This window comes from Ahaetulla prasina, chromosome 9 (assembly GCF_028640845.1).
Source record: "Ahaetulla prasina isolate Xishuangbanna chromosome 9, ASM2864084v1, whole genome shotgun sequence".
NCBI classification, from domain to species: Eukaryota; Metazoa; Chordata; class Lepidosauria; order Squamata; family Colubridae; genus Ahaetulla; species Ahaetulla prasina.
This window is the reverse complement of record NC_080547.1, coordinates 11,879,194-11,949,801: the sequence shown is the minus strand read 5'-3', so window position 1 is coordinate 11,949,801 and position 70,608 is coordinate 11,879,194. Positions and strand designations below refer to the sequence as shown.

Below are 70,608 nucleotides of genomic sequence, written 5' to 3'. Positions count from 1 at the left end.
TAATCATGGATGCAGAGACTCCAAAAAAGTCTTGGAGTCTCCTCAGTAGTGGGCTGCAACTGGTTTAACAACCAGTTCGGTGAGTGTGCGCTTTGTGCAGGCGTGTGCACACAGCATTCAAAAACCACCCATTTTAAGCTCTAAAACTTACCTTCTACTGCAGCGCTGGTGAGTAAAACAGCTGAGCCACGGCAATTTGCTGTGCTACACAAATCAGCTGAGCTGAAAAACATGGAAATATAGGACAGGATAGAGCAGGGGTGGGTGGGCGGAGCCAACTGCTCATCGGAACTACCGGTTTGCCTGAACCGGTCCGAACTGGCAGCATCCCACCACTGAGTCTCCTGCAAATCTAACCAAGACTAGCAGTGGTGGGTTTCAAAATATTTTACTACCGGTTCTGTGGATGTGGCTTGGTGGGCATGTTATGGCTTGGTGGCCATGGCATGGGAAGGATACTGTAAAATCTCCATTCCCACCCCAATCCAGGGGAAGGTTACTGCAAAATCCCCATTTCCTCCCGATCAGCTGGGACTCGAGAGGCAGAGAATAAATGGGGGTGGGGCCGGTCAGAATTTTTACTACCGGTTCTCCGAACTACTCAAAATTTCCGCCACCGGTTCTCTCCAGAACTGGTCAGAACCTGCTGAAACCCACCTCTGAAGACTAGGCAATGTTGTGGTCCCAGATGTGTTTCCTTGAGGCATTGAGAAGGGCTTGTGGGAGACACGATCTCAAACATCTGTAAAGCGACCCCTTGCCTTGAACCAGAACATGTCCAGTGTTCGTGGACCTCAAAATTCATCAGCAGGTGACACCTTGTGCTGATTTTCCATCCTCCCTCTGAGAAAAAAAATAAAGAGCATTCGTTCCACCTAAGGAATGTGCGTGAAATTTCAAGTAATTTCAAACACAGTGCCCTTCTCCATAGAGGGGAGCCATCCGACAGCATCTGCTACGCTTGTTGAAGCCATTACAAGTTTGGGGGGAAAAGGAACAACACGCGCACACAGGATCAACAGGGCACCTTCTTTCTTTGTGGGCCGTTTTCAAACCCTGCTATGAGCTCTCATTTTAGACATGAAGAGCTCTTCTTGTTTCCCGTGGATTCTCCTGACTTGAATGGCTCAGTGGGGTCTCCTGTGCTCCACAATGGGGCTTCCACTGTGCTTGATTGGACGGGATGGTAAATCTGATCCAGATCTGTATCTCTGGAAATGGGAACATTAACCCTGCAGCTGCCTTTCCCTGCACAAAGAATATCATCGTTGGCAAGGCTGCAGAAGCAGAAGAAAACGTTCCATCCAGTTGGGACAATCTATCCATTTGGATGTTTTTCATGAAACGGATGCAGGATGGGTCAAAGGCCCCAGCCAACAGTTGGGTTGCAGAAAGGATGTGCCACTCAGGAATTGCCAAAACGAGATCCATAAGTCTTGGAGGTTGTCGTGGTTGTGCAGGAGCTCGTAAAGGGCCAATTCAAAGTGGTGTTGTGGGGATGTTTTTTTTCCCTGGAGCAAAAGGCTGGCAACCAACGGAAAAGCCGAGCTTTGTATGGTGCGTAGAACCCTCCTTTCTAACCTCAACGGGTAGACTTGCAGGAGATTCAGGACAGAGCAAAGAAAACACCCTTTTCACACAATTTGTTAAGAGTCCCAAACAGTTCACTGAAGGTTAAATGTTTGCAGTAACCACAAAAAGTTATGTGAGCAGAAGATCATGAGGATGGCATGGAGGATTGACCCAGAAGTTGGAACAGAACTGGGAGTAAAATACTGTTGTGGTCCGCCAGCAGCCTGCGGAGCTGGCAACGGAGTCAGACAACAATGAGGCTGAGGAAGAACATGGGCTAGTCCTGGACGCTGGGGAAGGCCCGGATGAGGATTCTGTGTCGGAGGCAGAGGTGGGGCCAGGGCCATCGGAGAGTGAGGTGCGGACTCCAGAGCCTCCAGAGGCTGACAGTAATGAGGCAGAGGAACAGGAGGAGCCTGTTCCTAATGCATGCATGAGAAGAGCTGTCAGAAGGCATAGAGCAGCTCAAGCAAAGAGGACGACTCGGGAGTAGGGCCAAGAGATGATTGGTCCCTCCCATAAGTCTTAAAAGACCAGCAACGGCATTTGGGCTCTGTCGGAAAACAATGTTGGTAGCTTCGTCTTCTTGCATTTATTTTGTATCGGTGTCTTCTGAACTTGTGCCAAGAAAGGCCTTTGGCAGTTTGCCTAATTGGACCAAGATTGGTGATAGGACTGAGGAATTTGTGTTGGGAAGGATTTGCTTTAATTTAGTTGAACTACGCTGAGAATGAAGTAATTCTCAGCTGTGCTAATAAAGTTTGTTTGTTTTTACACTGACTGAGTTTCCTGCTATCTACTGGGGCAAACACATTATGCTATAGATCTAATGTCACTTTATCCCCTAAATAGCAACTAGTGGAAGAGTAACAGGTGTAAGTAACACCACTTGCATCATTGTAGACTTGCCAACATTCTGCTGTAGTTGTGTTGCGGAAGAACAATCCGCCAATTTTTGTGATTTAAGACACGTAGACTTGATTCCCGGGCTCCTATTGGAGAAGGAAGAGCTGTCCCCAGACCAAGGAGAGCCTGAAAGGAGTAAATACACATCTAAGTTTACGTGTTAAAAATTTGGCAGAGAGAAACAGACTTCTGGGGGAGGAAAAGTCACCAGAGTCCATCTCAGCTGATAGGGCTCCAGGGGAGCATCTTTCCTGCTCAAATTAATTGGAACAATTAGAATTACGGGAGTTGTCTCTCTGGTGTTTTTCCCAATAGTTTATTCCCCTCCTGAAATTACATCCTGATTTTGCAGCTGTGGTTGGCCCCAAGCTTTGAGAAGGCTTTTAGGCACAGTGGCTAAGATCAACATTAAGAAAACTAAGATCGTGGCATCCGGCCCTCTCAATTCCTGGCAGAAAGATGGGGAAGAAATGGAGGTAGTGACAGTTTTTATTTTCCTGGGCTCCAAGATCACTGCACATGGGGACTGCAGCCAAGACATTAAAAGATGCTTGCTCCTGTGGAGGAAAGGTACAGCAAATCTAGACAGCGTACTAAAAAGCAGAGACTTCACCCTGAAAACAAAAGTGTGTATAGGCTATGGTTTTCCCAGTTCCAATGGATGGCTGTGAAAGCTGGACCAAAGGCCTTTCTTGGCAAAGCCCCACTAAGTTCAGAAATAAGAGATGCCGACTCAAAACAGATTTAGCAACGTTGCTTTCCTACAAAGAGCCCAAGAGCCTTTGCTGCTCTTTTAAGCCTTATACGAGGGGTCAATCATCTCCTGGCCTTACTACCGAGTCGTCCTTTTTCCTTTAGCTGCTCTTGCCTTCTGGCACCTCTTTGCATGCATGCACTAGGAACAGGCTCCTCCTGTTCCTCTGCCTCTCTGCTGTCCTCCTTTGGAGGCTCCAGAGTCTGTGCATCGCTCCCAGATGGCCCTGGCCCCATCTCTGCCTCCGATGCAGAGCCCTCATCCTGGCCTTCCCCAGCCTCCAGGACTGACCTATGGTCATCCCCAGCCTCCTCACTGTCCGACTCCGCTGCCAGATCTGCAGGCTGCTGGCGGACTACAACAACTCCCTGCTCAAGCAGGAGATCCTATACCAGGGTCGTCAAACACAAGGCCGAGAGGTCAGATCCGGTCCAGGGGTGTTTAGATCTGGCCCACGGGGCCGCTCTGGAAACAGCGAAGGAGCAGCCTTCAGTGCCTCTGCCAGAGAAAACGGAGCTCCGGAGGGCTGCGAACTCCGTTTTTGCTGGTAGAGGGTTGCAAGAGGCCATCGCAGCCGAAAACAGAGCTTGGGAGCCCATTTTCACTGACGGAGCGCTCGGGCCACCACAGGCACCCCCGACATGAACGGTGTCAAGCTGGCCACACCCACCCTGGCCACACCCACCCCGGCCCCATAAGGTCAAATACAATCCTGATACGGCCCTCAATGAAATTGAGTTTGATGCCCCTGCCCTCTACCATTTCAGACAAATAGCTGTCCAGTCTCTTCTTAAAAGCCTCCAGTGATGGAGCAACCACACCTTCTGGCTAGTCCTTTGCTTTGGCACCTTCACCCCAATTTACAGCAGACGTCCCAGGAGTGAGCCGGTCAGGGTCGAACTCCAGGTTGTGGGAAGAGTCTGCCTGTAATAGCTGCATTCTAACTGCTGCGCCACCAGGGCTCCTAATCATGCAAAGTGCTTACTCTAGTTTGGCAAGATTCTGTCTGCAGGCGAGGACCAATAAGGGAAACTGCTTAAAAGAAACTCAATGCGTCTCTCTTGGGTTTTTGGACCCTGGCATACATTAAGTGTTCGAAGATGGGAAAATGGGCCATCTTGCATCTATTAGCCGTGCTAACTGGAAGGAGCCTTCGCCCAGAGTGGCGCTGCATCTTGAACCCCGGGCAAAGCTGCCAGGGAAGGCCATCTCAGTCCCTTCTTCAAAGCCGCGGTGCAGAGGGATCAGACAGGGGTGGTGCTTCTGGACCTAAGCATCCATCAAACCAAGCTGCTAAATCAGATTATCGGGAAAGCTGGACAAATCCCAGTGTTGTAGGCTTATATTATAAATAGAGTGATATTTACAGTCCAGGAAAAAGCTTTGAGACAGGGTTGCCAAAATCGCCCCTTCAGTTCAAGGCATTGGACCTTGAACGCTGATTAGCACGGCCGGCTACAGAGGACTAGGGGAGCTATCGCCCCAAATATCTGGAAGGCATTAGCTCTCCCTAATCTGGGGCCAGAACCATCAGGTGCCGTATATCTTCAAGCGTGAACATTTGAAGGTTGCACAAAGCAAAACTTGTTCTTTCAACCCAGCTGGAAATGTCACCTTGGCTCTTATTAAAAGGGAGCATTAAGATGTCGGGATTGGAACCAGAATCCAGCTTGAAGATCGGACTTAAGTACGATAAATAAAACGGCTGCAGAGAGGACCTTGGCCAATGTCTTGAAGTGGTGACAGGTAGCCCACAGCGTATGACACAATTGAGCCCAACTTCGATGTTGTTGAGTGAGAAATCGGTTAAGCCAGTTTTGCTCCATGTTACGACTGTTCCTGCTGCGTCTCTTAAGCGCATCGCTGAAGTTGTTAAATGAGACACAGGGTTGTTAAGCAAATCCGGCTTCCCCGTTGCGGCAAAGTGCGAAAAGCGGTCGTAAGTCACTTTTATCAGGGGCGTCGTATCTCCAAACGGTCACTAAGCGGACTGTTGTAACTCGAGAACTGCCTGTATTTGATTAAGATTGTTTGTCAGCAAACTGTAAGGATCTGGGTTTTTCTGCCGTTTTTTTTTCTTTCCTTTTAACATTATCCCAGCGTTGGATAAAGAGCAGATCCTTCCTTCCTCCTCCTCTCCAGACCATCCTGCATATCTTTGGGTAGCTTCCCCTCTTCCCCCCTTCTCCTCTTCTCCTTCCCACCAAAGCCCCTTCCCCGTCATTTGCAGGTGATCCGATCGTTTTCGCCCTCTTTCTCCCACTCCCTTCCTCCTTCTGCCTTTCCACTGCCCCCTCCCCCTCGCCCCCCCCAGCCCCCTCCCAATTATCTTTCTCTTTCATCACCACTGGAGCTAGAAGTACAAAGTACCAATTAGCTGGTTTTCAACTTTAATTAGCTTGGAAGGTAGCGCAAATTAAATCCTTTTATCATGTGTTTCGAAATCCGTTCCCAGCAAAAGTCCCGTCTTGCCCACCACCCCGCAGCATCGTCTGACTTTCCAGGGGAGGGCTGGGGGGGGAGCAGTTTGGCAACCTTGGGCCAATGCTACCCTTTTCCATTACCGAGCTGGGAAGCTGCCCATAATCAGCCCCATAGATAGCGGAGAGCAATGAGTTCTTAGATTCCCTCCCCCCACTCCTCTCCTTCCTTCCTTTTAGATATTTGTGCTGCTTCTATTAGCAAGAATGAAGCGATTAGCTTTTCCAAGTGCGGATACTGTATAAAACCTTAAGGTCCGAGAAGGTTAAGAGAGAGAGAGAGAGGCAGAAAGCTACTCTCTGCAAAGCTTTCTTTTCGGCTGCAACCCCCTTTTCTTAGTTAAATCTCAACAGCAGCCAAAAGCAGAATATGGGATTCTGCACCCCTAAATAAAGAGGTTCCCCGAATAAAGGTAAAGGTAAAGGTTCCCCTCGCACATACGTGCTAGTCGTTGCCGACTCTAGGGGGTGGTGCTCATCTCTGTTTCAAAGCCGAAGAGCCAGCGCTGTCCGAAGACGTCTCTGTGGTCATGTGGCCGGCATGACTAAACACCAAAGGCGCACGGAACGCTGTTACCTTCCCACCAAGGTGGCCCCTATTTTTTCTACTTGCATTTTTACGTGCTTTCGAAACTGCTAGGTTGGCAGAAGCTGGGACAAGTAATGGGAGCTCACCCCGTTACACGGCAGCACTAGGGATTCGAACCGCTGAGCTGCCGACCTTTCGATCGACAAGCTCAACGTCCTAGCCCCTGAGCCACCGTGAGTGCTAAATTTCAGCTCCAAAGCGTAAGGTTTCGATTCTGGAGCTATATTTATTTATCAGCTCCACTTAGAAAGAAATATAATAGCTTGTCTTCCTGCCCCGACCTCTCAAGGGGAGCTCCCTGGAATATGAAATGATTAAAACAATTGCATCCAATAATAATAATAATAAAAAATACAATAACACAGCCGCCCGAACGTTAGGAAAGCCAAGGCAGCAGAAAGCAAAGGAGCAGGGAAGGGAGCTACCATCTCTGCAAAAGGAAACTCTGGTTTGATGGCGATCATGTCGACGATGATGCTGCGATTATGCCGTCAAATTATTTGCTTTGGAACCTTGGTTCAAAATTTGATTGCACCATCGGACTCCTTGGGTGATCCAGATTTTCCCAGGCTTGCCTTCCTCAGGGAGTTTTGGGGGTAATCACATGAGAAATGGGAGAAACGTGTGTTCCAATATCTCAGGGGCTGTGTTCTGTCCCCCCTCGCCTCTGTCTGAGCGATGGCTTAATTAGCCGGCACTATCAGCTCTGGCAGCAAACTAGCGAGAGTCTGCAAAGTGTCTCTGTTATCTCCCTGGACGCCGATGAGTCACCCAGGAACAAACAGTACTTCAGCTCTTAGTTAAGCAGTTAATTTGCCTGCTACAAAGAGGCACAGCAGCTCTTGCTGCCTTTATATCCTGTGGGGTGTGGCTCCATGACTCAGCACTTCCTAGGCCTGCCCCACCCCTGCTTCTGTTGTTCCCTCCTCTCCTGCCTACGGAACCTAGGGCCCAGCCAGGCGTGATTGCCATCAGCTGGGTCTGGAGGCGTGGCCTGGGTGGGGAAAGAGTCAGGGGACAGAGGCCTCGTTATCTCCTCCACCTGGCTTGCCTCTGGCTCCTGGAGCTGAGCCAGGGAAGCCGGTGCTCCCGAGGTAAGTCCTGATGGCCCTTCCCCCTCACTTTCCAAGTCACTTTCTGGCAGGAGGCCCAGCTCGGGGGGCGCAGACACAACAGGCTGCAACAAAGAAGGGGGGGGTCAAGCTATTTTCCAAAGCACCCGAAGGCAGGACAAGAAGAAATGCACGGAAACTAATCGAGGAGAGAAGCAACCTAGAACTAAGGAGACATTTCCTGACATTGCAATCAGGAATCAGTGGAACAACTTTAATTTTATCTTAACTTTAAACTTTAACTTTAATTTTATGATCAATTTTATCATTGGTAAGAAGAAAGGTACAGATGAGCAATGGATAATTATGTAAGAAAATGATAATAATGTATTTGAGGAAAAATGGTAATAGTTTAAATTGAAGCCAGGAAGAAACCACCGAGACATCACACGGAAGGATTGCTGATGTTTTAAATGTATGTTTGTCTATAAAATAAAAAATAAAAAAACTTTTTTTTTTTTTAAAAAAGAAGAGACTGGACCACATTTGCCTGGAATGGTCTAAGGCAGTGATGGCTAATCTTTTCCGGACCGATTGCCCAAAGTGTGTGCACACGCCCAAACTCCCAAAATGCAATGCTCGTGTTTCCCCCTGCATTTGCCTCATCCTCTTGCACATACACGCTCCTCCCCACGCATGCGTGTGCATTCCCACGCATGCGCCCCGCACCCCATGCATGCACGGCAGAGACCCAGTGACCAGCTGGCTGGCGCAGTGTAGCTGAACTCGGGCAAGGGCTCTCCTGCCTACGAAACCTAGGGTCCAGCCAGGCCTGATCGCCATCAGCTGGGTCTGGAGGCGTGGCTTGGGGGGGGAAGAGTCAGGGGACGGAGGCCTCGTTATCTCCTCCACCTGGCCTGCCTCTGGCTCCTGGAGCTGAGATAGGGAAGCCGGTGCTCCCGACAGTGAGGGCACTGAGGGCCACCTGTAGCATGCGTGTCATAGGCTCGCCATCACGGGTCTAAGGTATCCTTCTGGAGTAAGGAAGTTGGACTAGAAGATCTCTAGGTTCCCTTCCAACTCAGTTAATCTGTTATGTGTGCCTCGTCGGCATCTTGAAAGGAAGGAACGCTCTACGTTTATTTTGGTAGCAAAACGGCCAGATTAATCCAAGGAGGAAAATGTTTATTTTATTTATTTATTTTATTTGTCACAACAGTATATATAAGCATAAGCATGAAAGTAACTATATAATATATAAGCATATATATATATAAGCATAAGCATGCAATAACTATATTAATTGGATATAATGAAAGAAAACAATAGGACAGGAACAGTAGGCACGTTGGTGCTCTTATGCACACCCCTTATAGACCTCTTAGGAAAGGGGTGAGGTCAACAGTAGACAGTTTTTGGTTAAAGCTTTGGGGATTTTGGGAAGAGACCACAGAGTCAGGTAGTGTGTTCCAAGCATTAACAACTCTGTTACAGAAGTCATATTTTTTGCAATCAAGACTGAAGCGGTTCACATTAAGTTTAAATCTATTGTTTGCTCTTGTATTGTTGTGATTGAAGCTGAAGTAGTCTTCAACAGGAAGGACTAACAGGAAGAATGTGAGCCAATTCCATCCCGTAAAAGCGAAATGGGCTGCCTATCACTCAAAGAGCTGACAGATCAGGTCCCTAGAATCCTTCAGTAAATCCCACTAAACTTTGATTATTACAAGTCTTCCTTGAACCTGGTTTTTCCGGTCCACCTGCACCAGTCCAGACCTCCTCCTGGCTGGTAGGAGAATGAATGATGCCTTCTCAGCCCCTTTTCTCCTCCAACCCTCCCTCCCCCCCCCGCCCCCCCGCCCCCCCACCACATCCGCAGCAGCCGAGAAATAGCTGTGTCATTCCATGATGGAGACCTGGATGGCCCCATCCATCACCAGGCAATGCAGCTCTATTTTGTTGGAAAGACAAAAGAGTCTTGCAGGGCCAAAAATATAAAACAAGTTTGCAAATACAGTAAGGATGACAGTTTGGCGAGATGAAGATGTACAGGTGGCAGGATGGGGGAGGAAAGGATTGAGGAGCAGTGTGTGAGTGGTGTCTAAAACTCTTTGAGATCCCAGGGGAAGAAGTCAACAGCTTAAACAGCCAACCAACCAACCAGAAAAGGATGTCCGTGGAGATTCTCAGTCGTCCAGGTCATGGTGGTTCCAAAGGAGCTTTTTCAAAAGCAACTGGACTCCCTTCTTCTTTTTCTTGAAGACGTTTCACTTCTCATCCAAGGAGCTTCTTCTGTTCCTTAGAAACGTCTTCAAGAACGAAAAAACAAAGAAACTCCAGTTGCCTTTTGAAAAAGGGACAATCAAAGAAGGAGGTTTTCTGACCCAACTGATGGTCCTTGGACAATCCTTGGACTGTTGTGACCTAGGCCCAAGTAGTTATTACCAGACACAAATAGTCCTAAACAATCCTTCCTTCCTTCCTTCCTTCCTTCCTTCCTTCCTTCCTTCCTTCCTTCCTTCCTCCCTCCCTCCCTCCTTCCCTTCCTCCCTCCCTTAGTAGATTGCAACACTTATATCGATGAAAAGTTAACGCTAGATTGTTCTACTCCTCTTAGTACCTGTAGAATATTTAAAAGGAGAAGATAAGCAATGAAATTACAAATGCATGATTAAAAGAAGCATAATGATTGCTAGTCACCATAATAATTCATTATTTCTTCTTCTTCTTCTTCTTCTTCTTCTTCTTCTTCTTCTTCTTCTTCTTCTTCTTCTTCTTCTCCTCCTCCTCCTCCTCCTCCTCCTCCTCCTCCTCCTCCTCCTCCTCCTCCTCCTCCTCCTCCTCCTCCTCCTCCTCCTCCTCCTCTTCTTCTTCTTCTGTGTTACAGATAAACCGTTGCCCCAGGGAGTTTTTGGAGGCATTTTGGGAATCCTGGGTATGATGATTGCTGCCCTTTTCATTATTGGTGGTGCTGTTACCGTCTTCACCATCTTCAGAAGAAGACAGAAGGCAAACCGATCAGACACTGAAAATGACCTGTGAGTACCACCATCTCCATGTAACATCTATTTCGGTGATCATTCTTTAAGATTATGATAGGGAACGGTAGTTAAGATGACTTCTGTATGGAAATTCATGGGTTTGAAGGACTTTGTTTGGCCTTCAAGATGTACTGAATAGGAACAATTCAGCTACTGCAACAATCCAGGAACAATTTGAACAAGATATATCGGAACATAAAGGAGTGCTAGAGTCACCCCTGAGTGCTCTTTAAAGCAGCCGCTTCATTTTTTTCAGATTGCATCCAGCTGTCCTCTAAAATTTCAATGTGTTCCTAGGGGAAAGATGCGGCTGTTTTAAAAAGTTGCAAATAGGGACCATAGTCAAAATTGTATATGCTCTGAAACACTTTGGGGACAATGAATCCAGAATATCATCGTTATGCTGATTGGAAGAGAGTTGTCCATGGTGCTGAAGCTCCAACTTGATGCACACGGTCCACACTGCTTCTGCATGCGGGAGGATGCGCGCATTATGTTATATCTTGCTAGGGAGATGCATTTGAGCTTCCATCTCTACCTGTTTTGTCTCTTCAGAGACTTGTTAGTAAATTGAAGAGCTGAACATCCTTGTTCCTGAAATGTGAATTTTCTCTCACACCCATTCTTGTTCTCTTTTACATTATCTCTCTCATTGTCTCTCTCTCTCTCTCTTTCCTCTCTCTCTCTCATTTTCTCTTGTTCTCTCTCTCTCTGTCTCTCCCTCTCTGTTTTTATTTTTTATTTATTTATTTTATTTTGTCACAACAATATATGTAGGTATCATACAAAAAGATTATATAGTAAATAAACACATATATGGGTAAATATAAGGAGGTATAAGCATATATATAGGAAGAAGAAAAGAAAAACAATAGGACAGGAACGGTAGGCACGTTTGTGCGCTTATGCACGCCCCTTATGGTCCTCTTAGGAATGGGGTGAGGTCAACAGTAGAAAGTTTTTGGATAAAACTTTTAGGATTATGGGAAGAGACCACAGAGTCAGGTAAAGTATTCCAAGCACTGATGACTCTGTTACAGAAGTCATATTTTCTGCAATCTAGATTAAAGTGGTTGACATTAAGTTTAAATCTATTAGTTGCTCTAGTATTATTGCAATTAAAGCTGAAGTAGTCTTTAACAGGAAGGACATTACAATAGATGATTCTGTGAGTTAAGCTTAGGTCTTGTCGAAGGCGACGGAGTTCCAAGTTTTCTAAGCCTAGGATTTCAAGTCTGGTGGGATAAGGTATTTTGTTGTAATCAGAGGAGTGGAGAACTCTTCTTGTAAAATATTTCTGGACACGTTCGATTGTATTGATGTCAGAGATGTGTCTCTGTCTCTCTCTCTGTCTCTCTTCATGCATTACTCTGCCAGTTTATGTCAATTTCTACCAGAATTGCGTGGCGCCTTCTGAACCATTTTCACTATAATGTCTTCAGAAATAACCATTCATAAAAAAAAAAAAATGGGGAGAATTTTTTCCCCCGTTTTGAAAAAAAATTACTAGGTTAGGAACAAAAAGTCAAGCAATCAAACTGAAATTCCATTTCCTGGCAGTGGTTCATTTCCTGTTGGCCATATATAACGGTTCAAACTGTGATTTGTGTGCTGGCTAAGTGCACACACGTTTTCGTTCAAAATTAACTTCGGCAAAACATACTTTGGCTTGAAGCCAGGATTCCACCTGCTGTCACAGTTCAGGGAATGGAGAGGGTGAGGTGGGACCTCAACCTTCTTATGCAAGAGCCTGTGAAATTTTGGCAATATATGGAGCGCTTGAACTAAGTTGCTGAAATCTCACCAGATTTTGCAGTCTTGTAAGACTGAAATTGTATTGAATGTGGAGTTAGCCACAGCCTCTCTTGGACATCAAAGTTAGTTGATCGGAATGGTTTGAGTCCTGTCAACCGGCAAATCAAGGTGTTGGTTATGTCAAGGTGATGATTTAAGAGCTGATCAGCTGATGCAATGAGGGGAATGAATTAGCAGGGTCTTTGGTTGTTATCCCTTTAAGAGCCTGTGTAATAAGAGGTGGCCCTGCTGGCATGTTGGTTCGTTCATTGATCTTCTTCTCTGCTGTAATTGCTGTTTGTTTAGATACTGCTTGTAGCATGTGTATGTATAGTATTCCTATATTCTTATTACAGATTTTAAAAACCACTATTTCATACAAACCACCGTTGGCTGTACTTGCTCTTTAAAGCAGCCGCTTCATTTTATTTTTTTTTCTCTATGGGGACATCCCATTTTGGAAGTAGGAAGTAGATTAGGAAAAGATCCTACCTCTAAGCCATATATCCATGGATCCCTTATCTAGTTTTTGCTTAACATTGTTATAATTCTTTTTTTAAAAAATATATATTTTATTAAACTTTTTTACATTAAAAACATAGGGAAAAAAAGGAAAAAGTTATATTACTTAACAGCTATTTGTAGTGTTTTTCTTATAACAATAATCCGTGCAATGATTACAAACATTAAATTGTATATATTTGTGTTCTTGTTTTATCTATTGTTTATACTTAGTAACTAAATATCCTTATCTATCTCCTTTCTATCCAATTATACCACTGTTCCCATATATTATAAAATACAGATGTCTCTTTATCTTTTAAACTCAGCGTTAGTTTGTCCATTTCTGCGCCGTTCATGATCTTTTGTATAGCAGGTTTCTCTGTAGGTATATATTGTTATGATTCTTAATGTTTTAATGTTCTTATCATTTTTTACAGTATTTTTATGTTATTATAAGCTGCCCAGAGTCTCTTCACAACAAGAGGGGCTGTAAATTTAATAAATAGGTGGATAAATAAAAAATAAAGTACTGTCTGTCCAACTGGCCGTTTTCCTTCCTACAGGATAGACCTCCCCTCTGCCCAGAAACCTGCTTCTCTGCCCCTCAACCAGAATGAGGAAGTGAAAAGCCAGCTGACTGCAGAGAATATCCAGGTATCTTCGGCCATTCGTAGGACTTCCCACCAATTTATAGATTCTATCTCACCCACCCTATATAGGGAATATTTGGATAGGGTATCCGAAAGTTTACTTCCCAGCATTGCCTCTTCAGCTCACTACAGTAGCCATTTCTAGAATGAGTCTCCACATCTGGATATCAACCACGTTGGTTGATCACATGGTTAGGACCAATGGTGGGTTTCAATTTTTTTTACTACCGGTTCTATATGTGTGGCTTGGTGGGTGTGGCTTGGTGGGCGTGGCAGGGGAAAGATACTGTAAAATCTCCATTCCGTCCCCAATTCAGGGGAAGGTTACTGCAAAATCCCCATTTCCTCCCAATCAGCTGGGACTCGGGAGGCAGAGAATAGATGGGGGTGGGGCCAGTCAGAATTTTTACTACCAGTTCTCCAAACTACTCAAAATTTCCGCTACCGGTTCTCCAGAACTGGTCAGAACCTGCTGAAACCCACCTCTGGTTAGGACGCTGGGTTGGAGGTTAGCAAGCCCACGTTTGAGACCCAAGTGCTGACCTGGGGAAGGGATGAGCTCCTGTCCTTGACTCAACTCCTACTGGGGGGACGTGAGAGGAGCCCCCAACTGGGTGTCCCTAGGGTGACAGTGATGTCACCGGCTAATCCTTTCAACCCAGAAGTGCCTCAGGGCTTCTGACACAAGCGCAAAAATCTGGATATCGGTCTAGTTTCAGAGGCCAACCCAATAAAGGAATTACAAGAATGAAATGCTTTTCTGATTATTTCATAGTGGCTTCATCTAAGAATAGAAGAAGAGATAGGAGGTAGTAAGATGGACATTTGAAATGAACAGTCAGCATTTTCCTCATTATTTACCCCTCAGCCTCACCATTATTTCTGCGACTTGATGGATTTATGGGAAGGTTTCCTGACACCAAGTTGGGTGATTTGTCTCTTTAAATCAATACTAACTTATCCGGTTAGCCGCAGTTCTCTTCTTTTTAATTGCAAAGAACTGAATCGGGGCCTCCCGCAGGCAGAGCATGGGTTCATGCATGGAGCTGTATTTGATCCTAATTCCCAGGACAATTTTCTCATCTTCCATAAAGATGAGTCCAGACTTAGCTTTCTTATCTCACACTGACCATCTGGGGTCCCTAAAGTTCTCAGACTTTCCTATTAAAAAGAGGTGGTATCTAAGGTGGTAGCAAACTTTCTATTGAGATTCCTAAAGGGAATGACTGATAATGTTACCTAGTTTGGTAATGAAATGTTGGCAAGGAAACAACCAAGCTCAGAAAGCACAGGGAACCCATAGTCATCACCCTCCTCCTCCTCCTCCTCCTCTCTGCAAACCCCACTCCCTTCTAGAACTGATGATGTTACCTAGTTTGGCAATGAAACATCTGCAAGGAAACAACCAAGCTCAGAAACACCAGGGACCCCATAGTCATCACCTTCTTCCTCCTCCTCCTCCTCCACCTCCACCTCCTCCTCTCTGCAAACCCCACTCCCTTCTACCACTGATGATGTTACCTAGTTTGGTAATGAAATGTCTGCACGAAAACATCCTAGCCCCGACAGCACCAAGGACTCCATAGTTCAACCCTAAGCTCCAAATATTCTCATCCATCACTTAATGCAATGACCTAATTCCCTTTGAGAAATGTAGCATGATGGTCTCTCCATCAAATCCATCTTGGGAAATAGTTTTTCACTTGGGCTAGGACTGCTCTTCTTGAACCTTCCCTACTGCCTCAACTGCAGGTTGTGCACCTGGATAACATGAAGGAACAAGAGGAAGAGGTCCAGAAGACATCGTCCCAGCCACCCTATTATGACATGGCAGCTACCGAACCTACGCCTAACACTGATAAGTTGGTAAGGACAAATTTAGTCTTGATGTCCATCCAGGTCAGTCTTCATTCTAGGCCGTTAGCTTGAAACTAGGCAGGAATCTATATCCAGGTAAGCAACAAAGCAAGGTGAATAAAAAGTAGGTAACTTCGGTGGCTAAGACACTGAGCTTGTCGATCGGAAGGTCAGCAGTTCAGCGGTTCGAATCCCTAGTGCTGCATAATAGGGTGAGCTCCCGTTCCTTGTCCCAGCTTCTGCCAACCATGCAGTTCGAAAGCCTGTAAAAACTGCAAGTAGAAAAAATAGGGACCACCTTTGGTGGGAAGGGAACAGCGTTCCGTGCACCTTTGGTGTTGACTCATGCCAGCCACATGATCATGGAGACGTCTTCGGACAGCGCTGGCTCTTCAGCTTTGAAACGGAGAGGAACACCGCCCCCTAGAGTCGGGAACGACTAGCAAGCATGTGCGAGAGGCAACCTTTACCTTTAAACTTCAAGTCTGAACCAATCAGAACAGGGACAGGTGTAGCTTGGGCCTCTAAAACAAGATCGGTCTGTTCCTCCAAAGACTTTATATTCCATCCAGAATCATCTTGGTGCATCTGAATTTCTGATCACCCTTTTGTGGATTTGGGGTGGGTGGGAATGCCACATGTACAAGGGTTTTGCAGATAATCTTCTATGAACTTCTGAAAGAGCTTCAGAGACTTCAGCTTCATTCTTTTGATGATCCCCCAAAGTGATTCTGTTGTGACTCCAGCCCCCGAACCTGGCCCCATTCCCAAAAATGACTCCGAGGGTAAGGGGGAAGGGCCGGTAAGGCTTACCTCGGGAGCACCGATTCCTTTGGCCCGGCTCCAGGAGCCAGAACCAGACAAGTCGGAGGAAGTAATGAGGACGTCATCCCCTGATTCCTCCCTTCCCCAGGCTACGCCTTCAGACCCAGCTGATAATAATAATAATCAAGCTTGGATCGACCCACGCTTCAGAAGATTAGAGAGGCAGCATCATCAAAGGGAAGGGTGGGGCAGGAGCCCCACCCCACAGGATATATAAGGAGCTTTGGGTCTGCTCTCACTCCACGGGAAGCAAAAATTAGCTGAACCATTTCAAAGAGAGCTGAAAGTCTTGCTACGTGAGTCATTTGTTTGAACTTTGGCAGGCAGCTGCGATTTCTCTGCCAGGACTGATAAGAGCCGTGAATCCACTGGCTGAAGGCCAGCTCATTGCTCCGAAGTGGGGAAGGAGACAGAACAGATTCTAGGCTCTCAATTGGGTGGAGACCAAAGGTTTCGATTGGTACGCATCTGGGCCCCAGGCAGGAAGGTGATGCTGAGATAGGAACAGCAGCAGGGAGCCTTGCATGTAAGTCAGCAAATGCTACGCTGAGTCTAGAAGCTGAGGTGTGAGGTCCTTCCTGAAGGCAACGATGAATATAGACGAGGCAGGTTGAGAAAAGAGACTCTCTTACCCCAAGACTAGCTTGGTGGGCTACACTACAACATCAACTTTGTCTGTTCCAAGCCAGAGATTGTTGTTGTTGTTGTTAGTTGTGAGGTCGTGCCTGACCCATCGCAACCCCATGGACAACGTTCCTCCAGGCCTTCCGGTCTTCTACCATCCTCTGGAGTCCATTTAAGCTCCCTCCGACTGCTTCAGTGACTCCATCTAGCCACCTCATTCTCTGTCGTCCCCTTCTTCTTTTGCCCTCAATCTTTCCCAGCATTAGGCTCTTCTCCAGGGAGTCCTTCCTTCTCATTAGGTGGCCAAAGTATTTCAGTTTCATCTTCAGGATCTGGCCTTCTAAAGAGCAATCAGGGTTGATCTCCTCTAGGACTGACCGGTTTGATTGCCTTGCAGTCCAAGGGATCCTTGGATTGATAGATCAATCTATCTGTCTATCTATCTATCTATCTATCTATCTATCTATCTATCTATCTATCTATCTATCTATCTATCATCTATCTATCTATCTATCCATCCATCCATCCATCCATCCATCCATCCATCCAAAGTTGTGTCTGACCCACCATGATCCCATGGACAACGTTCCTCCAGGCCTTCCTGTCCTCCACCATCCTCTGGAGTCCATTTAAGCTCACACCCACTGCTTCAGAGACTCCATCCAGTCACCTTGTTCTCTGCCTTCTTCTTCCTTTGCCCTCCATCATTCCCAGCATTAGGCTCTTCTCCAGGGAATTCTTCCTTCTCATTAGGTGGTGTTTTTTTTAATCACCCCCCTCTGCAGATCTCTGCCCCCCTCCACTGAGACTGTTCCCCCCTTCCAAGAAAACTGAAATTAACTCTTCGCTAACTTCCCTCCCCCCTCTCCTTCTTATGCTCTGCGCACGCCTGATCTCTTTGCATGAGAAAAATCTCAGGGAGAGCAGATCTCCCTCTGCGCATCCTTGGCGTAAACCTTCTTCCCCTCCCCAAGTAGGTGTACGCTGAACAATGGAGGCCTGAGCAAGGATAAAAGCCCACCCCCCCCTCCTTCCACTGCACGGCTGCCATGCGATTTCGAGAGCCAGATACGCCCTCCTGCTCTCCTCTTTGTCAGGAGAGTTTTACGGTTCACACCGCTTGTGTGTCTACAGGCTACTGGCCCAATGAAGAGTTTTGCAGCATTGGGTCCCCCGCGACCGACCATGTGGCATTTAGGCTCCTGTAATCCTCTCTTTTCCCACGCCCCCCTCCCCTCCCACTTCCATTGGAATTCAGAAACACCCACCCGCTCGCCATCCGGGTGCTGACATTTCCATAAGCTGGCAGCATTTTCAGTCTTGAAAATGCAACGATAACTTGGGAGGTGCTGGTTTAAATCAGCCGCACTGCAAGATAGGATAGCAATGTAGAGGTGGTTTTTTTTTAAATAATAATTAAAAAAATAAGCATTGCAGACAAGCTCCAGAAAGATATGCATTCTTGCAATGAAAGAGAAAAGGGAAAGGGAAATGTTTTTGGTTTTTTTTCCTATTTCCAAGTAACAGGAGCTCACCCCATTACACAGCTCTAGGGATTTGAACCGCTGAACTCCTGACCTTCTGATAGACAAGCTCAGCACCTTAACCACTGAGCCACCGCATCCCTAGAGAATCTCCATAAGTAAAGGTAAAGGTTCCCCTTGCATATACGTGCTAGTTGTTCCCGACTCTAGGGGGCGGTGCTCATCTCTGTTTCAAAGCCGAAGAGCCAGCGCTGTCCCAAGACATCTCCGTGGTCATGTGGCCGGCATGACTCAACACCAAAGGTGCACGGAACGCTATTACCTTCCCACCAAAGGTGGTCCCTATTTTTTCTACTTGCATTTTTTACCTGCTTTCGAACTGCTAGGTTGGCAGAAGCTGGGACAAGTAATGGGAGCTCACCCCATTATGCGGTGCTAGGGATTCGAACCGCTGAGCTGCCGGCCTTTCGATCGACAAGCTCAGCATCTGTACCTGATAATAATAATAATCATAATATTTTAATTTGTATACCGCCCTTCTCCCGAAGGACTCAGGGCGGTGAACAGGCCAATAAAATACAAACAACAACAAACAACCATGTAACCAAGGTAGATGAATTTCTACCTTGCCTTTGATCTAGAAAAGCATACGGTCAGGCTGGGCCCATCCGTGACATTTGGAGCCAGTGCTGGAACTCTAGGTAGGGAAAAAGATTGCTCATTACTTTTCCGCCAGTCGGGCATTAAGACAAAAAAATTTTTATATATATATGGTGACATAGTTTCAGCTGAATCTCATGCCATTCCTTTGCTTATCAAGCCATGGAAGAAAAAGCACTCAGCCTTGGCATGTAACAGGGAATCAGGTCTCGGAGACGGGAGTTGGAGGCAGGCAATTACTGGCCAAATCAGTCCACCTCACAACGGGCTTCAAAGGGCTTGTTCTGAAGCCACAAAATCTCTTTGAATGGCTTCCCTGCAGCTGGGCAGTTGCTGCAAACCATTTGAAAGAGAGAGGAAGCTTCTGTACCGGAGCTCCTTCAAAATAATCTCTGCCAGCCAAAAGATTTGGAAGGACCCAGGAGTTAAAAGAGATGCAGGCAGAAGGTTTAATCAAAATAAGAAATATATATATATATATCACTGACGTCACCCAGACCTATTTTTCATGGGAAAGTTGGAGAAAAGGAAGTTTTATGTGGGGGCAGGCAGACTTAAAGTTCCTTTTCCTGGTCTCTACGAAACATCTGGTTTGCTGAAAGACAGCCATGAAAAGTCTCTTTCTTCATTCATCCTGATCTCAGAAAATGCTGTATATGCAAGTTGTTTTTTTTTTTATTATTATTTGCATTTATATCCCACCCTTTTTCGAAGATTCAGGGCAGCTTACACTATGTTAAGCAATAGACTTCATCCATTTGTATCTTATATACAAAGTCAACTTATTGCCCCCAACAATCTGGGTCCTCATTTTACCTACCTTATAAAGGATGGAAGGCTGAGTCAACCTTGGGCCTGATGGGACTTGAACCTGCAGTAATTGCAAGCAGCTGTGTCCATAACAGACTGTCTTAGCAGTCTGAGCCACCAGAGGCCCTAAGTGTTATATCCCCCAAAATATATCAAATTTTGGGGGGCCGCGATGGCTCAGGAGTTAAAGACGCTGAGCTTGTCAGATGGAAAGCTGAGACCTGAGCGCCATGCGACGGGGTGAGCTCCCATTCCTAGCTCCAGCTCCTACCCACCTAGCAGTTTGAAAGCATGCAGATGTGAGTAGTTAAATAGGTACCACTTTGATACCACTTTTCTGTGCTTTTGGCGTATGGCTATGCTGGCCACATTACTATGGAACCATCTTTGGACAATGCTGGCTCCCCTCATCCAAAAAAAACGGAGCACCGTGCCCCAAAGTCGACACACCTGGACAGGGAAACCTTTACCTTACTGTTTCCTAACTGGGTGCTTTCTGGATAGCCTGAGTTTGAAATCTCCCAAGTTCCTTCTTTCATGCTCTCTTGTGCTACGATTTCCTCTTTGATTTTGTCACTGGTATGGATCGATCAAGCTTTAGTCTTTCCCTCTTGGATGGCTTGGGAATAAGTAAGCCAGCTGAGAAAACATTTGGCTGCCGAACATCGTATGAATGTTTCCCGATAGATGGAAAAGCAGACAAAAACAGCATCCTAAAAGATTGCAAAGCCATTTGTACACGAGAAGGAATCTGACTCATTAACTGTGCTTCTCAGAGATTCAAATCCTCAGAGCAATGTTCCTTTTGAGCTTGTTTTGATCTTTTTTCTCACTGTCGTTCTTTGCTTCCCTCTCTCTCTTGATTCCCCCGTTTGATTGTCTTCTTCCCCTGTCTTCCTTTCCTCCTTCTCTTGCCATGATCCCCTGGTGTCTCGTGTGGCTACGTCTTTCCACCTCCACTCCCCACTTTCTTTCCTTCTTCCTTCCTTCCTGTCCGTCCGTGGTGCCCTTTCATCTTCAGACTGCGGGCAACAACAAGGATTCCAACGTCCAATACGCAGAGCTGGACACTTCCGTTCTGACAACATCATCACCTAGTCACAGAACCTCCGTTCCTGCTGGTGGAGATCTGGTTGAGTATGCAACCATCCAGGCTAACGTATGTTAGCGCACCACACTGTCAGCCTTCCTCCCTTCAGATGCTGTCCTCAAGGTAGGTACGACAACTCCTCCCTTCCCCACAGCATAACGTTGGGTGATGTTCTTCTGGTATCTTGAGATGTCTCCTTCATCCTTCCCTTCTTTTTCCTGCCAGGGATGTGGATGGACCTAGTAATTTGATAGTTTCTTCTCCTTTGAATTGACGGTACAAAGCAAGCAAGAGCAGACCATAGATTTATTTTCTGTTTTATGCAGGTAGTAACTTGCCTTCATTTCTACAACGGAGAAGAAGAGAAACAAGGAGGACAGGAGAGTTTCTTTGGAGATTAAAGTTAGTTGAGAAGAAGAGGCCACAAAATCAATATGAGCTCAGTAGCATCTTCAAGATGAGCCAATGTTGGTGATCAGAATTATGACCTGATCAAGTTGGTTAGCTTAGAACCGTGATGGTGAACCTATGGCACGCATGCCACAGGTGGCACAGGGAGCTATATCGGTGGGCACACGAGCGTTGCCCTAGCTCAGCTCCAGTGTACATGCATGCACCAGCCAGCTGATTTTTGGGTCTTCTGGGCCCACTGGAAGTCAGGAAATGGGCTGTTTCTGGCCTCCAGAGGGCCTCCGGGAGGTAGGGAAGGCGATTTTCGCCCTCTCCAGGCTCCTAGAAAGCTTCTGGAGCATGGGGAGGGCGGAAAACGGGCCTTCCGGTCCCACATGCCATCATATGCCAAAAGCAGAGGGAGCGCTGGGGGTTGCACCCACATGTATGTGGGGCTTGCACATGCATGCGTGGGAGGGGAGTTGCAAATTATGACGAGCCACTTGAACAAGGAAGGAGCTGTCTTTCTGCTTCGATGTGACTTGGAGACCTGGATGGCTTGGTTGGTTCTTCTTGCAGTGTTAGCAGGACATCAAGCTCTGAAGGAGGACATCTCAGGAGCTTAGTAGGGCTTTGATGTTCTCCTGAACAGGGAGGTTGCACAGCTCATTTTAAACCTGGGGGGGTATGTCCCTTCAGTCAGGGGAGGTAAGGTGAGCAAGAGCAAGATAGCACTCCGTCAGTCCACAGCAGGAAAGCTGGGAGGATGTCTGAAAGAGGACGAAGGAATGTATCGTGTGTTGATCGCAATTCGAGCTGGAGAATTTGCTTGATTTTCTTGGGTAATTATTAAAGACCCTTTGAGTGATTGAAAAAGTGCTCACGATTAATCAGGCAGATTAATCAGGCACACGTACTGTCGTGTCCCACTCCTCCGCTGACGGCTGGGTCCGGGAAATCCGAATCAGGCGTGCCTCTGCAGCTCTGCCCAAAGTCCTAGCAAAGTCCTCAGAGCAGGCAGGAGACCAGTAAGTGACTTCAGCAAGATAAGTTCGACTTTGCCTGACTCAGAGACTGCCAGAAAGTAGATCCTTTATATAGGCCATGGGGTGTGGCTCCATGACTCAGCACTCATTAAGGCCTGCCCCTCCCTTCCCTCTGTAGCCTCCGCCTCTCCAATCTTCTGATGCGAGGGTCACACCAATCAGCTGTTGGTAATAAACCCTCCTCAGGCTCACCTGCTGTGGAGGAGGGGGAGGGGTCTAGCTGCTCCGTTTGCCTGGGCATGGAGTCAGGGCTGGGGCAGGGAGATTCTCCTTCTGCAGTTTGTGTGGGCATGGAGCCAGGACTGGGACCGGGAGGCATACATTCCTCAGTGTGCGGGAGCAGGTAAGAAGGCCCCGGCTGCTCTGAGGGCGGGCAAGACACAACACGTACACGCTTTTCACACACAAGAGAAGAACGTGTGATGGTTAATAGCCCAGTTATTTTCAAAGAAACCTTCTAGTTCGGAAGAGAAATGAGGACGCCATTTCCAGAATGGTTCGAAAAATAAGCTACGTAGAAGGCTTCCTTCTTTCCTCCAGATTGTTACTAGCCCGGCGAAAGTTCATGAAATTAATTCATTGGTGAATTCTTTTTTTTTCCTTCCGATAATTGTTTTTAGGAGACAAGAAAGAAATATAAGAGGCAGTGTAGCTGATTGCAATTTCTTTTCAATGCAGGAATGATGGGGATTGGGGAGAAAGAGAGAAAGAGAGAGAGAGAGAGAAGGAGGGAGGGGAGCCTTTCTCTCCTTGTCATCCATTCCCCCCACCCATCACTTCTCCATCCCTCCTGCATTTCTCTTCCTTCTGTTGGGAATTTGCCCTTCAATGAAGTTGATAAGGTCTTCTTAATCTACCTTGGGTGGTCTTTTTTTTTTTTTTAAATGATAGCGGTTGTTTATCATCATCTTCATCCTCATAGAGGGATGATTCTTTTATTATTATTATTATTATTATCATCATCCGTGAAAAGATGCTAATCCTGCCAAATCCACATTCCAGAAAATCTCCCAGCTTCTCTGAAAATAAAGCCTGTCAGATGACACTTTGAAAATGTAATCTGGATTGAGGCTCCAGTGACGTCACCCTCCTGCTGGGTGCTCAAACAGAGCACTCCGTGTTAGAAGATTGTAAAAGTCAGTGAAACAGAAAATAAATCACTGTTCACTGAGCTTAGCATAATCTCTGGGTGAAAGAGATTATCAGAATTGTGGAAGAGTGGCAGGTCTGACAGGGGGTTTGCTCTTAAGAGCGAATTTTCCTGGATTTATGACCCCACCGAATTCCACTCCTTCCAACTTCAGCACGCCCCTGTTTTTATCAGGGAAAAGGAGAGGAATGTTGCTTCTGCTCTAGAGAACTTATTAAATTGATTGATATTCCAAGCAGACGGGAATTTCACAAGCGTTCGAACTTTGATGTAGAATCAGCACGGCAAGTACCGACTCCCTTTTTGAAATTTGAAACCTTTCTTTGTCTTTGATTAATTGACTTTTAAAATGGCGTCTAAAAGTGAAAGTAAAATTTTTAGTACGATGAAGCAGCGTTACTTGTGGATTGTTACAAACGGAGTTTTTATACTGAAAGGAGGGAAGGAGAGTTATTAAGTTTGAATTCCTGATTCTTTTGAAGACAGAATGGCAGCTAAACCTTTAAAGCCTTCTGGAAGAAGGGATCTGAACCAAGTCTTGAGGAAATATTGAAAGAACAATTAAAACTTTCTGAAGATAGGCAAAAGAGATGATGGAGAATTTTAATGCAAAAATAAGAGAAGATATTCTTATGGCAGTTCAAGGACTGAGTAAAAAATTGAAGGATTGGAAGTGGAAATGCAACAGATCTCTCAGTCAAATAAGTATTTAGAAGATGAAATGAAAGGTGTTCAGAAAAAAGTGGATCAAAATGAAGATCAGGTTGTGATATTACAATATAAACTTATGGAAGGAGCTCTTAGAATTCGTGGTATGCAAGAAGAGCGTGAGAAGACTTAAGAAAAATTATATCAGAAGCATTGGCTGAATTTATTGAAGCGGACCCCAAGAGGTAGCTTACCAAATTGATAAAATATATAGAGTTAATTCTTGGATTGCAAGACAGAGAAAGCTTCCTCGGGACATTGTGGTTTATTTTGTGAAAAGGACTATGAGAAATCAAATTCTGCAAGTTTCATATCAGACAACTTTAAAAATTGGAGAACAGGAGTTGAAGGTGTTGAAAGAGATTCCTTCAAAGATGTTAAGAGACAGGAAGCAATTTGCTTTTTACACAAGAACTTAAAAACATCAGATTCAATTCAGATGGGAGGTGCCAGTTGGACTGACACTATTCTATCAAGGAAGGAGATATAGAATTGACACGGTTTTAAAGGCAAAGTTTTCTTTCTACAGTTTTGAAAGTCGAAATAGAAGTGATAGAAAACTTCAAGAGACTCAAGAAGGCGTGGTGACCCAAGAGCCTTTATTGCTGCCAGTATTAGAGGAACCACAAGAGCAAAGGGTGACAAGAGGAGCCCTTAAGCGTAAAGAAGAGCAACAGTCTCAAAGTAAAAGTCAGGATCCCATTATGGAAGCTGTGGGAGGAGCTAGACGGAAGATACGGGAGGAGGAGCTTCCGTTGTCTGCTTCAAAGCTTCAGGAGGCCAGTAATGGCAAATAGAATCTTGTCATGGAATGTTAATGGCTTGAATTCAGCTCAGAAAAGAAGGAAAATATTTCACTACTTGAAACAATTTAAAAATGATGTGATTTGTTTGCAAGAGACACATATAAAATTATCAGACCAAAAATATTTAATTAATTCAAAATTGGGTAACCATTTTGTTGCATCAGCTTTGGAAAAGAAGCATGGAATTGTTGTATATATCAGGAAGGATATACCAGCTAAGCTAATTGAGGCAGATATTCAAGGAAGATTTATTGCTATTGAACTGGTGATAGATGCAAAAAAGACTTTGTTGATAGGTATTTATGCACCTAATCAGCAACAAGAAAAGTTTTACAAAATGTTAGATGAGAGGTTGACCTCTGGGATTATAGTTCGTTTATTTTATAAGGAGACTGGAATGGAGTAATTGATACAAGAAGGGATAAGAGAACCTCCTCCAAGAAGATACCTATACATGCAAAATTACCAAAATCTTTTTTTGAAATGATGGAAGACTTTGAGTTTAGAGATATATGGAGGTTACGGAATCCAGATGAGAGAGATTTTACTTTTTTTTCTGATAGGCATCAATCTTTTTCACGCATTGATTTTATTTTAATTTCTAATGACTTGCTTTCTAGGGTGAAGAAAACGAAGATATTTTCGAGGTGTTTAACTGACCATAGCCCAGTATGGATGGAATTATTACAAGGGAAAAAAGGTGGTAGAACATGGAGGTTGAATGAAAATCTGTTTAGATATGAGGATAATGTAACTTATTGTAAGAAACAGTTAAAAGAATTTTTTGATTTTAATATGTACAAAGGGACACCTATAGGAACTGTGTGGGAAGCGAGCAAAGCGTTTATTAGAGGATATTGATTTTATTTGGACAACAGGCAAAGGAATAATAAACAAAAGCAGCGTAGATATTTGGAAGAAGAAATTCAAAGGAAGCAACAGTTATTAATTCAAAACCCACAAGATCATAAACTTAAAGAGGCTATAAAAATATTACAGAGTCAATTTAATATGTTAATGGCAGACCAGGTGGCAACGAATATACAATATGCTAAACATAATACTTTTGTAATGCAAATAAACCTGGGAGATGGTTGGCATATAATTTAAGGAAGAAACAGAAAGCACGTGTCATACAAAAATAGAATATAAAGGTAAAGAGACATATCAACAGGATAAAATTAAAAGGCATTCTCAGAATTTTATACTGCACTATATGCAAAAGACAAAATATTGGATAGGGATATTTATGATTATTTGAAAGATTATAAGGTGAATATTCTAACATTAGAACAGAGGAGGAGCTGAACCGGCCGATAGCTACTGGAGAAATAGTGGAGGCAATTAAACAATTAAAATGGGAAAACCCTGGTACAGATGGTCTTACAGCAACTTATTATAAAAAACACAGGATGAAATATTAGGCCCACTTAAAGAATTATTTAATCAGATACAATTAGGGTGGGAATACCCCGTCATGGAAAACATCTTTTATTTCACTGATACGAAAGAGGAGCAAGACTGCTCTAAACCTGGTAACTATAGGCCGATTTCACTTTTAAATAATGATTATAAGATTTTTGTAAAAATAATAGCAAATAGATTAATGTTAGTTTTACAACAAAGAATTCATACTGATCAATCTGGTTTTATAAAAGGGAGGCAGATGAGGAATAATGTTAGACAGATTATTAATATATTGGAATATTTGGAAAAGAAGAATACTTCAGCGGCACTTATTTTTTTGGATGCAGAGAAAGCCTTTGATCGATTGCATTGGGATTTTTTATTTAAATTAATAGAGAAAATGCAATTTGGAGACTGTTTTATTAGAATAATTAAAGCGATTTATGGAGAGCAAACAGCACAGATTATAGTAAATGGTAGTTTGACAGAAGTTATTAAGATTGCGAAAGGAACAAGACAGGGATGTCCCTTATCACCATTATTGTTTGTTTTGACTCTGGAACCATTATTAGATAAAATACGAGAATTAATGAAAATAGAGGAATTAAGATTAGACAATATGAGTACAAAGTTAGAGCTTTTGCAGATGATGTAGTGGTTACGTTAATGAATCCTATAAATTCAAGTAGATTTTGTTGGAAGTAATTGATAAATATGGAAAGGTATCAGGATTTAAAATAAATCAGAAAAAACAAAAGTGATAATTAAAAATATGTCTATACAACAGAAACAAAAACTAGAGGAAATGACAGGATTTGAGGTAGTAAAAAGGTTAAATATTTAGGGTCTATATTAGCTCATCGAACAAGAAACTTTATAAGAATAATTATGACTTGCTATGGCAAAAGTTCAGAATGATATGAATGGCTGGAAGAAATTGCAGTTATCCCTATTGGGAAGGATTATGCTATTAAAATGAATGTGTTACCTAGATTTTTGTTTCTGTTCCAGATGATACCTATAATTAAAAAGGATAAAAATTTGGAAGATTGGCAGAGGGATTAATAAATTTATATGGCAGGGTAAAAGGCGAGGTTAAAATGAAAATAATACAGGATTCACGGGAAAGAGGTGGTTTAAGAATGCCTAATTTTAAACTATATTATGAAGCAGTAACCCTTTCAGTAATAAGTGACTGGTTTAACTTAACAGAGGAAAGAATTTTGAATATAGAAGGTTATGACTTGTTATATGGATGGCATGCGATTTATTTTATGGAAAAAAGTGGATAGGGCTTTTAAGAATCATGTGTTGAGAAGTGCTCTTTATGGTCTGGAATAAATATTCCTATAAATTAGATTATAAGATTCCTATATGGGCGAGCCCTAGACATGCAATAGAGAATATAAATATAGAACAGAAACAGGAAATGATTACATATAAAGAACTTTTGTATGCTGAAGGAGGTAGATTGCAATTAAAATCATTACAGGTATTAAATGAAGAAGGAGGAATTATACTTGGTTTCAATATGGGCAAATAAGTGCTAGATGGAAAGAAGATCAAAAATTGGTATAATGCAAAGGAGGAAAATTTAATAAAGCAAATTAGAAATCAGACCCAGGAGCATATAAAGAGATTGTATAATGTGTTGCTTGAAATAGATTCGAAAAGGATTTGGTAAAGGATTGTATGATAAAATGGGCACAGAATATTCAGGAACCAATAATGTTGGAAACATGGGAGAAAATTTGGGTTAGAAATGTTAAGTTTACACAAGCACAGAATTTAAGGAAAATTTTTATAAGATGTTTTATAGATGGCATTTAGATCCCAAAAAATTATCATGTATGTATCCTAATATCCAAGCGAAATGTTGGAGGTGTGATTGTGATGATGCTACATATTTTCATATTTGGTGGACTTGCAAGAAAATTAAGGTCTTTTGGATAAGAATTTGGTGGATTATTCAAAATGTACTGAAGAAGAAGATAAAGTTCCTGCCACAATTTTTCCTTTTGGGAATTATAATGGATTGTACAGGGATTGAGACTAAACTGATTTTGAACTTAATAACAGCAGCAAGACTGTTGATTGGACAATACTGGAAGAAAGAAGAGATACCTACAATAGAAGAATGGATATTGAAAGTTATTAACTTGGCTGAGATGGCTAAAATCTCAGCGTTTTAAAAGACAATACGCAGGAAAGATATTTAATTGAATGGAAAAATGGATTGATTATCTACAAAACAGATATCAGATTAAGAAATATCAGATTGCCTTTGAATAATTAGAAAGTTATTTTATGTAATGGGGAGGGGGTTGGGAGACGAAAAGCTTTGGATGTGGTTATTTGGATTGGACTTTACCTTGTGATTGACCCGGGAAGCCGGGGGTGGGGGAGGGAGGGGGATGTTTTGTTTTTTTTTTTTTTTGGGAGGGAGGGGGAAAAAAGGGGGAAAATGTTTTTGTTTTTTTTAAAACTCTTTCAATAAAAAAAAAAAAAAAAAAAAAAGAAAATGTAATCTGGTTGCGGCAAGATTTCTGAACCGAGGCACAATTTTGCAGAAACTACCGCTTGATAGATTTCTGGAGAAGATGAGAATGGCTGAAGAAGATACGGGGGGGAGGGGTTCTCGACTTACAACCACAATTGAGCCCAAAATTTCCGTGCTTGAGTGAGACCTTTGTTAAGTTTTTTGCCCCGTTTTACAACTTTTCTTGCGTCGGCTGTGAAGTGAACCACTGCAGTGGATCGGGCTTCCCCTGTGACTTGCAAGTCACAGGGGAAGCCTCAGGATGCAGCAACGGTCATAAATATGAACCGAATTTTGGATCAGGTGATCATGGGGATGCTACAAAGGTCGTAACTGTGAAAAACAGTCCTAAGTCACGTTTTTCAGTGCCTTTGTAACTTCGAACTGTTCTAAATCTTGGATTACCTGTCCTTTGCTGACTACTTCCTTAGTGTGATTTTAGTTAAAATAAGCTTTTGTTGAGGAATTATGGAAGGATAGGCTCCTGTTCAGCTATGGACAGCAATGGACAAATCGATCCGGAAAGAAAACTCCATAACCCAGAATTCTCTTGGGTTACAAATCAGGTGACCTGCCCTGGTAGCCAATCACATACCAATCCTCGCTACGCAGGTAATCCTTGATTTATTATCGCAATTCAGACCAGAATTTCCATTGGTTAGTGTTGTGACCCAGGCCCAAGTAGGTAGTAGGAAACTCAGTCAGTGTAAAAACAAACTTTATTCGAACAGCTGAGAATTACTTCATTCTCGGTATAGTCCAACTAAATTAAAGCAAATTCCTCCCAACACAAATTCCTCAGTCCTATCACCAACCTTGGTCCAATTAGGCAAACTGCCAAAAGCCTTTCTTGGCAAAAGTTCAGAAGACGCCGATATGAAACAAATGCAATGAGACAAAGCTATCAAGGTTGTTTTCCAGCAAAGAGCCCAAACGTCGTCGCTGGTTTTTTAAGCCTTATGGGAGGGGCCAATCATCTCTTGGCTCTACTCCCGAGTTGTCCCCTTTGCTTTAGCTGCTCTTGCCTTCTGGCAGCTCTTCTCATGTGTGCATTAGGAAGAGGCTCCTGCTGTTCCTCTCCCTCACTACAGTCAGCCTCTGGAGGTTCTGGAGTCTGCACCTCACTTTCCGATGGCCCTGGCCTCACCTCTACCTCCGACATAGAGCCATCATCTGGGTGTTCCGCAGCCTCCAGGAATGGCCCACGCTCTTCCTCAGCCTCATCGCTGTCCGACTCCATTGCCAGCTCTACAGCAGTTAGCAAACTAGTTGTTCAGGGAGTTGAGCTCAATTTTATGAGCATTTCTTTTTTTTTACAATGGTTGTTAAGTCAATTACTGGAATCACTATGTGAATCCTGTGGCCTTTATGGGAATCTGGCTTCCCCCATTGATTGTGTTTGTTGGACATTGGCTGCGAAAGTCCCAAAATGGCAATCACAACACCCCAAGATGCTACAACTGTCATAAGTGCATGCCAGTTGCCAAGCTCCTGAATTTCGATCACATGACCAGTGGTGGTATTCAACCGGTTTGTACTGGTTTGGGAGAACCGGTAGCAGAGATTGCAGGTGGGCCTGCCTATCTGCCCTGGCCTAAAGACATCCTATTTAGCCACATTTTCGAGGCTGAGTGCATGTGCAGAAGGCACACACGCGAGCAAAGCGCATGCATGGAAGGCCAGGCACATGTGTGGAAGGCGTGCACGCGGCAAACCAGTGCTAAGAATATGGGAAACCCACCGTTGCATAGAATAGAATAGAATAGAATAGAATATAGAGTGGAGTGGAATAGAATAGAATAGAATAGAATAGAGTAGAGTAGAATAGAATAGAATAGAATAGAATAGAATAGAATAGAATAGAATAGAATAGAATAGAATAGAATAGAATAGAATAGAATAGAATATATTATAGAATAGAATAGAATAGAATAGAATAGAATAGAATAGAATAGAATAGAATAGAATAGAATAGAATAGAATAGAATAGATTTTTTTATTGGCCAAGTGTGATTGGACACAGAAGGAATTTGTCTTGGTGCATCTGCTCTCAGTGTACATAAAAGAAAAGATACCTTCATCAAGGTACAACACTTACAACACTTCATGATAGCCATAGGATACAAATTAGCAATCAGTAACCAATCAATATCAATATAAATTGTAAGGATACAAACAGCAAAGTTACAGTCACAGTCATACGTGGGAGGAGAAGGGTGATGGGAACGATGAGAAGATTAATAGTAGTGCAGACTTAGTGAATAGTTTGACAATGTTGAGGGAATTATTTGTTTAGCAGAGTGATGGCGTTCGGGGAAAAACTGTTCTTGTGTCTAGTTCTGGTGTGCAGTGCTCTGTAGCATCATTTTGAGGGTAGGAGTTGAAACAGTTTATGTCCAGGATGTGAATATTTTCCCAGCCCTCTTTTTGACTCGTGCAGTATACAGGTCCTCAATGGAAGGCAGGTTGGTCGCCATTGTTTTTTCTGCAGTTCTAATGATCCTCTGAAGTCTGTGTCTTTCTTGTTGGGTTGCAGAACCAAACCAGACAGTTATAGAGGTGCAGATGACAGACTCAATCAGTCCTCTGTATGCATGTGACCATACAAATGCTGCAACAGTTGTAAGTGTGGGGATTGGTTGAAATTCGCCGTTGTAATTGCCATCCATGATTAAACAAAAGGTAGTAAGTTGGGGGCTACTTTCTAAACTCCAAGAACTGCATCTCTTCCCCATTATTAGCTCTCAGCAAGGAGAGACCAGTTTCACAGTATTAATAGTATTAAGAATTATTAAGCCTTAATTAGCTTTAACGCTTGGCGTTTTTGTTGATGTTGAAATTTCTTAGTAGAATCAATTTGTCAAACGTTCTTTCTCTTCCTTGCTCTTTAGCAGGGTTCCTATGTCCTTACCAAGTGAATAAAGAGGGATTTTTTTCTCTCCCAAAGGTGTTTTCTTTCAAAAGACAGCTGGATTTTCTTGTTCTGCTAGAAGACATTTTGCTTCTCATGCAAGAAGCTTCTTCCGTTCTGACTGAATGGCGGAGAATGGAATGGATTTGCAGTCCTCTGCTCATTAATTCTCTCTCTGAGAGTTTTTCTTTCCCTTCTAAGTTACGGGTGGGCAACTACGGCCCCTTGGCAACCTGTGGACTTCAATTCCCAGAATTCCTGACCCAGCTTGGTTAGCTCAGGAATTCTGGGAGTTGGAGTCCACAGGTCATCAAGGGGCCATAATTGCCCACTCCTCTTCTAAGTCTATCCTTGAAAGAGAATTCTGCAAAGAATTTTGGGGTTCCCTTTCACTCACTGGGAGCGTAGGGTTTGTGTCAAAGGAGCACAAACACGACAACAGAGCTTTTCAGGAACTACTTACCCACCTAACATAACAAGATATTTTTAACTGAAACCCGCCAATCCGCTAAGAGCACGCCTACAGCTTTTGACATCCCATTTTAAATACAAATAGAAAAGAGATAATTGGGTCTTTACCTGAGATAAAGATCATAAGGGAAGAAAATGAGGGGAAAAGGAGACACCGGTACCAGTTAAATTTAATTACCTCATTACCTGTAATTTAAGTTCAAGTTTTGTTAGCCGGTAAATGAGACTATTGGAACTTCAGGAGGCCCCTGGAAAGGGCACACCAGTTGGCAGTTATTATTAATAAATGTAGAATCATCTTTTTTTTCCCCTTTTCTTTCTTGTCTCTACCTCTTGGATGTGAACTGGCCGCCCCTTCAGCGAGCAGGCTGGATTGGGAAAATGGAGGGGGGGAAAAAGGACAGATGGCAAGAGACGGAGACCAATTCTAAGCACTCCCAGTCTAGTCTTGCAACCTGGAGTACAATCTGGAGCAGACACCTCGAATGGTCAAAGACACTCGGCTGTGCACTTCTTTTGTGATGCCCGATTAGTGATGGTCAACACAGTTAAAGAGAAGGTCAGGTCTCTTGCACTTCCAAAAAAATATCTTTTTTTCCCGCCCCTTCTGCCTCTGTGTTACCTTTGTCCAATCTTTTCATTGGCGTTGGGTTGTTCTGGAATGCTGATATGGTGCTTATTTACTCAACTTGAGACTCTGTACAACTATAGTATTTGATTTCGACTCCTGTATTTGGACTCCACCCAGCGTGGATTATAGGTTGGGAAGCTACATCAGGCACAAGCAACCAGAACCACTTGGGAATAACCCCCAAGTAGATACAGTGGTACTTTCATACTCATTGTTAATTGGTTCTGGGAGGCACGACCAATACCAAACAAGCCTCTGGTGGCTCAACGGACTAAGACAGTCTGTTATTAACACAGCTGCTTGCAATTACTGCAAGTTCAGGTCCCACCAGGACCAAGGTTGACTCAGCCTTCCATCCTTTATAAGGTAGGTAAAATGAGGGCCCAGATTGTTGGGGGCAATAAGTTGACTTTATATATAATATACAAATGGATGAAGACTATTGCTTAACGTAGTGTAAGCCACCCTGAGTCTTCGGAGAAGGGCGGGATATAAATGCAATTTTTTTTAAAAAGCCACATGACTTATAACATGTGACCTGGCCGGAAAGGATAGCAAGTCACAAGGCAGGCCGACACCGAGAGATTCTAGATTCTAGTGTCGAGTATCAAACAAACAACAAGTATCAGGACAAAATGTTTGCATCAGATTGGGTCAAGGGCCAAATTCAATGAATTTTAAAGCAGTTGAGTACTAAGTTATGATTCTACTTTATTGTCAGTCACCTATATTAAAAGAATCTCTCTCTCTCTCTCTCTCTCTCCTCTCTCTCTCTCTCTCTCTTTCTCTCTCTGTATGTGTTCTTTCTGTAGACTGCTTTCAGAAGCTCTTCAAATCCGATTGAAAGTTTTAAAAACATGAATGCTGAACGGAAAGGGCTTTGGGTGGGCTTCAAAAACTTTAACAAGGGGTACTCTGCCTGATCACTGGGTGAGTGTGGCCATGGTGGGCGTGGCCTAGTCAGCCTCCTGCACCATGGTGGGAAGGTGTTTTTGCCCTCCCCAGGCTCCAGAGCCTTTCCTCGAGCCTCCGGGAGGATGAAAATAGCCTCCCCAGGCTCCAGAGGCCCTCTGGAGGCTGGAAACAGGCCCGAACTTCCAGTAGGCCAATTTTTCACCCTCCCCGAGCCTCCACACGCATCCTGCACTTACCTGCATCCAAAACTGTCCACGTGGGGACTCCTGGGAAGGGTGGGGACTCCTGGGAAGGGCAGGGCAGGGCCATCCAGGAGTGGGATTTGGGGGTTCTCCAAACTGCACAGAATCTTAGCTAGAGGTTCTCCTGAACCCCTGTGGACCCCTCCAGCAGCCCACCTCTGCTTTGCACACTCTGTTAGATGTACAGCTCTCCTGCCTTATTTCAGCCTAAATAACCAACGCAGCAGATTGTAGAAGAGATAAAATAAGAGTCAGGTTATTTGTAGACATGATTGTCTTTTGGGGCGAAATCAATACAAAGACACAACAATGCTTGGCCATGGTGATTCAGACGGTTCTTTGCTGGGTTATTTTCTTTCTTTCTTTGTAAAATAACATTTCTTAGTTAATGTTAGGAGGCATTCAAACCCAATTAAATCGCCCCCTTGCAAATGTAAGACATACAGCTAAGACTCTGCCACTGTTTCGCTACCTGTGAGAAGCATTCATAAGTTGAATATCCAGTCTTCCAAGCTTGCAAGTTTTAAATGCAAGTTTTAGGAGCAGGCCAAAGGAGATGTTCATCCTGATTTCTAATCATCCGGAACGCCCATGATTGATGTCCAACATGCTCTATCGCCTTCCTTCTTCTAAGGACATTGAATAGCAAATCCTGTCTCTATGTACCACAGTAGTTGGGGCTCGAAGCTTCGCTGCACCTAAACCCGAGTGGAAGACATCTGCAGATAGCAAGCTCAGCATGAAGAATTAATCCTCTGTGCGGGCAAAGCAACTTACTAGCTAGTATTTCGCTTGGCTGCAATTGGCAATGGGGTATTGCCAGTTTCTGTCATTTAATTGCTGGTTTCCAGGCCAAAAAAAAGGAAAAATGTTCGCTGGGAAAAATGGATTGATTTAATGACCGCCGTATTCGCTTAGCAACCAGGTTAGAGCCATGGCGGCACCATGGTTGGAATGCAGTATTGCAGGCTAACTCTGCCCACAGTCTGAAACTCGATCTTGATGGGGGCTCGAGGCTGACTCAGCCTTCCATCCTTCCGAGGTCAGTAAAACTGTTGGGGGCAATATAGTGATTCTATAAACTGCTTAGACAATGCTAGAAGGCAATGGGCCCCACAATTTGGGGGCCAGGGACCGATTCCATGGAGAGAGGCTTTGTTGTGGTCCTCCAGCAGCCTGCGGAGCTCGCAATGGAGTCATAAAGCGATGAGGCTGAGGTGGGGCCAGGGCCATCGGGGAGTGAGGTGCGGACCCCAGAGCCTCCAGAGCCTGACAATAGTGAGGCAGAGGAACAGGAGGAGCCTGTTCCTGATGCACGCATGAGAAGAGCTGCCAGAAGGCAAGAGCAGCTCAGGAGTAAGGCCAAGAGATGATTGGCACCTCCCATAAGGCTTAAAAGAGACCAGCAACGGCGTTTGGGTTTGTCGGAAAACAACGTTGGTAGCTTCGTCTTCTTGCATTTATTTTTGTATCTGTGACTTCTGAACGTTTGCCAAGAAAGGCCTTTGGCAGTTTGCCTAACTGGACCAAGGTTTGCGATAGGACCGAGGAATTTGTGTTGGGAGGAATTTGCTTTAATTTAGTCGAACTACGCTGGGAATGAAGTAATTCTCAGCTGTTCGAATAAAGTTTGTTTGTTTTTTCGCTGACTGAGTTTCCTACTACCTACTTGGGCCCGGCTCACAATAGGCTTTTCCATGGACCAGAAGGAGACTGGTTGTCAAGGTTCCAGAAAACCCGTCCTGCAGAAAAGACTCCGAAGCCAACATCTTTCAAAGCTCATGCGCCGCCTGCATCCCGCATAGGCATGGATGGGGCTTCATTTGTTTGCACAGCCTAGTTTCTGTCATGACGCGGATCGGTGCCGATACACAGACTGGCAGTGGGGAAAAAAAACCCTGGTGTAAAGTATATAAGCGGTATATAAGTCTATGTCCTATTTGCAATGGCTGCATTACAAAACAATCACAACTTTGAATCTGGTCACGTGGGGCCTCGATTTATAACTGCAGGCTGAATTAAAAGCTGCAAATGGAGGATTACCTGTAATCCGGAATGCCTACAAATTTATTTAGCTTTTTCCTGTATTTACTGCTGGTGCAGGGAAAGGAATAGCAATTCACGCTCATTATACAGAGCAACTCCCCCCACCACACTTTTCATTTGTAACCATTTCTGCCAAAATTGACCTCCTAATAAGCCATCGATGGATCCAGCTTGCAACCCTTCCCAACCTCATCCCCAACCTCCATTATTCTTTTTACACTATTTCAACCCAAATAAGGCATCTCTCTCCCTCTCCCTCTTCCTTCCTTCTTCCCTCCTTCCTTCCCTCTCCCTCCCCCCCTCTCTCTCTTCCTTCCCCTCCCTTCCTTCCTTCCTTCCTCCCTCCCTCCCACCTTCCTTCCCTCTCCCTCTCTCTCTCTCTCCCTTCCCCTTTCCCCTTCCTTCTTTCCTTCCTTCCTTCTTTTCTTTCTTTCTCTCTCCGTCCCTCCTTCCTTCCCTCTCCCCCTCTCTTTTTCTCCCTCTTCCTTCTTCCCTTCTTCCCTCCCTCCCTCCCTCCCTCTCCCCCCACTGTCTCCTTTTCCCTCTTCCTTCCCTCTCCCTTCCTTCTTCCTTCCTTCCTCCCTCCCTCCCTCCTTCCCTCTCCCTCTCTCTCTCTTCCTTCCTCCCTCCCCCCTCCCTCCCTCCCTCTCTCTCTTCTTCTCCCTTTCCCCCTTCCTTCCTTCCTTCCTCCCTCCCTCCCTCTCAAAAGCCCAAATCCCTCGGCTTAGCCCGGCCATCAATAAATCAAGAATGACATTCTGTTTCTCAGAGGGTGGGTTTCGTATTGCGTTGTGTTTTTTTTAATCGCCCTCCTCAAAGAAAATCATCATAAAACATTTAGTTTGGAACCGGGCAATCCATGTAGGCAGTTCTCCAGGGAGTTTTCTATTCTTTTTGCTGCTGCTCCTCCACCAAAGAAAAGTGAATTGAAGCTTTTAATGGCGAGCAAAGCCTTTGGGGGAAACTTCTAAAGGGTTCCGAATACAGAGATAGGTGTGACGTTCAGCCAACAAGGTTAACCAGTTCGGGTTAAGCAACCACCTTTGCACAATATGCTAAAGTGGTTGAATATTATCTTTTGATTGGGTTTCTTCATGGCTTAGTGCAGGGGTCTCCAACCTTGGCAACTTTAAGACTTGTGGACTTCAACTAGAAGAAGACCGCCTTCTGCCACTGATTGCCTCCCAACGACCTGTGCGCTCCCACAGAGCGGGCCTCCTCAGGGTGCCGTCGACCAAACAACGTAGGTTGGCGGCCCCCAGGGGGAGGGCCTTCTCTGTGGCGGCACCGGCCTTTTGGAATGAGCTGCCTCCGGGGTTACGCCAACTCCCCGACCTCCGGGCCTTCAAATGTGAACTGAAGACTTTATTATTTCACCGAGTGGGACTAGCCTAAGAACGTATTTTAGCAAAATTTTAATGGGTTTTAATCGGTCTTTGACCGTTTTAGTGATTCGGCCACTAAATATTTGCTTTTAATTGTTTTTAAATAGTGTTTATTTATTATATCTATATTATAGTGGCATGTGTATTTTAATACTGGCTGTACACCGCCCTGAGTCCTTCGGGAGATGGTGCGGTATAGAAATGTAATTATAAATAAATAAATAAATAAACTCCCAGAGTTCCTCAGCCAGCTTTGCTGGCTTAGTGCGTTTGTGAGTCCAGTCCTCCTAGTGGTATTACAATTCAATGTATTCCAGTATTCTCACAACCCATTTAACTCAACCCAATGACCCTAACCCTGATACGATTCCAACATCAATCAGTCCCATAAACTAAGTCCCCCCCCACACAAAAAAAACCATCCCCATTTTGGAACACCGAATCTCCCTCTGTTTCTCCAGGAACTTCCTAGTACCATTTTCTCTATGAATCGTGCCACTTTTCAATTTCAACAAATTTGCCTGTTGCACAATTGAACATATGTGCTAGTCCGTTCCCGAATCTAAGGGGCGGTGCTCATCTCTGTTTCAAAGCCGAAGAGCCAGCGCTGTCCGAAGACGTCTCCGTGGTCATGTGGCCGGCATGACTCAACGCCAAAGGCGCACGGAACACTATTCCCTTCCCACCAAAGGTGGTCCCTATTTTTCTACTCGCATTTTTTACGTGCTTTCGAACTGCTAGGTTGGCAGAACAAGGGACAAGTTACGGGAGCTCACCCCGTTACACGGCAGCACTAGGATTCGAACCGCTGAGCTGACGACCTTTCGATCGACAAGCTCAATGTCCTAGCCCCTGAGCCAAATTATTCCTTGCCAATTCACTCCCATCTTCAAATGACTTGATAGATCTGAAGAGACATTTGCAAAGGTGGAGGTGGGGGTAAAAGAGACTTGTTAATAAAAGAGAGGTTATAAAATTATCCAGATTGAAAACCTGAAGTGGGCCCTCAATTTGGCAGAGCGAAAGCTCGCCGACAATCTCGTGCCATTGAGGAGCCATAAGATATCTGGGTTCAGTGACCAGAAGAGGCAAACTTGCTTTAGGTCTTTTGCTGTGATGACGTTGTGAACATTCAGGGATTTAAGCATTTCAGTTGGAGGTGAGGAACCCCATCCCTACTTCTAAGGGTGGAAAAGAAGTGATGCTGCCTCCGAAGTGAATTTGTTTTTAGCTCAGTCTTTGCAGGTAGCCCTCAACGTTCGAACACAATTCAGCCCGGCATTTCTGTGGCGAAGGGAAAGACTCGTGAAGTGACATTCGCCATATTTTACGACCTGTCTTGCCACGGTTGTTCAGTGGATCATCGCAGATGAAGGGAAGGGAAGGGAAGGGAAGGGAAGGGAAGGAAAGGAAAGGAAAGGAAAGGAAAGGAAAGGAAAGGAAAGGAAAGGAAAGGAAAGGAAGGGAAGGAAGAGAAGGGAGAAGGAAAGGAAAGGAAAGGAAGAAAAGAGGGAAGAAAGGAAGGGAAGGGAAGAGAAGAGAAGAGAAGGGAGAAGGAAAGGAAATTAAGGGAAGGAAGGGAAGGGAATATATTGTCATAAATACATGCGGGTTGCCAAGTGCACAAACTTGGTTCATGTGAGCGTGGGGATGTTGCAATGGTCATAAGTGCAAGGACTGGTCATATATCACGATTTTCAGTGCCATTGTAACTTTGAATGGTTGCTAAACAAGACTGTAAGTTGAGGATTACCTGGGTATACCTGTCATGTTTTACAGTGTATAGCAGGGGTGACCAACCATGGCAACCATGCTGGCTGGAGAATTCTGGGAGTCGAAGTCCACAAGTCTTCAAGTGGCCAATGTTGGATTCTCCTGCTGTACAGTTTGGGGAGAAAGGATCCCTGTTACTATCCCAGGATAGTAAGGCTACTCTCATACGGTGGCCTCTTCCATCGTCTGAAGCAAGCTTGCAACGATCTTTTTAAATCTTTAAATCCAATTAAATCTTCTTCTTCTTCTTCTTCTTCCCTGCAGAACTTCAACAAGTGTCACTTAGAGATACTAGACGCAGGTGATGATCTAACCCTTCATTCCTCCCACCACGACCAGCGCCTGCCAAAAAAGTATCTTCCGTCTTTTAGTCCCTTGTCTTACTTCCAAGAAGATGTCTACTTGTCCCACGTCCTTCCGCCATCCAACGCCAGGTTCTGGATGCCCCAAAGAGCCCCAACGTGTGAACTGACACAACCAAGCAGAAGAAAAGAAGGGGGAACAACCTTTACTTCAACATCCATGCGTCCACCAAAACCTGGGTCCCTTCTCCAACCCTCCACAGCCAGTAGGACCTTGATCCAGTGTGTCTGTGTGTTTGTGAGTATGAGTGGACCTTGTGACTGCCACCCTCCTTTCTCTCTTTTTTGACCCCCTCCCCCTTTTTGTTGTCATTGAACAGTATTGGTGCGTTGGTTATTTTTCATCGTTAGATTAAGGCTGCGATCCTGAAATTGGGCACGAAATATTCCCTTCCAAGGGGAATATTTGCAAGCACAGGATTTTGGGCCACTCAGCATGTCACTGCCTTGTTTGCTAGTCCCTTTTTGGTAATCTTTTTTGTTTGTTTTTTACGAAGCCATCCTTAATTTTCATCCCCTTTTTAATTCCTGTTGATGGCCCCCTCCCCCCCCCACGGTAAGCCCAACGGCTGTTGTGCATCTTTGTATCTGTGCCACCACACTTCCCTAGCGGAAAATGCCAGATCCCACCCCCTACCTCCCCGTGTTCATTATCTGCTTCCCAGTTACGCGATTTGCACTATGGTGAAATTTCAAGTTAGCACAGCGTTTGCTCCCGCCGCTCATGAGACTCTGAATCTTGTCATCCCTTCCGACTGCAGCGTTGACCGATCGATCCGTGAAGATGGTTGTATTTATTTATTTATTTATTTTTGAGCACAGGGGCCTGGACTGGAGGTTTCAACCACCCCACTCATCTCTGGAAACCTGAGCCTTGTTCCGTTTTCCTTGTCGCTTGTTCCATTTGGGGGAACAAGGCACTTTCTCTCTGCGGTGGGGCTGGATACAAAGATGTTTTCAAAGAAAACTCCGGTGAATACCCACGCTCAAAAACACACTCGGTTTCCCTTGTCTAAGTCCTCTGGCGTCCCTGATTATGGTCGTTTCTGCTTACAAGTCATTCAAGCCAGAGATCATGCAATGGGAACGTGGGTTAGGAGGGGGGGATGCATTCAGACAATAAGGAAGAAAGGGAGGGAGGGAGGGAGGATAGAAGATGAAAAGAAGGAAAAGAGGAGGAGGAAGAGGAGGAGGAGAAGGAAGGAAGGAAGGAAGGAAGGAAGGAAGGAAGGAAGGAAGGAAGGAAGGAAGGAAGGAAGAAAGAAGAAAGGGAGGCTAGAAGAAGAAAAGAAGAAAAAGAGGAGGAGGAGAAGAAGGAGAAGGAAGGAAGAGAAGGTGGGAGGGAGGATAGAAGAAGAAAAGAAGAAAAAAGGAAGAAGAAGAGGAGAAGGAAGGAAAGAAGGAAGGGAAGGGAAGGGAAGGAAGGAAGAAAGGAAGGAAGGAAGGAAGGAAGGAAGGAAGGAAGGACAAAGGGGAGTGTGATTTTGTTCAGGCAAAAAAAAAGTTGATCAACTCAATTTTGCTATGCATATCCTGCAGGGAAGAGTACTTTCAGGTATCCCTTGCTCTTAAGAAAGGATGAAAGCCAACCTAGACCAGGCCTTTGAAGACAATTGTTTTGATTGCTTCTTTAAAGAATGTCCGTAGTGTTTTGCACATTTAGAGGGTTGACGTGTGAATGGGATTTTGATCACGTATAACCTCAAAGAGTTATAGTTATGGGAGTTTCTATCTTCCCTCCCCATTTTACCCTGTATAATAGAGCGATAATTTGGTCGAGTGGCGAAGGCACCAGACTAGAAACTGGGAGATCACGAACGCTAGTCGTGAAGCTCAACTGGGTGGCCTTGAGCCAGTCCCTTTCTCTTAGCCCTAGGAAAGAGACAATGGCAAACCACTTCTGCAAAACCTTGCCAAGAAAACATCAGGGACTTTGTCCAGGCAGTCTCTGAGAATCAGACATGATTGAAAGGAAGGAGAGGGGGAGGAAAATGAGGATTGTAGATATAACGGGAGAGGAGATAGAATTCCTGAAAAACGATGGGTCACACGAGCTATGATTAATCTGAGGCAATTCAGAAGAAGCAAGGAGTTGGTAGGGCTTCGTAAGCAGACATTCTACACTAAAGAGAACCCAACCTTGCGGTCGATAAAGCAAGCTGTCTATCGATCATTATTTCTCAACCTTGACAACTGGGAGAAGTGTGGCTGGGGGAATTCTGAAGTCCACACCTGTTTGAGTTGCCATGGTGGAGAAACACCGGTCTACAGCCTTCTGCCAATGACCCATGGAGACCCTGGGAAAAAAGGCAGCTCTTTAATCTGCCATCATGAGCCATGATTCAGGAATCTAGCGATTGGAGAAGATCCACTGTGGGAAATCCTACAGTGAAAGCCAAGTCGATATTTATTTTTGTACCTTTTTGTTGGAGAAGGCTAAATGTTGTTTGATGCACTCTGGATCCCAGGGGATTGCCATGCACTTTGGATGTCACCTCAACTTGGGCGTCCTCTCTCCCAACCCCATCCCTCCCACCTACCCATGCCCTCTTAAAACCTAACGTTACCATTTCAGCATTTGCCCACAAATACTAAGCTGTCTTCACACTACCTCAAGCCATTTCCTAAAAGCTGGACGAAACAAGCATCCGAAGAGCACCGATGACAGAGTACCCCCCCCCCGCAAAAGCAAGATGGCAGCCCTCCCTCACAAACCCATAGCTACTACCGCTCTTGCCAACGTCAAGCTTAGAACACGGTCGCCTCAAACTTGATGCCGCCTCTTGCCTGAAAGAGCTGCGAGAGAAAAATGCTGATTATCACGACAAAAGGTGCTGTTGGTTCCTCCATTCCTCCACCTCGACAGGTCCACCTGCTTTTCTCCAAAAGCAAAAAGAGCAATGCCTAAACCTGGTTAAACACATCGGTTATTGATTCTTCCGAGCTCTATGTTGGCCAGGGCATGGAATGTGATTTGGGGGGAAGGGGGTTATGATAACATGTTAGCACTTTAAATATATGGTCCAAAATTAAACCCAGTTGAAGTAAGTCATTCCAGGTGTGTTGTTTGGTCTCTGTTCAACCTGGTCTCTCGCTCTCGCTCTCTCCCTCCCTCCCTCCCTCCCTCCCCTTCTCTCTCTCTCCCTCCCTCCCTCCCCTTCTCTCTCTCTCTCTCTCCCCCTTCTCTCTCTCCCCCTTTTCTCTCTCTCGCCTCCTCTCTCTCCCTCCCTCTCTCTCTCTCTCTCCCTTCTCTCACTCTCGCTCTCTTCCTCTCTCTCTCCCTCCCTTCTCTCTCTCCTTCTCTCTCTCCCTTCTCTCTCTCTCTCTCTCTCTCTCTTCCCCTTCTCTCTCTCCCCCTTTTCTCTCTCTTGTCTCCTCTCTCTCCCCCTCTCTCCCTCCCTCCCTCCCCTTCTCTCTCTCTTTCTCTCCCCTTCTCTCACTCTCTCTCTCTCTTCCTCTCTTTCTTTCCCTTCTCTCTCTTTCTCTCCCCTTCTCCATCTCTCTCTCTCTCTCTCTCTCTTCTTTGTCCTCTGAGAAGGTTTAGGGGGAGACATGATAACATCTTCTAAAACCTGAAGGGTTGTCATGGGGAAGAGAGGTTGATTTCAGTGATGGGATTCAGCCAGTTTGGGCAAACTGGTAGTTAGACTGCTGGGTGGCCCCTCCCCTCCCTGCCCCTTCCAGGAGTCCCCACGTGCCCCATTTTGGCTCAAATATAAGTGCAGGGAGGCCTACTAGGCTCAAAACGGGGCATGCGTCCCCCTCCCTGTGGCCCGTTTTTGTTCCCAAATGGGTGCAGGAGGCTGAGTGCTGCCTGTCACACCCCCTGGTCACGCCCGCCATGGCCACGCCCACCCAGCTGATCATTAGAGCAGAGAACCGGTGGTTAAATTATTTGAATCCCACCACTGGTCGATTTATTCTCCGAAGCACACAAGGGCAGGACAAGAAGCAATGGGTGGAAACTCATCCAAGGGAGAGCCAACCTAGAAATAAGGAACAATTTCCTGACCGTGAAAACAATTAATGGAACACTTTCCTCCTGGATTTCTGGGTGCTCCATCGCTGGAGGTTTTCAAGAAAAGATTGGACAACCATTTGTCCAGGATGGTATAAGACTTCTGCCTTGACAGAGGGTTGGACTAGAAGATCTCCAAGATCCTTTCCAGGACAGGATTCTATGATTGCAGCTCTTTGTCTGTTCGGTAATAAGTTGCAATGCTACAGTTCGTTACTTGTTCTTCTACCTGTGACCAGGATCCTTCATACTCTGAATGGTTGAATTAGGTTCACGTTGAGCAATCCTCAACTTTTCAAGTTGGTACCCCCTCATGAAGCATTTAGATAATTCTCAGAAATCTTGGCCAGAATAGTAATAAAGGGAGAGGAGGATATCCAGGAGGTATGAGTTCAATACATGCAGAAATTTGAAATCAAAGAGGAGTCAAAACTTCTTCAGAACATCATAAAGAACTTCTTCTATACTTGAAAACTTCTAAACTAGTCAGGGTTAATCTCCAGGATCACGATTATGATCAAGATAAACTATGGTTCCCAGTGCCTAGTGCTCCTTGGGATTCTAAAATGTTCAATCCCACGGGAAGCAACTACGAACGTCCAACACACAAGGGACGTTCACTTCAAAGGGAACATCAAATCCAAATTTGGTGGTCCACATTGAAAGTCCTGAACCCAAGACACATTCAGATTGGAAACACTCCAAAAGGGATCTGAATGTGCATCAGATTTAAATCATCTGCTCTGATTCATGCAACCAAGATCAAAGCACAACCAGAATACCAGAGAATTATTTTTTATTTATTTGTCAATCATATATAAGATAACAGGTAAAAGGATGAACATAATTTGGATACATGAAAAGAGTAGGTAAGCACCATATGACGGTAGGCACCATATGACTATTTTTATTTATTTATTTATTTATTTATTTATTTATTTATTTATTTATTTATTTATTTATTTATTTATTTATTTATTTGATTTCTATACCACCCTTCTCCCAAAGGACTCAGGGCGGTTTCCAGCCAGATAAAACACAGTTATACATATAATATAAAATTTAAAATATATATTTAAAAAACTAATTCATTTTGGCCGAATTTAAAACTTAAAAACAAAAATAAAACTATGATAAACCCCAATTAAAATTACTAAATTATTTCAAGCCAGCCCTGTGCGGTAGAATAAATATGTCTTCAACTCGCAACGAAAGGTCCGGAGGTCAGGACGTTGTCGTAATCCTGGAGGAAGCTCATTACAGAGGGCAGGTGCCCCCACAGAGAAGGCCCTCCCCCTGGGGGTCGCCAGTCGACATTGTTTGACTGATGGCACCCTGAGTGATGTAAGTGTTGTACCTTGATGAAGGTATCTTTTCTTTTATGTATACTGAGAGCATTTGCACCAAGACAAATTCCTTGTGTGTCCAATCACACTTGGCCAATAAAAATTCTATTCTATTCTATTCTTATGCACTCCCTTTACAGACCTCTTAGGAATGGAGTGAGGTCAACAGTAGACAGTTTAAGCTTAAAGTTTTGGGGGTTTGGGGAAGAAACAACAGAGTCAGATAGTGCATTTCAGGCATTGACCACTCTGTTGCTGAAGTCATATTTTCTGCAATCGAGTTTGGAGCGGTTTACCTTGAGTTTGTATCTATTATTCACTCGTATATTGTTGTGGTTAAAGCTGAAGTAGTCATTGACAGGTAGATAATTTTATGTACTATGCTTAGGTCAGACTGTAACCAGGAGTAACCAGATAGTAACTTGGATGCACTTCACTTGGGTCTTTAGTAATCCACAAGAACAGGTTCACACATTTGCACCAATCTATCTTTATGAATAAGGCAGAGACAGTTTAGAGACAGGAGGTATTGATCAAATAACTTCTTCATTAACTTGACTCTCCTTAACTGTGATGCTTCGCTGAGTGAACCAGCTCCCCAAAAGACAAGTGACAAGGGACAGTTGACAAGGGACAATTCACCTGGTAGCTTTGATACCTTTCCCAGGTATAGGGGACTCAAAAGACTAAAATTCACTGAATGCAAGGCATCGGGCAAGAGGGATGACATTATGTCTATCCTACCAGGCTCTTATTTCTCCCGTGATCCATTCATACCAGGGGTGAAAACCATCAAGTTCTGACAGGTTCTGGAGAACCAGTAGCGGAAATTTTGAGCAGTTCAGAGAACCGGTAGCGGAAATTTTGAGCAGTTCAGAGAAGCAGCAAATATCACCTCTGGCTGGCCCCAAAGTGGGGTGGGAATGGAGATTTTGCAATATCCTTCCCCTGCCATGCACACCAAGCCTCACCATGCCCACCAAGCCAGGTCCACAGAACCAGTAGTAAAAAAAAAAAAATTGGATTTCACCACTGATTCACACCACTCAAGGCATCAGGCAAAACATAAATCAAAACAGGTGTATGATCACACAATCAAATGATTTCCCGGAGAATTGGCTGCCATGAGGAGCAGATTCAACATGCAGATTCTTCCTAGCCTGCATCTGTAGAATCCTGCAAAGAGTTAATGTACCAACATGAATGACAACCACACACACAGAGACAGAGAGAGAGTTTTCTGACATGTTAGATACTTGGATTGATGAGCACGTAGCCCACGTCTTAGCTTCAAGGTGATGTTTGACAGGCCTTGTCTGGTGCTGACATGCCACATGGAAAACATCAAGGAAGGTTGAGCTGCAAAAGCTGCAGCATTCTCCATCAAGAGTGCTGGGAAGGGAGACAGCTCCCATTTAATTACATGCTCCACTAATACCCATGAATCACTGTGGCCTTTCTCCACACCCGGTGGCACCGGCAATGATCAAACCTCTCCTGGCACGGCTCTGAGCTGTGGCCAAAGTTAGCTTACGCAGAGCTTTTCTTGATGGCTCAAGGTTTGAAGAACAGCACCGGCAGGATTCACGGTGCCCTCGGCATCTCCTATGGACAGGCAAGAGGACATTCCGTATGGAAATGATCGGGTGGGTGAGAGGGGGGAGGGGGGAAGAAAATGAGAAGCAGACGAAGGAATGGAGGACGGCGGAGTTTTTCCAGATTCTGAATGCCGTGGAGAGGACTTGCTGCCTGCAGAAGACTCACAGACGTGAATCTGTTGGTTGTTTCATTACCCAACTAGATAACCTTATCAGTGCTAGAAGGGGGTGGGGTGTACAGAGCGGGGGAGGAGGAGGCGGAGGAGGTAGAGGAGAGGAGGAGGAGGACTGTGGGATCCCTGGTCCTCTCTGGGCTTGGTTGTTGGTTGTTTCATTACCCAACTAGCTAACCTCATCAGTGCTAGAAAGAGGTGGGGTATGCAGAGAGGAGGAGGAGGAGGAGGAGGAGGAGGAGGATTGTGAGGTCCCGGGTCTTTTCTGTACTTGGTTGTTGGTTGTTTCATTACTCAACTAGGTAACCTCATCAGTGCTAGAAGAGAGTGAGGCTTGCTCTCTGTTTATATACAGGGGCATAAATCAGATAGATAGAACAGATGCTTTATTGCATACTAAAACGAAGCCATATACAACCCGAAATCCTGTTGCCATCAAAGTGTGTGTGTTTATGCGTCTATGTGTCTCTCTGCATGTGTGCATGCAGTCCAGGATTAAAATCTCAAGCCTCTTCCCTCCCCCCACCACCTCTGAGTCAGTGGATGCTCTTCAAGATCGCAGAGGCAGCCACAGCTCAGCTCTGTTGACATAACGTCTCTTGTCTAACCCGAGGAGCCCCTAGTCGCTATCTCAACAGCCTCACTCTAAACACTAGGAACATTTCTAAGGAGTTACCCAAATGCCGTCACCTTGAGCTTCGATCTCCACTCCTCGATGGAGATGAGCCTAAGATAGAGAAGCGATGATGAGATCAGGAGAATAACAATTAAAGCATTAAAAGACACTCGATATGATTAGTCCTTGAATACAATTATTTCCCCTTTCTGTCATTTCTGTTCAAAATTCCTGTTTTCCCCCTCCCCAGACTCATAGAGAGGCTCTGGAGCCAGGTGAGAGAGAAAAACAAGCCTACCGGGCTATAGTGTGCCAGGAGTGGAGGGAAGGGGGGTCACACACACATGTGTGGGGGTGGGGTGCATAGAATTAAGGGTGTGGGCACATGCATGCACGAACCCCACCCCCACCTCTTGGCACACGATGGCAAAAAGATTAGCCATCACTGACCTAGTCTTCTGATTTCTGGCATACATGCATGTGCGAAAACCAGCTGGCCGGTGCGCATGCATGTGTTAAAACCCGGAAGAGCATCTTCCTGGCACACGCATGTGCACCGGGTGGCTGGTCTTTGGGTTTCTGACACTCCTGTGTGCATGAGGACCAGCTGGCTGGTGCGCCGGAACCCGGAAGAGTAACGGGGGATGGCTTGCTTGCTTGGAGAGATGGCTCTGTATGCCGCTTCTGGCATGCGCGCCATAGGTTCCCCATCATGGGACTAGTGGATTTCCTCAAACCATCTGTTATGATGATGGGGGATGATGGTTTGGAGGCCAGGAGAAAAGAGGAGGAGGAGAAGGAGATATTTACCTTCTGTTGGGGTTGGGTCTCCCCATTATAGGAGGTCTTACTTCCAGCGTTATACCATTCATTCATTCATTCATTCATTCATTCATTCATTCATTCATTCATTCATTTTGTCAAATACAACAGTATATATAAGTATAAGCATGAAATAACCATACAAATTGGATACAGTCAAAGGAAACATTAGGACAGGGATGGTAGGCACGTTGGTGCTCTTATGCACGCCCCTTACAGACCTCTTAGGAATGGGGTGAGGTCAACGGTAGATAGTCTTTGGTTGAAGCTTTGGGGATTTTGGGAAGAGACCACAGAGTCAGGTAGTGCATTCCAAGCATTAACAACTCTGTTACTGAAATCATATTTTCTGCACTCAAGGTTGGAACGATTCACATTAAGCTTAAATCTATTGCGTGCTCGTGTATTGTTGCGATTGAAGCTGAAGTAGTCTTTGACAGGAAGGACATTCTAACAGATGATTCTATGAGTTAAACTCAGGTCATGTCGAAGGCGGCGGAGTTAGATAGTCTTTGGTTAAAGTTTTGAGGATTTGGTTAAAAACTTTGGTTAAAATTTTGGGGATTTTGGGAAGAGACCACAGTCAGGTAGTGCATTCCAGGCATTAGCAACTCTGTTTACTGAAGTCATATTTTCTGCAATCAAGATTGGAATGGTTCACATTAATCTTAAATCTATTGTGTGCTCGTGTATTATTGCGATTGAAGCTGAAGTAGTCTTCGACAGGAAGGACGTTGTAACAGAAGATTTTATGAGTTATACTCAAGTCATGCTGAAGGCGGCAGAGATAAAACATTGTAGGATCTGTCTCTCTTTCTCCAAATATGGATGTGGGTTTTTCACTTTTCCACATAATAAATAATTTAATAAACAATAATAATAATAATAAGAGAAAGAGAAAGAATGAGGGTGGGGGGGAAGAAACTATAGCAAAGAACTGAGCAGCAAGAAAAAATTAGGAGGACAAGCAGGGTAGTCAGCTGAAAATTGGACCGCGCTCAAAGCTTCAAGCAAGGTATTGATTTTGTTTGCACGAAGGCATTATTTGTTGAACCTTTGTGTATCGAATAAACGACAATTGATTGGGTTCGCTAAACATGTGAGCCAAAAGCAAATAAACCCCCTCAGGTATCAGCTGCCTCCCAACCTCCCTTCTCTAAAATGGAGGAGAAAGTGGCCCCAGAAACCTCCTGAGGGAAATTGTGAACTAAAGATTTCAATTCTTATTTATTTATTCATTTTATTTGTCATAACAGCATACATAAGCATAAGCACGAAGCAACAGTAAGACAGGAACGGTAGGCAAGTTTGTGCTCTTATCCACGCCCCTTATAGACCTCTTAGGAAAGGGGTGAGGTCAATAGTAGACAGTTTTAGGACCGGGGTATTTACGAGACCGCCTGCTGCCTTCTGTCACCGTTTGCCTCCCATCGACCCGTGTGCTCCCATAGGGAGGGCCTCCTAAGGGTGCCCTCAGCCAAACAATGTTGGCTGGTGACCCCCAGGGGGAGAGCCTTCTCTGTGGGGGCACCTACCCTCTGGAATGAACTTCCCCCAGGACTTCGACAGCTCCCTCTGGACCTTCCGCTGCGAGCTGAAGACATACTTATTCTTCCGTGCAGGACTGGCATAAATTAAAAACTATTAGTAATTTTAATGGGTTTTTTTATGGTTTTAGTGTTGTATTTTAATTAACGGGCCAAATTGAATAGGTTTTTTAAAATCAGTTTTTTAGTTGTATATTGTATACTTTTATTGTGTTTTTACCTGGCTGTAAACCGCCCTGAGTCCTTCGGGAGAAGGGCGATATAGAAATTAAATTATTATTATTATTATTATTATTATTATTATTATTATTATTATTATTATTGTTGTTGTTGTTGTTGTTGTTGTTGTTGTTGTTGTTGTTGTTGTTGTTGTTGTTATTATTATTATTTTGGTTCAAAACACAAAAACTTCTTCAGACACAAGGATACGTTCATCAAGGTACTTTCATCAAGATACGTTCATCAACACAAATGATGGTCAATATATCAATATAAATCATAAGGATTGCCAGTAACAAAGTTACAGTCATACAGTCATAAGTGGAAGGAGATGGATGATGGATACGATGAGAAGGTTACTAGTAATGCAGATTCAGTAAATAGTTTGACAGTGTTGATGGAATTATTTGTTTAGCAGAGTGATGGCCTTCGAGAAAAAACTGTCCTTGTTTCTAGTTGTTCTGGTGTGCAGTGCCCTATAGCGTCGTTTTGAGGGTAGGAGTTGAAACAGTTTATGTCCAGGATGTGAGGGATCTGTAAATATTTTCATGGCCCTTTTTGACTCGTGCAGTATACAGGTCCTCAATGGAAGGTGTTGGGACCAAGTGAAGAACCATGAGGCTAAATTTCCATCTTAACAGGAATAAAATCCACGTCTCTGAATTCCCATCTGAACTTTGCTTGTTCAGGTCTCCCAGTTCCCATCTTCAAAACCAAATTAAACAAGAGAGCCACTTCGTGCACATCAGATGCTTTGGTGACAATGACAGTGACCTCTTAATGTGTTGGGTGAGTGGGATGTATCCATTTGCCACTTGCCACGTCTTCTCAGTACCACCCAGATTTTGACAGTGTTCCTAATTACAGTAATTAAGGAGTCAAACTGAATGACGGGAAGAGGGGGGGTGAAAGCCATTCGAAGACCATCTAAAGCTAAACAGATGCCAACACTGGCAAATCAACCATCTACGACTCATAACAGCAGAGACCTCAGTTTCCAAGGACTCTTCAGTCTGGCATGGAATAACCTTGTGGGCATGGGTGCCGGGACCTTGTCACACAGATACGTCTGAGATGTTGGCTAGTCTGGAAAGGAAGACAAGGTGCTAGACAGATTCTAAAGACCCCCTTGACCTCTTCATCGCAGGGAGGCCGATTCTCTTTTCAGAGCAGATTGGAACAAAAGCCCGATGAAAGAGAAGAGGAGGGTTAATGTCTGGTTAATAGCCTTCCTTGTTTTCAAGATTTGCTACAAGGGAGATGAAGACCGAAATTCAAGGGAGAGCTTTCCTTCTGAAGTTCTGTTGATCTGTTGGTAGCTTGCAATTTGCAGTTATTGAGTTGGAAAGGATAGGATAGGATAGGATAGGATAGGATAGGATAGGATAGGATAGGATAGGATAGGATAGGATAGGATAGGATAGGATAGGATAGGATAGGATGGAATTCTTTATTCCAGATATGATTGGACACACAAGGAATTTGTCTCCAGTGCATAAGCTCTCAGTGTACATACAAAAAACAAAGGAATAGACCATATATCTTAGAATATAGGATGGGATGGGATGGGATGGGATGGGATGGGATGGGATGGGATGGGATGGGATGGGATGGGATGGGATGGGATGGATGGGATGGGATGGGATGGGATGGGATGGGATGGGATGGGATGGGATGGGATGGGATGGGATGGGATGGGAAGGGATGGATGGGGTGGGGTGGGGTGGGGTGGGGTGGGGTAAGGTGGGGTGGGGTAGGATAGGATAGGATAGGATAGGAGTAGAGTAGAGTAGAGTAGAGTAGAATAGAATAGAATAGAATAGAATAGAATAGAATAGAATAGAATAGAATAGAATAGAATAGAACAGAACGATAACTTTATTGTAACTTTGAATGTACACTAATCGGCCAACATTAAAATGAAATTTCCTTGTATGCAGCTCTCAAACAGTCACCACCTCCAATATACACTACATAACCATGAGAATGAATGAATGAATGAATAAATACAAAATTATGCCTATACCCACATATCTTATATGACACAGAAAAACAACACAGTCTAGTTTGGAAGGATACGTGTACATGGCGAGGAAAAACGAATCTTGTGAGTTTGCCAGACGGATGGCCTCGGGAACAAAGCGGTTACAGAATCGGATTGTTACAGAAGCTGGTACATCTAGTAGTGTCATTTAGTGCTATTTCAAGATGAGTTCATGCAGTTTATACAAGTCAGTAGCTGACCAAATTGTAGACATCATCATACCTTTTTTAATGGAATATTTGTTCAACGTACTTACAGATTTTATTACTTCACTAATTGGTTGGTTGGTTGGTTGGTTGGTTGGGTTCTGCAACTTCTTATAGACTACTAGGGGTGCTTGGGGGACCACAGGTTCTCTAAAGCTTTCATACGTGGCCTAAGCAGGTGTATAACAAATCATTAAAAATGTACGATGGAAAACATACCGTACTTTTCAGAATATAAGACACACCTTTCATTAAAAGAGGGTGGAAATATTGGTGCATCTTATACACTGAATGCAGCCATTTTTGGCCTCCTGAAACCACACCTTGTGTGTCCATTTCTTGCAAAAATGGGACGTGCAGAGGGTTTGGGAGGCCGAGGAGGGCAAAATTGGGACGCGTGGGGGGTCAGGCAGAGAGTTTGGGACAATAGTGAAATCCAAATGTTTTTACTACCGATTCTGTGGGTGTGGCTTGCTGGGTGTGGCTTGCTGGGTGTGGCAGGGGAAGGATATTGTAAAATCCCCATTCCCTCCCCACTCTGGGGCCAGCCAGAGGTGGTATTTGCTGGTTCCCTGAACTACTCAAAATTTCCGCTACCGGTTCTCCAGAACCTGTCAGAACCTGCTGGATGTCACCCCTGGTTTGGGAGACCTACAAAGTGCTCCTTGGGGCCGGGGAGGGCAAAAACAGGACATGCGGAGGCCAAAAACTATTTTTTTTCTTGTTTTCCTCTTCGAAATCTTGCTGCGTCTTATACTGCAGTGCGTCTTATAGCCCGAAAAATACGGTATGTGTCATCATAGACCATCCTCAAGTGAACCATACAGGACATGATCAAAACGTAAATGCCACATAAGATAACTATTTATTTAAAGTTCACCTCTAACAAGGAGGAGAGGTCCAATTCATCTCTGCAGAGGTTGGAGATGTACAGAATGAGATTCAGTGCTGAGAATCCGCCAAGACTTCATTACTAAACCAGCCCTGATCCACCAAGACAGCTTGATAAATTGAATCTTATCGGATCCATCCGATGGAACTGACTTCAACATTCCAAATGAATTTGATTTCAATCACCAATTCTATTGGGTTCATTTCACACACACACACCCCAAAAAAATCCATTTTAATTTGGATCAAAAGGTCTCCCAAATTGGAATTTGTGCCGATTCAAACTGATACACTGAAACGTCGAAACCTCAAGACGTTGTCACAACAAAGGCAGAATAATAATTTCCCAGCAAAGAGAGCCTTACTAGCGGATTCTACAGAATGGAGAGGTGCTCAAAGGGATGCTGAAATTTATTTATTATTTATTTTATTGATGAATATTTAATGTTTCTAAGCCACAGGGTTGAGCACGTGGCTCAGCAGTTAAGACACTGGGCTTGTCGGCTGGGAAGACCCAAACACCATGTGACAGGGTGGGCTCCTGTCTTCACCTTATAGGTCATCTAGTCCAATCCCCCCACCCACCCACCCGTTCAAGCAGAAGACCCTATGCCATTTCTGACAAATGGCTGTTGAATCTTTTCTCGAAAGTCTCAAGTGATGAAGCTCCCACAACTTCAGAAGGCAACTTCTGTTCCATTGGTTGATTGTTCTCACTGTCAGAAAGTTCCTCCTCATTTCTAGGTTGAATCTCTCCTTGTTCAGTTTCCATCCATTATTCCTTGTCTGGCCTTCAGGTGCCTTGGAAAATAGCTTGACCCCCTCCTTTCTGGGGCAGCCCCTCAAGTATTGGAAGACTGCTATCTTGTCGCCCCTAATTCTTCTCTTCACTAGACTAGCCATGCCCAGTTCCTGCAACCGTTCATCGTATGTTTTAGCCTCATGGACCTATGAAGTTTCCCACCCTGGTCCCCTAATCATCCTGGTTGCTCTTCTCTGCACTTTTTCTAGAGTCTCAACATCTTTATTTATTTATTTTATTTGTCAATCATATATACGATAACAGGTAAAAGTATAAACATAATTTGGAGACATGACAAGAGTAAGTAAAAAGGAATATTAGGACAGGGACGGTAGGCACGCAGGTGCGCTTATGCACGCCCCTTACAGACCTCTTATGAATGGGGCGAGGTCAACAGTAGATAGTCTAAGGTTAAAGTTTTGGGGTTTTGGGGAAGAAACCACAGAGTCAGGTAGTGCATTCCAGGCATGCCATGTTCTCATGCTCTGTTATACACTTATCCACGTCTCCCGAAACTTGCACCCTGAACATATCATGCTTTGAAAATTGGTCTTGGCAGCCTTGAGGCAACATTAAGAAAGAAGATGGAAAAAGAAGACCACACTGGTGGGCCGAGCAAGGAGTCCCAGGCAGATATTTGGAGATGCTTTTCTGCTGATGCACTAGAAGGTGTCTCTGTTGTTTTGTTTCCCATCCCACTCCAAATGTCCTTTTTGGATTTCACCTCTGGACCTGTGAAGTTCCCCACCCTGGTTAAGTCCAGGCTATTTGTCTTTCTTCCCCCCCCCCACCCCCCGCCCCTCAATTAATTCCTGCTTGCGTTGCCATCCTGTCAACAGGATTCTTAAACTGATTGCTCTCTAATTTGCATTATCTTTCTAAGCCCAATGATATAGCATGTTACTATGGCTATTTTCCAGTTCTGGGGATTGAATGAAGGGAAACAAAAACACACAACACAAAGGGAGAAAGAGGAAGAGAGAAGGAGAGGAAGTGGGAGAGAGGAAGGAAGGAAGGAAGGAAGGAAGGAAGGAAGGAAGGAAGGAAGGAAGAAGGAAGGAAGAGGATGAGGCAGAGGGAGAGGGAGAGGGAGAGGGAAGGAGAGATAGAGGGAGAGAGGAAGGAAGGAAGGAAGGAAGGAAGAGGATGAGGGAGAGGGAGAGGGAGAGGGAAGGAGAGATAGAGGGAGAGAGGAAGGAAGGAAGGAAGGAAGGGGATGAGGGAGAGGGAGGGAGGGAGAGGGAGGGGGAGAGAGAGAGAGAGAGAGAGAAGCTGTTTTGTAATTGCAAGCTTTGCTATCTATCTTCCCTGCCCAAATTTACAGTCCCCTTCACTCAACCTTTCAACACTGCAAAAATATGACAAATGGTTAAGAAGGGGGCATGCTTGCTTGCCAGAGGCCCTGGCTTCATTTTCTACAATTAAGACACTCATTTGGCAGACAGTGGAAAAGATAAGGTGTCATGACCATGTGCAGAGTACCTTTGACTCCACTTCAAATAAATCCCAACCGCTCGCCCCAAATCATGCTGTTTTATTTTGTTCTGTCTAGAAGGTTTGGAGAAGCTTAATCATCAAGAACAAGATTAAGTTGGGGTGAAAAATAGCATTGCAAAGTCATATATATATATGTATGCATGTATTTGTGGCACTGGAATAAGTATTCAGGACAGAGTTTCAAGGCACCTTCTATTCTGGCTTCCTTTTTTTAAAAAAAAGCTAACACAAATATCTAATCCTTATGGGTGTGAAGAGAGCTAGAAATCTAGTGCAAAAGAGGGTGGTTTATGAAAGGTGCTTAAAAGGCAGTTTTACAAGATTTGAGCCTCTGTATGGGTTAAATCAGACTATACACATGGGAGGTTTCTTCAAAGCAAGTAATTCCACTGTTGCATCAACTTTCCAGGTTCCAAAGGAAAGATCCAGTCCAGCCAAGAAATCCAACTCTGGTTAGTTATTGTTGTAAGAAATGTCCTTCTGGGTTCAGTTCCAAGTGGGGAGAAAGACACTGGAAGCATGGTGGCTGTTTGGAAAGATGGTTTTTTAATGGTTTGAGATCCTGGGGAAAAAGCACGTGGGAGAGAGAGACAGAGAGATATGGAGAGAGAGACAGAGACAGAGACAGAGAGATATGTGGAGAGAAGGAGACAGAGAGAGAGAAAGAGAGAGAGAGAGAGAGAGAGAGAGAGAGAGAGAAAGAGATGTGGGGAGAGAGAGATGTGGAGAGAGAGAGAGAGAGATGTGGGGAGAGAGAGATGTGGAGAGAGAGAGAGAGACACACACACAAAGAGAGACAGAGAATAGAGACAGAGAGAGATGTGGAGAGAGAGAGAGGGAGGGAGGGAGAGATATGGAAAGAGAGAGAGAGACCCTCTGTTTGGCTTTGAGTTTGAGCTTGTATTCTGATTGGTTGTCAGGCTCCCATGGGGCCATGCAGGGGTAACTTTGTAGGTTTTCTTTTGAGTCCCAGGCTTGGTTGACTCTTGCTGGGTGATGATGTAATGAAAGGGCTTTGGGCAATTCCTGCTATGGCTCTCCTGAAGGAGGTAGATCTTTGTTATGTAGAATAGACTGGCACAGGCCTTAATGGCCTATTGACAAAGGTGATGGTGGTGGGGGCTGAGTTTCTGCCTCCCTTTTAGGGGAAATATTCTGCCCTTTTAATATTTCCTAAAATATTTCATTTTTCTAGGAGGGGGATGGGTGCTAACTTCCTACATTATGGACCATGGTAGGTCAGGTGACACCATCTGGTATTCATCCAAGCTTCTAAATCACGCTCATTTACTCCTTGGGAGTGATGTAGGAACTCCACGCCAACTCTTGAGTTCAGACGTCTACCTGCTATTTCTCCTTTCTTGATCAGCAGATCCATCGACACCTTTGATGGTTGACTAGTGAGGTATGGGATCCTCAGGGACAAGGTGAGCAGCGACAGAAGAAGAAGAAAAATGTAGCTCAGGGTTGAACTCTGGAGTTCTTGATGCTCTTTGTGCTTGGATATTTTCCTGCAGATGTTTGGTGTTTTTTTTTAAATTTGCATTTATATCCCGCCCTTCTCCGAAGACTCAGGGCGGCTTACACTATGTCAAGCAATAGTCTTCATCCATTTGTATATTTATATACAAAGTCAACTTATTGCCCCCAACAATCTGGGTCCTCATTTTACCTACCTTATAAAGGATGGAAGGCTGAGTCAACCTTGGGCCTGGTGGGACTTGAACCTGCAGTAATTGCAAGCAGCTGCTGTTAATAACAGACTGTCTTAGCAGTCTGAGCTCAACTAGGGAAGTCTGCTCAACTAGGGAACATCATCAGTGCTGGGAGGGAACGGGAATGGAGTTTGCAGGGAGGAGGAGAAGGTGAGAAGGAGGAGGAGGAGGAGGAGGAGGAGGAGGAGGAGGAGGAGGAGGAGGAGGAGGAGGAGGAGGAGGAGATCTGTGAGGTCCTTGGTGCTCTCTGAGCTTGATTGTTTTCTTGCAGATGTTTCATTACCCAGCTAGGTAGCATCATCAGTATTAGAAGGAGGTGGGGTTTGTGAAGAGGAGGAGGAGGAGGAGGAGAAGGAGGAGGGGGAGGAGGGGGAGGAGGAGGAGGAGGAGGAGGAGGAGGAGGAGGAGGAGGAGGAAAAGGACTGTGAGGTCCTTGGTGCTCTTTGAGCTTGGTGGTTTTCTTGCAGATGTTTCATTACCCAACTAGGTAGCATCATCAGTGTTAGAAGGAGGTGGGGTTTGTAGAGAGGAGGAGGAGGAGGAGGAGGAGGAGGAGGAGGAGGAGGAGGAGGAGGAGGAGGAGGAGGAAAAGGACTGTGAGATCCTTGTTGCTCTTTGAGCTTGGTGGTTTTCTTGCAGATGTTCCATTACCCAACTAGGTAGCATCATCAGTGTTAGAAGGAGGTGGGGTTTGTAGAGAGGAGGAGGAGGAGGAGGAGGAGGAGGAGGAGGAGGAGGAGGAGGAGGAGGAGGAGGAAGAGGAGGAGGAGGAGAAGGGAGGAGGAGGAGGACTGTGGGATCCTTAGTTTTCTCTGAACTTGGGGGGTTTCTTGTAATTGTTTCATTACCCAACTAGGTAACAACATCAGTGACAGAAGGGGATGGGGTTTGTGGGCAGGAGGAGGAGGAGGAGGAGGAGGAGGAGGAGGAGGAGGAGGAGGAGGAGGGAGGAGGAGGAGGAGGAAAAGGACTGTGGGGTCCTTGGGGCTCTGGGCTTGGTGGTTTTCTTGCAGAAGTTTCATTGCCCAACTAGGTAACATCATCAGAGTGAGTAGGGTTTGTAGAGAGGAGGAGGAGGAGGAGGAGGAGGAGGAGGAGGAGGAGGAGGAGGAGGAGGAGGAGGAGGAGGAGGAGGAGGAGGAGGAGGAGGAAAAGGACTGTGAGATCCTTGGTGTTCTCTGAGCTTGGTGGTTTCCTTGCAGATGTTTCATTACCCAACTAGGTAACATCATCAAGGACTCCACACGGTAGGCAATTAGCCAGAATTCTTTCTTTACAAAATTTGCATTCCTGATGTGGAAAAAGAGGAAGGGAGAGAGGTTGTTATGAATATTCAGCCATTGACACCACTGATAACCAGGTTCTCCCACTAATTCTCCACTTATATTTTTCCGGGACATTCGTGTCCTCCCTTTCCTCACCTTCCCCTCTTATCGGCACAAAACAATTAATAAACATTTTGTCTGGGCATTAAAATGTTTCCTTGCTCCACATCGCCTCTCTTCCCGTTTTGCTCCAGTCATTATCCTGTTATCTTCCATTGAGTTCGTCTGATAAAAACTGCCTCAATTTAATTTTTCGTGTCCCCCTGCCGCTTCCTCCTCCCCATCGATAACAACGCTGAGGCAATTACTTGCATCAGCATCAACAAATGTTCCATTTTCCAATTTACGGTGGCAATTATGACATCCATTGGTAACAAATGCAGCTGCCTTCCCTCTGAGGCCATTGTTTTGATCCCGGTAATTAAAAAATAGTTGGGGGGCCGAGCCAGGTGTGGCCTTGCATGCATTAGATGGATTAATGCAACGGTACGGCGGTATTAGTGGGAGAGGTTCGGTGAATACAAATACCCTCCGCATCTGGCTATAAAACAGCAAAAATAGAGAAAGAATCGGTTTGAACCCCTTTTGGCCTGCCCTAAAATTTGCTGTGTTTTATTTTATTTTTTTTCCCCTCCGCCCGCAGAGCTACAGGGCTATTGTTCCGCTTCCTCTCGATTCAAACGTCGCTTCTATCCTCGTTTCCCATTTATTTCCCCTTCTATTTTCCAGCAAATTGCTAGTTATGGCGGAGTTGTGTGCAAACAACAACAGGGCTCTGTTGTCACTTCATATTTCCGTCTGCCTGTCTGAATAAGCTGGGACAGCTGAAACGCAGTTGATATTATTATCATGCCTGCAATTGTATCTTGCAAAGCTGACAACAAATTGGATCTTCTCTCTGTCTGTCTCTCTCTGTCTCTCTCTCTGTCTCTGTCTCTGTTTCTTTCTCTCTCTCTCTCTCTCCTGGTCCCTCTTTATCTTTACACGGAAAAGCATAATGCAGTGCGGTTTTTGTATTAATGACACAAAAGTGCCTTTGTGGGAGCCGGCACTTGGAAGAACAAATACAGACCTTTCATCAATGCTGAGGATCATTCAATTAGTTTTAATTTGTCCGTGGAGCGACAGAAGAATAACATTTGACTTGTTTTTTTTTCTTCGCTGCAAAGCGTATGTTGGCAGAAGGAGCTTCTCCCTGGTTGGTTGCGTTTGCTACCACAAGGTTGCTCACTGGTTTACGAGCTGTTTTTCCTCCCTGCCCCACCAAGGGAGGACTTCAGAAGTTTCCGTCTTTCCACAGAGGGACCGGTTCATTCAATTCAGCGGTTCAAGAGCCGGCTTAATGCAGAACTGTCAGTCCCCAGGTTGGGAGCGCCTGAGATTGATCAAGAGTGCCAAACCAAGGGGAATAAAAACTGGAGTGTTTTCTCTGGGTTTATTACCTGGCTAGATTTACAGCCAGGGTGTTCTAAAGGCAGCATTTTTACTTGTACGTTATTATGTTCTCCGACAACCAAGGGTTGTTCACTTCCCCTGCTACCTCTTGGCTCATTTTCCAGGATATACTATTAGGTGGTGACTGTTATTAAAGGCCAGATTAGTAGCCGTGAGGACATGGTCAGTGCTTGATTTCATATGCAAAGGCTCAGCGTAATGAAAGTTGTGGTGAAACACCTCACTCCCTTCTAGCACTAATGTTGTTACCTAGTTTGGCAAGGAAATGTCTGCAAGGAAACAACCAAACTCAGAGAGTACCAAGGACCCTACAGCCCTCCTCCCTGCAAAACCCACTCCCTTCTAACATTGATGATGCTACCTAGTTGGGTAATGAAGCATCTGCAAGAAAACAACCAAGCTGAGTGAGCACTAAAGACCCCACAGTCCCCCCCCTCCTCCTCCTCCTCCTCTCCACAAACCCCACCTCCTTCTAACACTGATGATGCTACCTAGTTGGGTCCTGAAACATCTGCAAGAAAACCATGAAGCTCAGAGAACACCAAGGACCTCACAGTCCTTTTCCTCCTCCTCCTCCTCCTCCTCCTCCTCCTCCTCCTCCTCCTCCTCCTCCTCCTCTCCACAAACCCCACCTCCTTCTAACACTGATGATGCTACCTAGTTGGGTCCTGAAACATCTGCAAGAAAACTATGAAGCTCAGAGGACACCAAGGACCTCACAGTCCTCCTCCTCCTCCTCCTCCTCCTCCTCCTCCTCCTCCTCCTCCTCCTCGCCACAAACCCCACCTCCTTCTAACACTGATGATGTTACCTTTTGCCTCCCACCGACCCGTACGCTCACACAGAGAGGGCCTTCTCAGGGTGCCGTCCGCCAAGCAATGCCGGCTGGCGGCCCCCAGGGGAAGGGCCTTCTCTGTTGGAGCTCCTATGCTCTGGAATGAACTTCCCCCTGGTTTACGTCAAGTGCCTGATCTTCGGACCTTCCGCCGTGAGCTGAAAACGCACTTATTTATTCAAGCGGGACTGGATTGATATTTTATTGGGGTATTTATGTCTTATGATTTTAAATGGTTTTAAAAATTTTGGCCATGTTATAATATTTCTTTTTAATTTCTTTTTAATGTTTATACATTGTATTTTTACTAGGCTGTAGTAAAGTCCTTCGGGAGAAGGGCGGTATAAAAATTGAAATAAATAAATAAATAAATAAATACCTAGTTGGGTCCTGAAACATCTGCAAGAAAACCATGAAGCTCAGAGGGCACCAAGGACCTCACAGTCCTCCTCCTCCTCCTCCTCCTCCTCCTCCTCCTCCTCCTCTCCACAAACCCCACCTCCTTCTAACACTGATGATGCTACCTAGTTGGGTCCTGAAATATCCACATGAAAAACCACCAAGCTCAGAGGCACCAAGGACTTCTTAGCCTTGATAATTTTGTAAGCTGTAAGGGCTAGCAGCCATTGGAGTGACATTTCCTGAGTTAATTTTTTTTTAAAAATGGTAGAAGGAGAATTTTTCTTCAGCAATGAGAGTAGATGAGGAAAGAAGAATCTGGATGAAAGCTAAATTTCAGATGTTTGGATCCCTGGCAAATATTCCTCAATTTTGGCACTTTGTGGTCTTCTTATCCGCCTTCTGTTTTCTCAGAGATCTTCTCAATGCCCTGCGCCCTTATGTTCTGGATTCTAATGCTGCTATCAGGCCTGCAATTTCCAAAGTAAGCTACCTCTTTTCACCCTTTCTATGAGATTTAAAAAAAAAAACCAACTTTCTCTTTGCAATTTTCCCTTGGTCTGTCCAGCTGAATTTCTCCACTTCTCCATCTCAGGTCAATGAATCAAGATCAGTGGATTTGATGATTTATTTATTTTTAAATCAATTTAGGGAGGGAAAAAGTGGGGGAGGGATTTTATGCCATGGCCCATATGAACGATTCAGAGATGGCCCCTGTAGGAAGTTAGCACCCGCTCACCCCTCCTTGAAGAATAAAATATTCTAGGAAATATTAAAGAGGCAGAATATTATATTTCCCTGGATAAGAAAAGGAGAAGCGTGTCTTTAAAGACAAAGCAGCTTCCTGCAGCTCCCTGCCCTCCCCACCTTCAGCTCCAGGGTGATGGGATTAAGACATGGCCCTCAGGACATGATAGGATTAGCCCTCTACCCATCTCATCACATGGCACCTGGGAAGATTACATCATCCAGCAAGGCTCAACCAAGCTTGGAACACAGACAACCTACAAAGTTAGCTAAGAAACCCCCCCCCCTCACCCTCTGGGACTCCTGACCACCAATCAGAATGCATTTCTTACACAGGAACAGGAAGCGCTAAGGCATGGCTCAAGAGACTGCATAAATACATCCCTCTCTCCATTCCATGCAGGGGTGAAATCCAGCAGGTTCTAACAGGTTCTGGAGAACCGGTAGCGGAAATTTTGAGTAGTTCGGAGAACCGGCAAATACTACCTCCGGCTGACCCCAGAATGGGGTGGGAATGAAGATTTTGCAATATCCTTCCCCTGGAGTGGGATGGGAATGGAGATTTGCAATATCCTTCCCCTAGAGTGGGATGGGAATGGAGATTTTGCAGTAACCTTCCCCTGGAGTGGGGAGGGAATGGAGATTTTGCAGTATCCTTCCCCTGGAGTGGGATGGGAATGGAGATTTGCAATATCCTTCCCCCAGGAGTGGGGAGGGAATGGAGATTTTGCAGTATCCTTTCCCCAGGAGTGGGGAGAGAATGGGGATTTTGCAGTATCCTTCCCCGAACGAGTGGGGAGGGAATGGAGATTTTGCAGTATCCTTCCCTGAAGGAGTGGGGAGGGAATGGAGATTTTGCAGTATCCTTCCCCTGGAGTGGGGAGGGAATGGGGATTTTGTAGTATCCTTCCCCCAGGAGTGGGGAGGGAATGGGGATTTTGCAGTATCCTTCCCCGAAGGAGTGGGGAGGGAATGGGGATTTTGCAGTATCCTTCCCCCAGGAGTGGGGAGGGAATGGAGATTTTGCAGTATCCTTCCCCTGCCACATCCAAGCCAAGCCCACAGAACCAGTAGGGAAAAATTTGGGATTTCACCCCTGATTCCATGTGCTTTTTTTGCCCAGGATTTCAAACCCTATGGTCCTGCCCACCATTAAACCGCCTTTTCAAGCAGTGTCCATGTTTCCAGTGTCTTTCTCCCCACTTGGAACTGAACCCAGATGGAAGTTTCTTCCAACGCCCCCATTCAATCAGATGGTTAGATTTGATTTGGGAAGTCAGCGATGAGATCAAGGGCTTCAAATCAAATCTCCAGATCCAAATTTCTTAGAGATTCTAACACTACTACATGAGTCAAAAAGAGGGCTGTGAAAATATCTACAGACCCCTCACATCCTGGACATAAACTGTTTCAACTCCTACCCTCAAAACGATGCTATAGAACACTGCACACCAGAACAACTAGACACAAGAACAGTTTTTTTTCCCCAAATGCCATCACTCTGCTAAACAAATAATTCCCTCAACACTGTCAAACTATTTTCTAAATCTGCACTACTATTAATCTTCTCATCGTTCCCATCACCCATCTCCTCCCACTTATGACTGTATGACTGTAACTTTGTTGCTGGTAATCCTTATCATTTGTATTGATATATTGACCATCATTTGTGTTGTAAATGTTGTATCTTGATGAAGGTATCTTTTCTTTTATGTATACTGAGAGCGTATGCACCAGGACAAATTCCTTGTGTGTCCAATCACACTTGGCCAATAAAATTCTATTCTATTCTATTCTATTCTATTCTATGCTATGCTATGCTATGCTATGCTATGCTATGCTATGCTATGCTATTCTTCATTCCAATATTCTATTCTATTCTATTCTATTCTATTCTAGTCCAGTCCAGTCCAGTCCAGTCCAGCCCAGTCCAGTCCAGTCCATTCTCTATCCTATTCCATTCCATTCCATTCCATTCTATTCTATTCTATTCTTTATCCAGAGATTTATCCATTTATATTTCTCCATCTCTTTCCACGTTGACAGCAATGGTTGATGAACCTATATCAGCTTTGCCACTTCTTGACTTCACAACAAGCTGGGAAGGAAACCGTCCGTCAACACCAACATGGAGCTCTTTTCCTTGCAATTCATGTTGAAATCAAGATAAACTATAAAGAGAAGAGGGATTATGCAGATAATTTTGGGTTCTCTAAATTCTCCCGCCGACATTTGGAAATAATATCTTTTTTGCTTGCCCACCTTAGATATTTCTTCTTTAGATGTTTGTCCCGTCTTTCTCGTGACCTTCGAAAAGATAGCCGCGGTAATAAAATCGAGGGGAATTAGACTGGACAGGAAGATGCATCTAAATTAGCAACCACAAATCCATATTCAGTGATAAAAGGCTGATCTAAATACGTTTTTGAAAGGTTCTTCTCACCTATCCAAATAAGGATAGATGAAAGAGAGCAAACTCCTGCCAAGAAAATCAGAATGTCTTCTGATGATATTTTGGGATACAGTTCTCAAAACACTGGCGAAAGACTGTCCCATTCAGCCAGGTTTAACTAGCGGGAATTTCCAAATTCCCAAAGGCAATCTTTGTAGAGCAGGAAGATCATACCTTTCTGCGTACCCAGGTACAGAGGAATTATTGAGTCTGTCATTTGCACCTCTATAACTGTCTGGTTCGGTTCTGCAACCCAACAAGAAAAACACAGACTTCAGAGGATAATTAGAACTGCAGAAAAAATAATTGCTACCAACCTGCCTTCCATTGAGGACCTGTATACTGCACGAATCAAGAAGAGAGCCGTGAAAATATTTGCAGATCCCTCACATCCTGGACATAAACTGTTTCAACTCCTACCCTCAAAACGACGCTATAGAGCACTGCACACCAGAACAACTCGACACAAGAACAGTTTTTTCCCGAAGGCCATCACTCCGCTAAACAAATAATTCCCTCAACACTGTCAGACTATTTACTGAATCTGCACTACTATTAATCATTTCATAGTTCCCATCACCCATCTCTTTCCACTTATGACTGTATGACTATAACTTGTTGCTGGCAATCCTTATGATTTATATTGATATACTGACCATCAATTGTGTTGTAAATGTTGTACCTTGATGAAGGTATCTTTTCTTTTATGTACACTGAGAGCCTCTGCACCAAGACAAATTCCTTGTGTGTCCAATCACACTTGGCCAATAAAAAAAATTCTATTCAATGTATCGTACAACCATTCTGTCGTATCCACCTTCCAAAAGCCACCAGAGCTGAGAGCGCTGAACTTCATGCGTAGGATGCCTCAATTTGTCACTTTTCTGAAAGGCTGATTTTTTTTTTTTAAAAAAGTGAAAATTTAGTGATTAGTGATTAGCCCTTACTTCTGCAGACAGGATTTTAATCATATAGGTAACTTTGGGGAACAATAACACTGATTTTCTTACTCTTATTTAGTCTTACCCCTCCAAACCGTTCCTCCTTCTCTCCTCCTTTCCCCCAGCTTCCCCTCTCTCTCCTCCTGCTCCTCCTCCTTTTCCTGCTCCTGCTCCTCTCCCCTCTTCCTCCTGCTCTTCCTACTCCTTCTCTTTCTTCCCTCCTCCTCCGCTTGCTTCTCCCCTCCTCCTACCCCTTCCCTCCTCCTCTTCCTCTTCCTCCTCCTCTTCCTCACCCCTCCTTCTCCTGCTCCTCCTCTGCTCCTCCTCCTCCTCCTCCCCTCCTCCTCCACCTGCTTCTCCCTTCTCCACCTTCTTCTCCCTCCTCTTCCTCCTCTCCTCCCTCACCCCTCCTGCTCCTGCTCCTCCTCCTCCTCCTCTTCTCCTCCTCCTCCATCTGCTTCTCCCTTCTCTGCCTCCTTCTCCTCCTCTTCCTCCTCTCTTCCTCACCCCTCCTCCTCCTCTTCCCTCTTCCTTTCTCCCTCACCCCTCCTCCTCCCAGCCTCCTCTTCTCCCTCCTCCTCTTCTCTCTTTCCTCCTTCTCTTCTCCCTCACTCCTCCTCCACCTGCTTCTCCCTTCTCCTCCTCCTTCCTCGTCCTTTCTCCTCCTCCTCATCTTCCCTCTTCCTCCTCCTCTTCTCCTCACCCCTCCTGCTCCTGCCTCCTCCTTCCTCCTCCTCCTCCATCTGCTTCTCCCCTTCTCTCCCTCCTTCTCCCCTCCTCTTCCCCTCCTCTCTTCCCTCACCCGTCCTCCTCCTCCTCTTCCCCTCTTCCTTTTCTCCCTCACCCCTCCTCCTCCCCGCCTCCCCTTTCTCCCTCCTCCTCCCCTCTTCCTTTCTCCTCCTTCTCTCTCCCTCACCTCCTCCACCTGCTTCTCCCTCTCCTCCTCCTTCCTCCTCCTTCCTCCTCCTCCTCCTCTTCCCTCTTCCTCCTCCTCTCCTCACCCCTCCTGCTCCTGCTCCTCCTCTGCTCCTCCTCCTTCTTCCTCCTCCTCCTCCATCTGCTTCTCCTCTCTCCTCCTTCTCCCTCCTCCTCTTCCTTTCTCCTCCTCTTTTCCTCCTCTCTTCTCCCTCACTCCTCCTCCACCTGCTTCTCCTTCTCCTCCTCCTCCTCCTTCTCCTCCTCCTCTTCCCTCTTCCTCCTCTTCTCCTCACCTCCTGCTCCTGCTCCTCCTCTGCTCCTCCTCCTTCTTCCTCCTCCTCCTCCATCTGCTTCTCCCTTCTCTGCCTCCTTCTCCTCCTCTTCCTCCTCTCCTCTCCTCACCCCTCCTGCTCCTGCTCCTCCTCTGCCTCCTCCTTCTTCCTCCTCCTCCTCCATCTGCTTCTCCTTCTCTCCTCCTTCTCCTCCTCCTCTTCTCTTCCTCCTTCTTCTCCCTCACCTCCTCCACCTGCTTCTCCCTTCTCCTCCTCCTTCCCTCCTCCTTTCTCCTCCTCCTCCTCTTCCCCTCTTCCTCCTCCTCTTCTCCCTCACCCCTCCTGCTCCTGCTCCTCCTCTGCTCCTCCTCCTTCTTCCCTCCTCCTCCTCCATCTGCTTCTCCCCTTCTCTCCCTCCTTCTCCCCTCCTCTTCCCCTCCTCTCTTCCCTCACCCGTCCTCCTCCTCTTCCCTCCTCCTTCTCCCTCACCCCTCCTCCTCCCAGCCTCCTCTTCTCCTCCTCTTCCTCTTTTCCTCCTTCTCTCTCCTCCTCCTCCACCTGCTTCTCCCTTCTCCTCCTTCCTCCTCCTTCCTCCTCCTCCTCTTCCCTCTTCCTCCTCCTCTTCTCCCTCACCCCTCCTGCTCCTGCTCCTCCTCTGCTCCTCCTCCTTCTTCCTCCTCCTCCTCCATCTGCTTCTCCTCTCTCCTCCTTCTCCCTCCTCCTCTTTCTCTTTCCTCCTTCTCTTCTCCCTCACTCCTCCTCCACCTGCTTCTCCCTTCTCCTCCTTCCTCCTCCTTCCTCCTCCTCCTCTTCCCTCTTCCTCCTCCTCTTCTCCTCACCCTCCTGCTCCTGCTCCTCCTCTGCTCCTCCTCCTTCTTCCCTCCTCCTCCTCCATCTGCTTCTCCCCTTCTCTGCCTCCTTCTCCCCTCCTCTTCCCCTCCTCTCCTCCCTCACCCCCCCCCCTCCTCCTCCTCCTCTGCTCCTCCTCCTTCTTCCTCCTCCTCCTCCATCTGCTTCTCCCTCTCCTCCTTCTCCCTCCTCCTCTTCTTCCTCCTTCTCTTCTCCCTCACTCCTCCTCCACCTGCTTCTCCCTCTCCTCCTCCTTCCTCCTCCTTCTCCTCCTCCTCCTCTTCCCTCTTCCTCCTCTTCTCCTCACCCTCCTGCTCCTGCTCCTCCTCCTCCTCCTTCTTCCCTCCTCCTCCTCCATCTGCTTCTCCCCTTCTCTGCCTCCTTCTCCCCTCCTCTTCCCCTCCTCTCCTCCCTCACCCCTCCTGCTCCTGCTCCTCCTCTGCTCCTCCTCCTTCTTCCCTCCTCCTCCTCCATCTGCTTCTCCCTTCTCTCCTCCTTCTCCTCCTCTTCCTCCTCTCCCTCACCCCTCCTCCTCCTCCTCTTCCCTCTTCCTTTCTCCCTCACCCTCCTCCTCCCAGCCTCCTCTTTCTCCCCTCCTCCTCTTCCCTCTTTTCCTCCTTCTCTTCTCCCTCACTCCTCCTCCACCTGCTTCTCCCCTTCTCCTCCTCCTTCCCTCCTCCTTCCTCCTCTTCCTCCTCTTCCCCCTCTTCCTCCTCCTCCTTTCCCTCAACCTTCCTCCTCCCTGCCTCCTCTTCCCTCTTTTCCTCCTCTTCCTCCTCCTCCTCCCAATTTCCTATTTTGCTTCCCATTCTGCCTAAAGCATCCTGCCTCAGAGGTGAAATATTATATGTATCCCACGAATGAACATTTGGTGTTGTCATAGTCACCAGTCAGGCTTCCTCAGTCTTCAGAGGCTAAACCTGATGATTTTCTTCTCAGCTCAGGCTGTTTATACTGGGCTTTTTTTGAAAGGTGTGCTGGGAATTTTATTTTATTTTTTTTTCTCCTGCTATCACCCCCTTCGTTGATCATAACAGATGACATTAAAATAAACAATTGTCATTTCTCCTCATTCTCTCTCTGTCTGCCTTTTTACTTTTTTTCTTCTTTTTAACTAACAACTTGCAATGGATAACTCATCCCACGACAGATTTCCTAATACAGGGAGCAGTGCCTTCGCTGGGCAATTTGTGTCCCTCCTGACAACAAAGGCGACAATTTCACTTATTAATTTATTCTTGCTGTCCACGCCTGCCCGTCTTTTCTGCCCAACGAAGAAAAGGATGGGAAAAACCCCTATTCTAAAAGGGACTGAGAAAAGAAAAGCCATCGAGTTTTTTCCTGACGGTAATGACAGCTCATTTGAGCTGGTCCATGCCAACCTATCATTAGCTTCCCCTGCGTGAGGTCAACCCGGTTTCAAGAGAACAAAGCACAAGGAATCGTCTTTTCTTTTCCCATCACGATTCTAGTTCACCAACCATAATCGTTCCTCGGCCAAACCTACTCACTTCGCATTATCTGCTCGGTGTTGGCTGATGATATATGAAGTAATTTCAGCTTGACAGTCGTGACGGGCACATATCATAGTCTGCCCCATGAAATCTATATATACCTCCTTCCCTCTTCCCCCCACCCCTCTCTGTCTTTAGAGAGAGTTTTAAAGCTCAAAAAAAAGGTTTCAGGGAGAAGATGGCATAACTCATCTTTATGGACCTTCACCATCCATTCATTAACCATCGTGTTTTCTTGGCTATTATGCCGGCCATCTGAATGCATTTATCTGCTTAGCGGGAGCCAGGAAAAGCGAAAGTGGAGAGCGGTTTGTTTTATGTTGTCCGTTGGGCAGGCCTGTAAAAGAAAGCAGCAATAGAATAGAATAGAATAGAATAGAATAGAATAGAATAGAATAGAATAGAATAGAATAGAATAGAATTTTTTATTGGCCAAGTGTGATTGGACACACAAGGAATTTGTCTTGGTGCATATGCTCTCAGTGTACATAAAAGAAAAGATACGTTCATCAAGGTACAACATTTACAACACAATTGATGATGTCCATAAACTTTGAAAACTCAGAAGAACATTATCTTCAGAGTACAGTGACAAAGTAAACACCAGTCCTCTGAACACATGACTTTCAGTAGATTAGTAGACGGTGGGAATTCCAGCTAAAGGTTAATTAATTAAATCAACTTTAAGGAGGATAGATTTAGCTTAATCGAATCCAGTCCGGTCCAGCCTAAACTCACTTCTTCTACAGAGGCATATTACAGGGGCTGTTGACCGGGGCTAATTCAAACCGACTTATCCCAAGAGAAAGTTTTCTAGTTATTGACTTTTCAAAAAAATAATAATAATCTTGGCTTAGCTATGGATTATAAATGTTTAACATAGACTATAAGTGGAGCAAAAGAGACGTTAAAATCATAATTTGAAAAAGTTAAAATGGGATTTGCTTTGCTTAGAATAGAATAGAATAGAATAGAATAGAATAGAATAGAATAGAATAGAATAGAATAGAATTTTTTATTGGCCAAGTGTGATTGGACACACAAGGAATTTGTCTTGGTGCATATGCTCTCAGTGTACATAAAAGAAAAGACACCTTCATCAAGGTACAACACTTACAACGCTTAATGATAGTCATAGGGTACAAATTTAACACTTAATAATACAATACTTAATGATAGTCATAGGCTACAATTAAGCAATCAGGAAACAATCAATATCAATATAAATCATAAGGATACACAGCTTGGCTGTGTTCTGATTGGGTCAGAAGCTCCCAACCAATCAGTTCAAATCCCCACTAGCGGTTAAAAGGAAGAAACGGGTGCGATCACACATTGCTCCTAGAAGCATGAAGCTGTAAACACCAGCCTGAAGATGACGAATGAGACTTTGTCGAAACGTCGCCAAGAGACTTCCAATTTTATGCAGGAGAATACCCAAATAATCAAAGACCTACATACAAACACCCGCAAAAACCTTGTTTTCTGAGGTTTTCGCGGGTGTTTGTATGTAGGTCTTTGGTTATTCAGGTTTTCTCCCGCGTAAAATTGGAAGTGTCTTGGCGACGTTTCGACGAAGTCTCATTCGTCATCTTCAGGCTTCAGCTTCGTGCTTCTGGGAGCAATGTGTGATTGCTCCCAGAACCAATGTGTGAGCAATATATATATTCAGCATCCAAAACTTGCATTGACTGATGATCATGGCTCTATCTTGGGGTAGAAATTACTCTAATGGTAACAAGAGTTGGAAGGGACCTTGGAGGTCATCTAGTCCAACCCACTGCTCATGCAAGAGACAATACTAGGGATTCAAATCACTGAACTGCGGACCTTTCTGATTGATAAGCTCAGCATCTTAGCCACTGAGGATATAGGAGGCTAAGACTTTGATATTGGATATGTATGTCCCAAATGAAGATAAAATAGCATTTTA

At 45.0% G+C, this 70,608-nt stretch overlaps 1 protein-coding gene across 3 annotated transcripts; it reads left to right on the top strand.

Moving 5' to 3' along the window:
* The first annotated feature begins 10,246 nt into the window (after positions 1–10,246).
* LOC131204101 (uncharacterized) lies at positions 10,247–40,582 on the top strand. Of its 3 annotated transcripts, none has more exons than XM_058194983.1 (5): positions 10,247–10,391; positions 13,256–13,346; positions 15,095–15,208; positions 20,624–20,815; positions 39,377–40,582. In XM_058194983.1, the coding sequence occupies exons 1-4, from the start codon at positions 10,291–10,293 to the stop codon at positions 20,768–20,770; spliced, it is 453 nt and encodes a 150-aa protein (XP_058050966.1). In that variant the 5' UTR covers positions 10,247–10,290; the 3' UTR covers positions 20,771–20,815; positions 39,377–40,582. The 3 variants fall into 3 exon arrangements, with proteins under 3 accessions (XP_058050966.1, XP_058050967.1, XP_058050965.1); XM_058194984.1 differs by having other exon boundaries at positions 20,624–20,819; XM_058194982.1 differs by lacking the exon at positions 20,624–20,815.
* Positions 40,583–70,608: the final 30,026 nt, after the last annotated feature.

Bases quoted from the DNA above. Each gene is read 5' to 3' on its own strand.
- LOC131204101 (XM_058194982.1), top strand. From the start codon at position 10,291: ATGATGATTGCTGCCCTTTTCATTATTGGTGGTGCTGTTACCGTCTTC. The intron at 10,392-13,255 runs GTGAGTACCACC...TCCTTCCTACAG, and splicing joins TCAGACACTGAAAATGACCT to GATAGACCTCCCCTCTGCCC. The intron at 13,347-15,094 runs GTATCTTCGGCC...CCTCAACTGCAG, and splicing joins TGACTGCAGAGAATATCCAG to GTTGTGCACCTGGATAACAT.